At 38.9% G+C, this 52525-nt stretch overlaps 2 protein-coding genes across 3 annotated transcripts; both read left to right on the forward strand.

Moving 5' to 3' along the window:
* The first annotated feature begins 14032 nt into the window (after positions 1 to 14032).
* oafa (OAF homolog a (Drosophila)) lies at positions 14033 to 43586 on the forward strand. Its single transcript, XM_046863311.1, has 4 exons — positions 14033 to 14608; positions 35401 to 35535; positions 38413 to 38593; positions 40920 to 43586. Exons 1-4 carry the CDS (start codon positions 14381 to 14383, stop codon positions 41192 to 41194), a joined length of 819 nt encoding a protein of 272 aa, XP_046719267.1. The 5' UTR covers positions 14033 to 14380; the 3' UTR covers positions 41195 to 43586.
* A 3177-nt stretch (positions 43587 to 46763) lies between these two features.
* tlcd5a (TLC domain containing 5a) lies at positions 46764 to 51114 on the forward strand. Of its 2 annotated transcripts, none has more exons than XM_046863054.1 (3): positions 46764 to 46889; positions 47651 to 47860; positions 49875 to 51113. In XM_046863054.1, exons 2-3 carry the CDS (start codon positions 47665 to 47667, stop codon positions 50405 to 50407), a joined length of 729 nt encoding a protein of 242 aa, XP_046719010.1. In that variant the 5' UTR covers positions 46764 to 46889; positions 47651 to 47664; the 3' UTR covers positions 50408 to 51113. The 2 variants fall into 2 exon arrangements, with proteins under 2 accessions (XP_046719010.1, XP_046719011.1); XM_046863055.1 differs by having other exon boundaries at positions 46772 to 46880; positions 49875 to 51114.
* The last annotated feature ends 1411 nt before the right edge of the window (positions 51115 to 52525 follow it).

A 52525-nucleotide genomic window follows, 5' to 3' on the forward strand; every position in this document is an offset into this window, starting at 1 on the left:
AGAAGAAAAATATCACCAAATAGATTAATGTCACCAAATAGATTAAAACTGTGTAGTAACGAGCCTAGTTTGAAAATGTAAGAAGTAGAAATATACAGATATTTATGTATTAAATTGAGTTAAGAGTACAAAGTTGACCCATAAAGAAATAGTAATGTAAAGTACTAATACCAGAAAATTCTACTCAAGTAGTGTAACTACCATAATTTCCGGACTATAAAGCGCACCCCCTGAATTTGACAAAGATTTTTATTTTAAACATAAATACGCCGCAGGTGTCTACACTGAAACTAATGAACTTTACACAGGCTTTAACGAAAGACAGTGTCTGTTACACGGCTTGTATCTAAACAGTAGCCTACCAAGAAAGTCATTGTTCACTGTTTTCCTTCTTCCTTTCACAACAATTTCTCTCGGGAGTTTATCTTTTGGCATCGTCGTGCGTTTAAAAATCACCATCAGTGAATCTTTTCTCCCGATGCCGTGCAGCTCAGAACACAGGTGAAGTGTGTTTTTTCATGCCCGGTTGTTTTCAGCGTGACGAATGATTCGCATTTCCTGTTGCCAGTCCGAGTGAGCAGCAAGTCAAACGTCAAAAGGAACATCATCCATATTTATGATGTGGTGCGGCCCGATTCAGTGGAAGCGCATCTGATTTAATATAAAGAATTTCATTGGTTCACCTGAACCCGTTCCTCAATTTCATTGGTCTAATGTTATGGGGCTCAGTTTTTTCAGCTTGAATCTTGTGAAACCGGGAAAAAATCCATAAATTAGCCGCTTCGTTGTTCAAAGCGTGGGGAAAAAGTAGCGGCTTATAGTCCGGAAAATACGGTAAGTATTTGTACTTCATCTCTGGTTGTCGTCATTTAGACACAAAGGTGCCTTTGCGTGTCAGTGGCTCATCCTTATTGGGTTTGCATTTAAAGAGGATCTCTATTTCAAAATCTGTGAACAAAAGCTTGTCAATAGAAGGAACTTTGTGTTCACATGCATGGCCTGCTCATCTCACTCGCAGACAAACTGTGAGGGAGCAAATAAACAACTCAAACAGACAGTGCAAATTGAATCGTCTTCCTGTGAGGTACAAAGCGGAGGCTTGGGGGGCATTCTTCTCTTTGTGAGAAAGTAAAATCCTTTTGACTTTATATATATATATATATATATATATATATATATATATATATATATATATATATATATATATATATATAAAAACACCTCCAACAGGTTCAGTGGAAATTGGAGCATTTTGCACTATTGTACTAAGTGTGACCGAAATGCTCAGAAATGACAGCAAAGGTCCTGAATTGCTAGACAGTGTGTCAAAAGTTGGAACAAATGTGAAAGGAATCCACTGGGGATTCCAAAAGTTCTATGTCTGACCTTAGAAGACCTTCTCTTTTCATGTAGACAGAGTATGGCCTTGTGGTTTGCAACTTGTCATAACATCCCTCATGTTAACCAAACATCTTGCTGGCCTAATTTATGAGGGGAAAGCTTACATCCTGGTCATTAATATCCTCAAATATTTGGCTTATTTCCTTTGCTTACAGTTTACTGTTACATTTTTTTGTGCTCCTCATTGGCTCTGATATAATTTAAACTCATTAAACGGCTGCATTCGGCTATGTGACAATTTTATTGTAATTTTTTTTATTAACGGATACAAAAAAAAACTTAATGGTTCTGCAGATGGTTAGCTCCCATGTTTTTTATTGGGAGGTTTCCAATCAAATCTTTAGGAAGCCAAATCTTTGATTGATTTTTTGTTTTAAACCTTGCCCTTAACTACCTCAAGACGTTTTTTTTATATGATGTTCATCCATTGTTTATGAACAATTCAATTAAATAACACTGACTTCTTTTTTATTATTGACATATTTCTCTACTAAGAGAAAAACACTCAATGATGTGTTTTTAAATTTGTTAATGACTTTGTCTTTTTGGGTCAGACCTCATTACCATACTATACTGTTAATTACAGCACTTCTCATTATGATTTAGATGGTGCTTGTATCTAATTGTCCTACGTGTTACATATACAGACATTATCAAAAGCATCATAACATAACTTAACATAAGCATTTTATTATTCTGATATATAAGCTAATATATGGGCTCTGTGTGCTGGAATTTTACACCGAAAAATGGCCAGATGAATAAGTTTGCCCAACACTGAACATTGAGCATTAAAGTTTTTTTGTAGGGTTTTTTACTGTGCTTTATCAGAAAATCAGCAGTGTATCTGTTGGGCTTGCCGGCTTCTGAGACTTATTTATTTTCGTTGAAAACAGGGTTTATGAGTAATCAAAAAGGAAAGCAAATCTTTCTCACAAACTCCAAATCTGGACCTGGGTAACTCCCACTGCCTGCAGGTTATCTGCAGTTATCTTGAGTGCACAAGAGATCCTCCACTTCCTACCAGACATGGTACAGAAAAGTCTGCAGGACTTTATTCCTGCTGGAGTCTTCTCTTTATAGTGCACTCATAAAATAGGGGGACACAAAGAGGGCTGAAAGGTGTAATTATGTGCACATTGACATAATATGTGCACAGAAAAGAGTTTGTTTGTGAAAATTGTCAAATCATTCGCCACTGCTGTCTCCAGGGGTGGATTTGCTAGGATTATTGCTGCTTAGAAGAGGCAGAGGAGTAGAACCGGTCTTTGTAACTTTTTCCATGGGCTTTGACCAAGAGCAGTGTTTCCTCCTCAAATTAACAGCACATGACCTCTAATTATATCTCAAGGACTATTTGACCTTATCAGCATCGAATGACTGTTCGTATCTTCCCAACCACATCGTTTCAATTTGTCATGTGTCTGCAAAATTGCTAATTCGATGCCTGCAGCTACTGTAGGGTTTCACATAAAACTAGTGCTCGTTTATCCATCCTTTTGTTCCACACCGTCCTGTCAGGAGCTCATTTAAAGACAAATGGATTAAGAACCCTCAAGAACGGTACAAGCAAGGCTTATGAAAGCTTGGCTCCAGTTCTGTAATTATGGAAAGAGGCCGTCTTGCACATTGGCACCTTAAAGACAGACTAGAAAAGGGAGCAACAGCCATTATGTTCTAAGTGCTTTCACCTTGTATAATAGTGTGATAAATGATACGTCTGCCAGTAGTGGGAAACACTAATTTTCTTTCATCTTACATTTAAAGTATGACATTGGAGCTGCTTGTGAGGGGCTAACACTTTCCCAGGATATGTCCAAACATGTTTGTTTATTTTGGTACAATCTACAATACCTGTTTTTTTTTTCCTTGTCCCACCACTGACGATGGGAATTTCCAATGAAGATAAACTCGGGAGTCTGCCTGGAAATCTTGTGACTGTCCTGTAGCGACAGATGAGTTAAATTAGCAGCCTTTCACATGGTTTCTCTTTAAACACACCCCCAGTTTAGCACAAGACACCAGATGTGACTGCTCCAGCTTTGTTGGAGTCACATCTGGAAATCACTTAAGGAAATTGGTGGGTAAACAAGAAACAGGGAGAAAACTGCAAAGCTTATAGAGTGATGGTTTCAACTACCTTTTTTTTCCCCATTCTATACAGTTAAGGAGACCTTTCACCTATTGCTCGATCTCTCCTGAGACTTTTCTTCATACCTTGTTTTTATTAAAAAGAAAAAACCTCTTCACATGAACAATAGGTGCTGAAAGTGAGTGTGAGGTCTAGTGTAGTTGTTATGGTTAGATGTAATGAGGAATGTGATATATTGTACATGTGCAGTGCAGATGTGCTTGTACAGCTGAGACAGAGACTGAAGCGACACTCGTGCTTCGGTAAGTATGCTTGGATTTGGGTAGACTAACTGTACAAAGGCTATAATAACACCTAATGTGGAGCCATTGTGTCCTTTTGTGCCCTTTGTAGCCCCATTAATAGTAAATTTCCTAATATGTTGCCTATATATCTATCTATCTATCTATCTATCTATCTATCTATCTATCTATCTATATATATATATATATATATATATATATATATATATATATATATATATATAATGAAGACAAAAAATAAATTCTAAACCTTTGTCAACTGTCTTTCACAACCTACCTGCATTCCAAAATATGCTAGAAACCTTAATATAAACTTACATTCCAAAAGGCAGCTTTTTTGTGTCTGTCAAGGTCCAGTATAACTACACTTTTTCTAGAAATGTCATTAAACATCCTTGTCAGTGGCAACTAAAGTATATGAAATTTTTTTCCGCTCAAACCTGCAACATGATCCAAATTTTCAGAAAATCCAGAAAAGCACATTTAGTCATTACTGTGTCTTTATTTACATCATATTGTTGCACTGCCTGATGAGGCCACTTTAAAATGTAATTCTGTTATGCGAATCATTAACAGGCGTTAGTATCCTCATGCTATTAGGTGTCCTCATGTGTGTTATTTCTATGTTAATTCGATGAACAAAAAGCAACAACTTTACTCAATATGGATATTCGTTTAAGAGCAAAATACAACCACGAATACTAAAAAATGGGCTAAAGATGGGCTGAATTTTGATTCGTTTTTGTGAGATTTCTTATTATCAAGGTGGATAAAAATACTCAAAATGAAATAATGTTGAAGCCTTATGCAAGCTGAATCATTTAAAATAATATCTGGATATGAGATTTTAATGCTTCAGTGTTTAGTCATCACTGAATCCTGTCCTCCATTTGTGCCTGTGCTCCAACCGGGCGAAGTGCTCTGACAGAAATACACGTGAGATGATGTTCCTCCTGCCAGGCTGGATCCCACAGACTCAAGCGGTCTCTCAGCACTCACACTACAGATATTTCCATTACATATACAGCACAAGCTTGAATTCATTTTCAAATCTAAATATTGCACTCCCCCTCTCCCATTGTTTTTTCCCCCTTTCTTTCTGGAAGAGTGATTAAAGCTCTTGGTTACAGAGCACATGTTTGAAGTAAGAAGTCTCATGACGATGAAGCTAAATCATTCTTCCGGATCACCGTCTACATCAATGAGTTTTCCAGTTCTTTATTTGACTCAATTGTTCTATGGAACTGATTTAACAGGATGTTGCATAAGACAAAACCGTATTTGTCACCGTGCCGTCACAGTGTTGGTTTAGAACTGCTGTGTCTATTTTACCCGCATATACACAGCCTGCATGTGAACAGCTCTCCATGTGGCATTGTGTACTATGTAAACAGCTCGTCTGTAATTATAGTTAGTTTACTATGGGAGAAACACACACTGAAAATGGACCTGTTGTTGAGAAGTGCTGAATAAGTCTTCTCACTAAGACACTAAGACACTCGGGCTACCTCTCAAAACCCATCCTCCGTGTGATTTCATATAGTTTTACACTGTTTTCACTGCATATTTATTGTAATTGTTTTTTGTTTTTTTTGCGATTTACATGAGATTAAAATTCAACACTTAGGGCGTGCATTGATGTTTTTGCATAATTTTGTTGAATGCAGATTTGTCGGCAAAGATGTTTTTGCTTTTGTATCAGGAAATCTTGTAAGGAGGCCAGGTGATATTTTGTAAGGTCAAATCTCTCTGTGAATTTTCAGGCAGCAATGGACTATATTTCCTAGAATCCATTGCCACTAAGACATTCATTACTGTACAGTTGATTATAATAATCTGTCCCCAATTACACCCACGTAAAGGCTTGTGTTGATGTAATTGGTTCCGGGTTCAGTTTTATGCTGTTTGCTGACTTGTGCCTGTTCTATAAGTTCTCTGACTTCACTTGCCTAATGTTTGACCATGACCTATTTTTAATGAGTTAAATCCAGTATTATTATTATTTTTTTATTTAATTATTAACAGAGATAAGCATGAATACTGTATATAATAACTATAAATATATAATATGCTGAAAATGGTTTTATTTTGCCCAATCTATTAACCTATTTAAAGGATAATGTATAAAAATATGCATTTGCATCTACAACCCATGTCCCTTCTGACAGATATCATCTACAGGTTTTATTAAAGCTATGAAAATATTGCTGTTCCAAAGTGTAATTGTTCAAGTTGTTTGTGTGTACACACTGCAATTTTGAACAATGAAATGAAATTCATTACATCACACTCCACATAATGCTTTTTGAAAATGTAATCCCTTAAAGATCTTATATACTGTATTTAAAGTTTGTAGGCAGAAAGTGATGAAAAGTATTTTGTAAAAAGTTTTTCAGGCTGGTATCTTTAATATATGTCTCTACTGATGAAAACTCTGCACTAACAGCAAGAGCATGTCAATCAGGTTTTCTTTCCAATATGTTTCATGTTTGCATTACACAGTCAATACGAATATGATTACAGTGTTTTATAATAGATTTGCTTACAGAATACTGCAATCATGATATTGGGTTATATGGGAAAATTAAGTGCAAAGTTTTGTACTGGCTATAGCTCATTATTATTAATTTAATCCCAGTTAGAATACAATGAGCCACTGCAAGACAATTAAAAACACCCAAAACAACCATTATTGAGTGATTTCTATATGTCTGGATTTAAACCCAAATGAAATGTAATACTTCAAACAAGAGCTGTTTGATCTTGCTTTAAAAAAAAAAGTGAAAAAGACTCAGAAATGCTTTTAGTGAGCGCTGGCTTGGTTGGCGTTGACCTTTTTCTCATCCAGCACAAACAAAGGCTACACCCATGTTTCATTTTATTTACTTTCTTTTCCTAAAGTGAATACACAGAACTCAGACGCTTTCTTGCGGTCTATTTTTCTGTCATATTTGTGGCATGGCTAAGTTATGTGTAAATATAAAGACTAAACCCTAAACAATCGTATGAACACGACGCCACGACATATTCAAAGTATAATCCAGCCCTTAATCAACCTTGTTTTGTGCGAATTTGGCATTAACACTTTTTGACCCCTCATCTCTGTGTATAGTGCGGTTGCCACCATGAAAGTCTTCCAATTTCATTAACCACTTTTTTCTGATCACAAATGTGTTGACTCCACACCCTGAATGGGACATTGGTCCAGTCACACCTTAAAATACTGTACCTTGGATTAAAAAGTAGGTCTTTGAAATTGTGTGGGCAAGTATAATTTTGTATGCTCTCCAATGGTGCTAATAAAAAAGGGTCTACCCAAATGGTGGGAATTTGAGAGTTTAATACCAAGCAATGCTGAATCTGTGACTAGGGGTCCAAAAATGTTTTGAAAGTTTTACATCTGAATGGGAGGGATCATGTTACTTTCTTCAGAGCAATTCTAATTAATTGTGGTTCTCATGAATGCAGAAGAAGGAAATTAGCACCTTTCTTCAACTGTGTTTAGGTGCCAAGCAGCAATTGATGCCATTTGACCTTGATGTTTGAGTAAGCTAATTAGGACTTAACAAGTGAATCTGTCTGCATGCTGATTGTTTAAAAGTAAATACTCGTATATGCAACATACAACATTTAGCCAGTGGTGGATGAGGTATACCATTCCTGAGCTTAAGGAAAAAGTTAATCAAAAGTACTTACTATTAAATGTACTTAATTATCATAAATAAAAGTACTAATCTATGATAAATATGTTTTAGTAATTTATACAATGCAATGTTTCATTCTTCTGCACCTCAAACCATTTAAGGAGAGCGTTTTCTCTTGTTACAGGGCACAACTGTGGGGGTTGCATTTGTGGCCTTATGACAGGTTCTGTCACTTAATACATTTTATGTTTTTGCTTTAAAAGTAGCAAAGAATAGCATGTTTTTCTGACATGTAGTGGACAAAAAAATAAGATATGCATTAAACTGTAGTGATGTAAATGTTTCCTAAAATAAAAAATACACTGAAATAGTTAACATACTTGAAAAATGTTCTTAAACACAGCAATGACATTAAAATACTTGCAAAATACAGTGTCGATGTCCACCACTCCAATTACAGGCCGCGGCCCGGGTTCGATCCCCGGTCAGGGAACCAACCCCAGCCACTCTTAGTGCCGGTCCCAAGCCCGGATAAATGGGGAGGGTTGCGTTAGAAAGGGCATCCAGCGTAAAAACATGTGCCAGATCAAACATGCGGATGGTCAGCTGTGGCGACCCCTAACGGGAAAAGCCGAAAGAAAGGTGCTACATTGTTTATTGCTGATGTTATGGGCAGCCATGTTGTTTGAATGCCACTTGATGAGCTTATAGTTAAGGCCACAATCATGAGTTACAGATCAGACATTCCACAATGAACTTTCTTTGGAAATGATCATTTAGGCCCTATAGCTGATTACATCAATAGTTAGAGTAAAAGTAAAAAAAGACGCAGTGGCTGGTGTCTTAGGAAGAAGGCAATTCATGTTATGTTTCAAGCCCCTCACCCCCTTTGTAAATTGATTATCTATTTCGACATGGTAAGAGTAAGATTTTGTGCTGTAAGCTATATTAGTTACATTCTTTTTTTCAGCAGTGCTTCGTTCAGCAAAAAAATTAGCAATATTGTATTTAAAATCATATTCGTATCATCAAATCAATATTCACTGCTACTGATGCAAAAAAAAGAGCCCCCTTTTTTTTTTTAAGCACCGCCAGCAAATATACAGTGCTGTCGGAGATAAAAAGAAAAAAGGTCTTTTATAACGCTATTACACTGTCGCCTTTTTTCTGTGAAACTGAAGCTCCTAAAGCGCTTATGATTTCCTGCTTATTATGGAACAGAAACACAGAATAGGGACAGGACATGTTTGCACATGTCCCACTTAAAATATTGACATAATTATACTGTGCTTTAAACTCACAATTTGCCTACACCAAACATTCATAGCTTACTTATCTACTGCATGCAAAATAATGGCATTAAAACAGAACAGCATGCAGCTGTTAGGACTTTGGACTGTGCTACTTTTCCTCCTTAGGAAAGTTATTTTATCCCGCTGGAAAAATGTGTTAATTCTGGAAATATCATTAAATGCACAATTGGATACTTTTGTTGTGCCATGTGCAAGTATTTACCCTCCTCTTGAACTTTTTTCCATATTTATAGTTTCGTCCTGAAAATTGACTTGTGAATAGGTTGAGAGGATTGCACTGCAACAGGGCCGAATACAATCATGCAATCTCTTTAGTTTTTTTATGCAAAGATAATTTTGCATACTTTTATATATGGGTATTGATTTTCCACTTCCAAACTGATTTTATCTGCATGAAAACCTGTGGTAACTTAGTGGTTTAGGCATTGGACTTTGGATAGAAAGATTGGGAGTTCAAATCTCAGCCACACCAAGTTGCCCCTCCTGGGCCCCTGAGCAAAGCCGTTTAACCCATAGCTGGATAAGGGTGTCTGCAAAATCTCATTGATGTACATGTTTGATAATTTGTTAAGGACATGAGACTTATAATACATGGCCGTATTTTATCTAGCCTTCAGCTGTAGCTCAAATAAAGTTGATGATATCCTAAAAATAATTACAAAGCGACACAGAGTCAGATACACATAAGCAACAATCTTGTACAATCTTTAGAAACATCTATAGAATGAGTTAAAGGCCTCACTGAAAGTGTCACAAACAAGGAAAATTTACTGCAAGCCAAATCGTATGCAGTATGAAAAACTATGTGAAATGACTTAACAAATATGAGATATATAACAATCGAATGGTAAAAGAATAGAGCATGAATAGTTCATGTGATCGCGCTTAGCAACTGCAGCGAAGAGACAATTCTGGCACACAGATTGTGTCAGGAGGCCACTTTTTTAGTTCCACCACAGACCAATAACTTGGCTCTTTTATGGCCATGGAAGTGTTTTAGTGGTTTAAACACTCTGCTGCTATATAAGAAAGACAGCTCGAGGCTGTAGGTCTAACACTGGTGTGTGTATGTATGTGGATGTGTGGGAGTGTGTGGGCATTTTTTATATTTTAATAAGCAGCCAACAGCCCCACACGGATAGGAATATTTGACAGTTTTTTTCCTCCATGTGACTCGACCGCATGAGGAAAACTTTTTTTTTTTACAACTATTTACAAGCTAAAAGAGCCAATGTTGTTTTTTTTCCTGTTCTTTACTTTTATATATTTTATCTTCTCTCTCTGTGTGTGTGTGTGTGTGTGTGTGTGTGTGTGTGTGTGTGTGTGTGTGTGTGTGTGTTTGCCTAATGTCTGTATTAGTTCAGTCCCTAGTTAATCATAAACATAATGTAGCAATGTGTCAAAACACTGACAGGAAAGAATACACACTCTGGTGTACTATGGACATTGAGGACCATGCAGTTTGTGTAATATTTAACATCCCTTTACTTGCTCATATGAAATGGAAAACAGACAGAGAAGTGGAAAAAAGGAATAGTCACATGTTGAAAAAAAGACCTAGGTGATTTTTTTGACTGCAATTTCAGTTGTATGTTTTTTGGCTTTAACAAACCACAAAAGGAAAACTGACCCTTTCCTCACCTGCATTGACCAGAGAACTGGGCAACATGATACTGCTTGATAACATTCATCAAGAGCTGTTGTGTTTACCCTCTCCTCTCCTCTCCTCTCCTCTCCTCTCCTCTCCTCTCCTCTACTCTCCTGTTTATAACAACCCTCCTACATACACACCCCCACTTTCGAGCGGTCTTCTCAGTGGTGGTCTATCCTACCTGGGCCACCCAGTAAGAAGCTCAGCACCTGGAAAGCGGAGCATTTGAGAACAATGATTGAGGCACGTCTTCTCATTCTGAAGCAATTCGCTATTTTTAATATGTCACTTTGATCACCGCAAACATTTCCAGATGTTGCGCTTCATGTGTGCCACTTCCTCCTTTTTCAGTGTTGTCAGATGCTCCCTTGGGGATGTAATAAAAAATAAAGCAGGGGAGACAATTTAATTACCAGTGTTGGCAGACACAATGAATAGGCTACACCACATTCACTTGATAATTTACAGCCTAAATTTTTTTCCAAACGTTTCCACAACCACCATTTTTTTATTCATATATGATATATGTGAATAAATTAAATAAATGAACAGCTTTTTCCAGCCATATGTGATCTTCAATTTATATTGTATATCCACATATATCCAACATCCTACACAATTGTATATGATGTCTTTGGATGTGGTAGTATTGCATTTTCATTTAGTTGAACTAAAAGACCCAAACCTGTTCCAGCATGACGTCCCTGTGCACAAAGACAATATAGGTTGAGTATCCCAAATCTTCCCAGAATAGTGGAGGTTATCATAACAGCTGGGACTAATAACTAATTTTAGCTAATCGGAAAATAAAAAAGCATATCATGAATTTTCCTCTGGGACAAAAAAGTGATATATCGTAAATTAATCTTATTAAGAAACTTTTTACACCTTATTAATCTTATTACACCTTTTATTAATTGATAATTAACGTTCCCTGGTGGTCTAGTGGTTAGGATGCGGTGCTCTCACCGCTGCGGCACGGGTTCGATCCCCGGTCAGGGAACCAACCCCAGCCACTCTTAGTGCCGGTCCCAAGCCCGGATAAATGGGGAGGGTTGCGTTAGAAAAGGGCATCCAGCGTAAAAACATGTGCCAAATCAAACATGCGGAGGATCCGCTGTGGCGACCCCTAACGGGAGAAGCCGAAAGAAAGTTTTATTAATTGATAATTATTTGAATGAATCAATAGGTTGTTTTTTTACATTTGGAAAATTTTATTAAATTTTGAATAACAGCATGGCTCAGATCGTGGTGACTTTTTCACCAACGGAAATCTTTAGGATAGAGGACAGAGTAAAGTCTGGGGAAAAAAAAGGTAGTGAGGGAGTGACCATTTATAGCTGCCATAACGTAAATGACAACAGAAAACTTGTCTTGCAGATGTTCCTCAACATAAAATTGAACTAACAACTATAAAAAGCAAGCAGCATTGTTCATTAGTAAAATAATTCATTAGTAATAACACTTGCTGGTGTAATTGACGGGGAGAGAGCATGCGATACCTCGCACACAGTGAGCACAGACGTTTAATTTAATAAAATATATTTAATGCCATTGGGATCTTATTTTCTTTTCAGTAGCAATGGGATGGGATTTAATCTAACGCATCATGTTGTAGGATTCCAGAGATCTCATGCTGAAATAACTTTTCAGAACATGTCCAAATGAGAACTGAAAGTGCTGGAACAAGTTCTTCATAAAAGATTAAACAATAAATTTAATTAGTACATTAAATCTCACTTTGTATGCAGCTGTAACTTTTTTGCTACAACGGTTAGAGTTGTATACAGAGAGCACATTATTTTAATACTGTGAGTAAATTGAAAGAAACTACTACTCTTATAGGAAAGTAATTAACTTTGGAATGTAACCGTACTGTGAGGAATAAATTTAATTAAAGGACCACAATGATGTCCAATTATTATAAACAGTTTGTCAAAGTGGCATAGGTTTGCAATTACCATGAACAATTTTGCACTCGTGTCCACGGTGAACAGTTTTCAATCCCAACAATGGATAAACTATAATGAATAGACATTGTGTCTTATTCAAATGAGGATAGGTTCCTCCTTTCGAGTCTGATTCTCTCAAGGTTTCATCCTCATATCATCTCATAGGGACTCATTTATGGATTTAATATGTATATTGATAATGTATTTATCTCTTTAAAGCTGCTTTGGACAATTTCCATTCATAAAAAAAATGTATACAATAAAACTGAAGCACCATGGTGTCCTGTCGTGTTGCATCACACTACTCATGTCTTTGATACTTTTCTTTGCACAGCATGATCCTAAGATGGTTTATTCCATGTTGATTTCCTGTGTGTTTTACTGCTTTTAATAAAAAGTTATATAATATGCACGGACCCTGGAAGACCCCAAGTCCTGCATGAATCTGGTCTACGGTGGAGAAAAAGGTTGGGGACTAGGATCAGTGAGAATGGTTGAGGAATCGGTAAGGATGAGTGAGGAATCAGTGAGGATGGTTGAGGAATCGGTGAGGATGAGTGAGGAATCAATGAGGCATCAGTGAGGATGGTTGAGGAATCGGTGAGGAAGAGTGAGGAATCAGTGAGGAATCAGTGAGGAATCAGTGAGGATGGTTAAGGAATCGGTGAGGATGAGTGAGGAATCAGTGAGGATGTCAAGTCAAGTCAAGTCAAGTTTATTTGTATAGCGCTTTTCACAACAGACATTGTCTCAAAGCAGCTTTACACAAATCAACAGTGATGGTGAATGGTGTGAATTTGTCCCTGATGAGCAAGCCGTGGCGACTGTGGCAAGGAAAAACTCCCTTAGATGTTATGAGGAAGAAACCTTGAGAGGAACCAGACTCAAAAGGGGAACAAATCCTCATTTGAGTGACATCAAGAGTTTGATCATAAATCTTTCAACAATACAGAACACTGGAGAGTGAGAACTAACATGAGAACTGGAGTATAAGATTATAAGTGATGTTCTTTCTGCAGTCTTAAACAGTCTATATGGTTAGTAGCTCCTAGTTTTATGAGCTCAGCATTTGTGATCATCACAGATCCAGCATCAGCTTCTCCATGCCAGAGCCTTTAAACACTCCAGGAGGTCCAATGTCAAAACTCCACACATGTAGCGGGATCCAAATGGCACTGGTACGTCTCTAGATGGTTCGGGATGTTTGCGAGTTCGGCATCTACTTCTTCAAAGGTCCGTAATCATCAAGAGGTGGGAGGTGACTGGAGCTGGCCAAACCTCAGGGTGTCTCGGGATGGGTAGAGAAAGAGAAGCAGTGGAGAGGAATTAGCGTAGCTGCTGTTCATGATATTAACAGCACAAGTTGATAATGTGCATGTGATCAGATGTTTAAGGAATCGGTGAGGATGAGTGAGGAATCGGTGAGGATGAGTGAGGAATCAGTGAGGATGATTAAGGAATCGGTGAGGATCGTTGAGGGATCGGTGAGGATGGTTGAGGATTAGGGCACTGCGCCTTTAAGAGATCGCGGCTCTGAAACTTTTGGAGGCCGCTGGAGTGCGGAGTTGCACTTCGGCTTGCTGGAGGAAGTGACGGCTTCTTGGAAGGCGCTTTAAAGTTAAAAGCAGCGAGGAGGAGGAAAAGGAGGCAGAACCAGAAGCTCCATGTGAAGTGAGTGTGAAGCGCAGTCATTCAGTCACTGTGTGTGTGTGTGTGTGTGTGTGCGCAAAGCAGCGCGTGTGCTTATCCCAACTCACTGAGTCAAACTCCGAGATTGTTTTCTTCAACTCTCATGAGACACTGGGTTCGCATGGCGGCCGGATGGTTTCTGTTATAAATCTGACACTCCGCCGCGGGAACATGGACGAGGAGCTTTAAACCCCTGCTGGTTTGTGTATATGGGGGAATTCGGTGGCATGAGGCGAATCGGTTCACCGCCGATTCCTTCGGAGTCGGGTTTGGGGTTTGCGTCTGTGCGCTTTGGGTTTTGAGTGCGCAATTTTCTCGCCCCTCTTTTTTTGGGGGATGATGTCGGCTCGGTTCGTGTCTCCGGGATCATTCAGGGTCATCTTTTTCCTCTGGGCTTCAGTGCTCAGTTTGGGATTGAGCTCCGAGCTGAAAGTCAAGGTTCGACTCCCTGATGGCCGAATCACTGAGGAGCTGCTGGAGGCGGACAGTGAGAGAGACTCCATCACACTGGAGTACAGACAGACTGATGGCACTCTCATTACCTTCGTGGCAGACTTTAAACAGGTGAGATTGGACACACACACACACACACACACACACACACACACACACACACAGTACTTTCCTCACTATTTATGTTGTTGAATTCCTCCATGCCAGAGAAAATGATGGTTCTGTGTTTACTGTTCAGAAGGTTATGGGTTCAATGCCCAGCACTGCCAAGCTGCCAATCTTGGGACATTGTATCATGGGGGGCTCCTGACCCCCATTTTGCAAGAAAGAAAGAATTTCACTGTGCTGCGATGTAGATTTATTTTCATTATGTGTTTATAGAAATTAGATTAGTGGAAGATGCGTGTGAGGCACAATGTAAATGATATCCATATCGTAAAATAATGTATATATGTACATCAAAATTTACAACGTGAAGTGGTATGTATATACAGGTGAAATAAAGAGATGTAAAAGATAAACTAAGCTATCCTACGAATTTTAACATGATACTCGACGACCCGATTCTAACCGTTCATAACAAGACATGATGGTCAGAACAATGAATTGAATACGAGAGTAAATTTTATGTGAATTCTGGAAAGTCGAAAGCTAAACTGTAGAGGTGTTTATAGCACAAGTATATTTGCCTTAAATATTTTTTTTTTTTTTTTTAAGTGTATCGGTATGCTTTTGAAAACAATATATTACAAAAGGTCTTCTATGGAAAGGAACGCATCTGTGATCGGGTTTATGGGTTTCTTTCTGAGAGAGTAGAGACTTTGCTCCTGTAAAACAAAATACCACTGTCTATCATGTACACCATGATGTATTTTATGAAAGTTGCACAATCATACCACAGCTTGATGGTCTTTGGTTTACTGTCTATTAAATCTTCAGGTGTGGGTTTCCTCTGGGTCGCCTGGTTTCCTCCCACCTCATGGAAAGGTGCTATTTGGTGGATTGCCTTAACTGAAGGTGTGAATGTGTGTGTGTGTGTGTGTGTGTGTGTGTGTTTGTGTGTCTTTGAAGGGATGTCGCATTCTGGTGTATCCCCATCAACAGATCTACAGAGCTCTGATTAATGCATGGAATTAGCCTGATCGTTCCTTTAACCAGAAAACAAAAGTAGTCCCATAGCCACTACTCCTGTTGTCTGTTGATGACTGCAAGTCTGCTTATTCCACATCCCACACTTTTTCCACCATGTGGCCAGGAAATGAGGTGTATTTTATAAAAGAATCTGCGACTCGAATTATTTTGGGAATTCGCAGACACCATCATGCGGATGTGTACTTGTAACCACTTAACCATTGATCTTGTGGTAATCAGATATCCATGTTTCCAACTTCAGCCAAAGCTAGTGCTCACCAGATCACCTTCTAAAGATGTATCTCCTTCCTGCCGACTTTGGTTTCACTCCACCTCTGCACTGGCGGAAAGAGCAACCTTTCAGAAACGCTCAGATTCCTGACCCGAGGTCAGTCTCGTGCTGGACCAAATTGTAATTTACGGTTGGTGAGCACTGCTCGTCTTATCAATTGTCCATTTATTACTAAAAAAAAAAAAGATCTGTATTCAATCACCCTTCTGGATGCTGATGGGATGTTCATAAATGTGATGAATTTACGAATTTTAACCATTTAAAAGTTTAGAGCAGTTTGTCTCCTACAGTAGAAATACTTTCCTCAGCCTTTTTTTTTTTTTTTTTTTATCAGTTCCACACAGAGACCCGTCTCCTTCACCCCCCACATGTGTTTCTCATCTATGTCATCTGCAAGGATTTATGGAAACTTGAATTAACTCTGACTTGCAGCTGCCTTCTTGGATTTACTGGTGCACTGGTTAGCGAGTAATTTTACGGCAATGCCAAAAGATAGGCTTTCATACAGTCAGACAATGCTGCGTGTCAAGTAGCTGTGCAGACACAAGGTCTCCAGGCATGGCTGGGGCTGCCGATTGATCTTTCATGCACTTTAGTTTGAACCGATCACAATTTGAATACTATTATTATCCCTAATTCTGGTTATACCACAATGACACTTACCTCATCAGTCTGTTTTTGGGAGTTTTGTTTTCAACGTTATTTCAACTGTGCTGGTTAAAGCTGAGCGGTGAAAGTGTTTGCCAATATTACATCACTTTAGTACTTTGCCCAGTGGAATAAAGTTGTAAGGTTATTTTTAAACGCTTATTTATTAACCGTTGAATAACCATTGTATAATTTTTTCTTTTTTGATTTTCTTTTTTTCGTCTATCCAAGTTTTCTTCAGCGACTTTAAGAGGAGTGGGAAACATTAGACTTTGCAGCAACAGGAATTGCGATTTATCTTCTTGGCAAATACGTTTGGCCAGGAATCAAACAGGACATGGATACATGCAACAAACCGGAGTCCTGTGTATATTTATTAGGCCCTTGAACTTTTGTGTGGTATGGGCTGGGTTAGAAATTCAGGCTTTTTTTTCTCTTGTGCTAAACAGGACTTGGAATAGATTTTAAATCTAAAGGCTGCACAGTATTTTGGATATTTATTGTCTTAATGTAAATAATATATAAATAATAAATGTAAACATTTCACTGCATGGCATACACACTGCATATAGTACTGAAACTTGAAATTCGAATGTGAATAGAAGGAATTTTTAAATGGAATTTAATCACCATCAGTATAAGCACAGACGTGCAAAGCATAAAACGTAACCGGCTGCTGTATAGATTCTTTTGCAAGATTATTAGTACATTCTTTTCTTATGACCGTGAATCCTCAAATTATATGTATTCCAACGAGTCAGTAATAATTGCAATTTTTTCATTTAGTAGCAAAAATAGTTTTCTCTTCTTTTCTTTTTTCCCCACACTCTTGTTGATAAGCCAAAAAAAATAAATAAATAAAAAGCAGCTTCTTATCTCACTAAGAACCCAGAAAGCACAACCACCTTCATTCTGAACACTCTCTAATGGCAAAAATTGGCATTTCCCCTTAGAAAAAACCCAACAACAATGTTTTCGTGTTGTAGTGTGGAATAAAATAACGAAGGTATTAAAAAACTATTATATGTTATTAGTCGTGCGATGCAGTCATGTGACCCGTTCAAATCCAAACCAATGGTGCAGTAACCCGCAGCCACGTCTCTTCGTCTGTCTGTTAAAAAATAAATAAGTGTTTAAAGGCATGGAGAAGCTGGTGCTGGATCTGTGATGTTCACAAATGTTGAGCTCAGTAGCTCCTAGTTTTATAACCATAAAGATTGTATAAGACTGCAGAAAGATCATTACTTATTATCTTATACTTCAGTGCTCATGTTAGTTCTCACTCTCCAGTGTTCTGTATTGTTGAAAGATTTATGATCAGACTCTTGATGTCACCCAAATGAGGATGGGTTCCCCTTTTAAATCTGGTTCCTCTCAAGGTTTCTTCCTCATAACATCTAAGGGAGTTTTTCCTTGCCACAGTCACCACGGCTGCTCATCAGGGATAAATGCACACCATTTACCTTAACTGTTGATTTCTGTAAAGCTGCTTTGAGACAATGTCTGTTGTGAAAAACGGCTATAGAAATAAACTTGACTTGACAGATAGATAAATAGATAAATAGATAAATAAATAAATAAATGAGTACAGCACTTAAAAAAATTTTTTGAACCTATTCACTATCCACTATAGAAGTCCCCTTTAATGAATTAATGAATAGAAATGGTATAAAAAATGGGTACATGCAGTACATTCTGACTAATCGGACTTGTTTTGTTAATATTCTGGGAGCTGGAATTCTGGAGCACATTATAACATTGCTAAACATATTACATTCATTCTTGGCAGTGATCACAATAAATAATAGGCGAAACATGACGCGGCTTAAGCTGGTTTTGCACCGTTCAGTTCCGGTGTTCTTTTACGTTTACTACATGTTGACCAAGAAGGAGGTTCATGGATGTGGTGAGGGAAGACATGCAGGTAGTTGGTGTAAAAGAGGCAGATGTAGAGGACAGGGTGGTATGGAGACGGATGATCCGCTGTGGCGACCCCTAATGGGAGCAGCCGAAGAAGAAGAAGAAGAAGAAGAAGAAGAAGAAGACATGTTGACTGTACGAGATGATCCCGTAAAAGATTCTGTAACAGACCGTGCCAACTTAATTTTTAATTTCAATTAAAATAAGAATTCTGTAGTTACTATGTTTTGCCCGAGGGATTCAGCACCGGTTTAACAGGAAAGAATAAAAATAGTTTCACATTGTCATGATTGTAAAGAAACTGGAAGCTCTAAATAACTTTTGTTTCTTTTTTTGAGAAACCGCTCGTCATTTAAATCCAACATGCTTTAGGTTTTACTTTCGCTATTGCCGTGTTTGGACATTCCGATGCAGTCATGCTATTGGTTGATTTCATAAAAGTGTCGGACACCTTTTATTAGCAGTTTTTGTATTTCAGAAAGCACAACCACCTTCATTTTGAACACTCTCTAATGGCAAAAAATGGAAAAGCTGTAAAGAACAGACTGAAAAGACTGTATAAGACTGCAGAAAGATCATTACTTATAATCTTATACTCCAGTACTCATGTTAGTTCTCACTCTCCAGTGTTCTGTATTGTTGAAAGATTTATGATCAAACTCTTGATGTCACCCAAATGAGGATGGGTTCCCCTTTTGAGTCTGGTTCCTCTCAAGGTTGCTTCCTCATTACATCTAAGGGATTTTTTCCTTGCCACAGTCGCCATGACTTGCTCATCAGGGATAAATGCACACCATTCACCATCACTGTTGATTTGTGTAAAGCTGCTTTGAGACAATGTCTGTTGTGAAAAGCGCTATAGAAATAAACTTGACTTGACTTGACTTGACATTCGGTATCAGCGTTATAATAACCTCCAGGGAAGATGTTCCACTCGATTTTGGAGTGTGTTTTTGGAGATTTGTGCTCATTCAACCACAAGGGTGTAAGAAAAGTTTGGTACTGATGTAGGGTGAGGAAGTCTGAAGTGCAGTGAGCATTTCAAATCATCCCTACAGTGTTCACTCGGGTCGAGATCTGAGCTGACTACGTACACAGTGCCATTGTCATGCTGGAACGTTTGGGAATCTTAGTACAAGTGAAGGGGAAATAAAATGTATTCAAATACATTGTTTTCAATTATGTGCCTCCAACTTTGTGGTAACAGTTTGGGGAAGAACCACAAAGGTCACGTGTCCTAATAAGTTATATTTTAACGTCACACAGTCGTTCTATGTCTGGTTGTGTGCGACCAATAAAATTCGAATTGTACCTGCAAAATCAGGCCGAAGCTGCTTTAACTATAATGTATATTCTGTCTTGAAATGGTAAAACCCTAAAGCGTGATTCTAAATATAGGCTGTATTCTAATAAGAAGCACCGTAGTCATAATGATTATTTTAACCATTCTTGCACAAGCCCAGTCTATACCAGCTCGTACCGGTCCTGAGAAACTGGGCTCCACCAAAACAAGGCAGAGGTGTCTGGGGATACGGGGCAGTAATGTCACAGAGTCGCAAGAATGCGCTATAAAGATGCGAGTGTGAATGCTCACACTGGCATTGTCTTAAATCACTCTTTCATCTAGCCGTATCACGTTTCTAGGTTCCCTCCCTCTCTGCCCCAGGGCTGTTTAATATCTCGGATACTTTCAAAAGAGGCAGTTATGGAAAAAAGCCCACACACTAAGTTCTGATAAATGTGAATCGATTCATTTTAAAGAACACCCACTGTTCAGAGTAGTAGTTCACCCTTCCACATCAGGGTATCCCTGAACGACTTGGCAGTGACCCATACTACCCTCTTCTTCCTTTCACTGAAGCTATAGGCTCTATCTCGCAGTAACCTTGGCCATGGTTCTGGAAACTTCAATCAATGCGAATCGAATCATTTTTCTTAAAAATGTCTCGTTATTTTCTTTTTATTTTGTTCCACGGCTGAGACCTTGTAATATAGTAAGGCATTAACACACGCCTTTGATTTACATGTTTTAATTTCTCAGTGCTTTTGTCTACTAAGTGCAAAGATAAAGCTGTCAGAGGAGCCAATCCATGGGATCCAAGTAGCAATTTCTTTTTTTTAGAAACAAGTGTTAAGATGGTTTACAAAGCCAGAGCTAAAACACCAGCATCGGGTCAAGTGCAAGTACTCCATAGTGCGCCAAGTAGTGCGCTATTGATAAAGCTGTCAGACATACACAAAAGCTCTCAAGATATTATCTTCGTCTCACCTCGAGCAGAGAACTATTATGTAACTTGAGCATGCAAATGCTCAATAAATCAATAAAATCATTGTATTATTTTGTAAAACACAATTATTTTTTCATATTATACATTATGCACTATATGAAATGTATTTGGACACCTGACTATCCATATGGGGTTTGTTTACAAACTGTTACCACAAACTTAGACCCAAATATATTTCAGCATGACAATGCTCCTGTGCACAAAGTGTGCTCTACGGAGATAAGGTTTACATGGGTTGGAGAGAACGATCTCAAGCGACCTGTTATAGAGCTCTGACCTCAACTCTGCTGAACACCTTTGAGTACAAATCTTCACAAACACTCCAAAATCTAGTGGAACATCTTTCCAGAAGAGTGGAGGTTATTATAACAGCACATGGAGACTAAATGCAGATTGGGAAGTTCAAAAAGCACATATGAAGCTTATGGTCAGGTGAAGAGGTCAACCGAATTATATGGTTTTGCCGATTCATCGACATTGATATTGGAACAACTATCGACAAAAATAAATACCAATAGTTTTTCCAGCTTTTGCCCCACTGTCATTTTGAGAGCGGCCTCTAGAGGCAAATAACTGACGCCACATGCTGTTTTTTTACGTGGTTTTACACGCGAGACTGCGTGCTGCACGGAGAGCTCTAGATTCTATTTATTAATTACTATATTTATTTTGGAATACATTCATATTTATTTCATTTAGCACATTTTCATGATTCAGTACTGCTTTTATATTTACGTGTATAATAAAATACTATTTTACATGGAGTGTACATGGTATAGATTTTAAAAACTACTGGTTTATTATTCGGTTATCGGTAAAATCCATCAATCGGTCGACCTCTTGTAAGGTGTCTGCAAAATTCTGCTCATATAATATTTCTAAAAGCATAAAACATCGTCTTCGGTTATAAGTTTTGATTGGAGGCCTTCAAAAATGTACATTTCTTTTTGTCACACAAACAAGCATACACAGTACAATCTTTAACTGTGCGTGTCAAAATAAGTTACATAAAGCAGAATTGACTTGATTACGTGCAAAACGTAGCAAATGGCTCATCCACTACCCGGGAATTGGCACCGTAACATATTAATATGGGCTGCCGGCATTATCCCACACTTGTTTAGAAACAGGAAATGCAAGAGGTGGAGTTACAGCTGCATTCATTAGAGTAAACCTCCCACCCCCCACAAGCATGTTTATTGCCTGAACTGTTTGTCTTCTCTGTCAGGATGCTGAATTCTCCCAGGCTGTGGTGTCACTTGCAGGAACATGCCATGAGTGATTTGCAGGGAGGGTTGTGTCTTTAGGTGTCTTCCACTTAGGCAATATGAAAAGCAACTTTTGTAATCATGAGTCACTCTGGTGTCAGTTCCAGAAATCTAACGTGACTTCACATGAAGTTGTGGCAAATGCGTGTAACGGAATAGGACAATGGATATCGCAACATTTCCAGTAAACCCTTGGATCGTTTATGTCAAATTGGCATTACTTTCATTTCCTCACCTTTCAGTCTGTTTTGCCTCGAACTGCTGGTTCAGTTTTCAGTTCAGTTTCATTTTTTTTAAATGATTTTGAAGAATTCAAAAAAACAAAACAAGACAAAAAAAACCTTCTTTTGATGTACAGCATATGACTTATTTTCCAAATGGATTTTAGTTTTGAGAGGATTTTAGACCTATTGGCTTTCACAACATTTTATTTGATGTTTGATTTAATGCGACATGCTCTACATGGTTTATACGTAGATTTATCTGTAGCGTAGAAATTCAACGGACTGACCGTAAGTAGGAATGAGGATCACGGTATAGTAATCATAGAACTGTATAGTAATTCATGATGAAGTATTCCTTATTCTCAAAATAATCAAAAATATGTCGAATGTGTAAGTAGTAACAACATTTAGCAAAACTAAGAATAATCATATAGTCATCGAATCCTAAACCTGCAGTTTGCGACCCAGTACCAGGCTGTGGAAGGGTTGCTACTGGGTTTCAGAAATGTTCTGGGGAAAAAGGGTACGGGTGGATCTGTGGTTAAAATGTTAGACTTCTAATCAGAATGTCATGAGTTCAAATCCCACCACCACTAAGCTGCCACTAGCTGGCCCTTGAGCAGGGCCCTTAACCCTCGCTATAGGTGTCTACCAAATGCCATAAATTCTCTATAGATGTAAATGTAGATATGCCAATGTATTATTTATAATATAACAATATTCGAATATATCATTGTTACACCACAGCACATAGCTGAAATATTATCTAAAACATTTTTTTGTCAAGGACTCAAACAGGATAGGCTGAGAACTGGCTTCCTTTTCATAGTTACATAATCTCTCTGCTTTTGCATTAAATCTCTCGTTATACCTCTCAGGTAAATTAGGTTAGTTGTAATTTCTTTGTATATATAATTGGGATCTCGCATGACCGGGGAACGGTGCTGTTATATTAATACAGTGCAATAAACTTGTCCTTTTTTCAGTTTTTGTTACCGAGCTGCATAAATTTCCAAGCATTTTCATTCCACTGCATCGCTACTTAAATCACATGCTCATTGCAGTCTGACCGCAGACTTTGCCAGACCTCGGAGAAGTCGGTTTCCTTTTCCCCCGAGCGTGATCGCTGCACTCCCAGCTGCCTAAACAAACCGGGAGAGTCTGATTCAGACTGAAAGTTCTCTGCAGTCTTGTAACCAGTTTGGTGAAGAATAATTTTTCCCATCCATTGTGTCGAACTGCATGGCGCTTTCCCCAGAGGAGACCTCATCGGCTCCATTCACCATACGCTGATATCTTTATTCAGGCTGGAGCCAAGCCTTGTTGGCCTTTTGAGCACCACAGATAATGAAAGAGTTCTGATCCCAGAGAGCTAAGCGCGTCGACTCCCCGCGACCCAACACTCGGAAACACTCTGCATTCCAGCAGTGACAGTGATTGAGTATGTTGTGTTTAGGTTGGAGCTGTCATTCACAATACCATGTTGTCACTCCTGATTTAAGACTGCATCAGACCACCAGCAAATGTACTTGGATGTGCTTAGATTGCTCCATTATTACTCTGAGTGTTTAAATAATAAGACAATCTGCTTCTAGCAAACTCCAACTTTCTGGTCTGTTTTTTTTATTTTTGGTACTGCATTTCTCTAAAGGGTTCTGTAGAACTGCTTTACAGCAGGACGACTGCAGTTTTCCTGAAGTTCTCATATGTATACCTCCTCCAAGCTCTAGCATCAACCCCCTCTTTCTCTTGTGCAACAGTTTGGCATGATAAGCAGCGTTGAAATATTGATCTGAGTGCATGATATTATGAAACCCCTTTCATGAACTTGATTTATTATTGAGCGCGTGTGTGTGTGTGCGCGCGGAAACTACAAGAGTGTTTTTTTCCCCCTCGAGACGGGGGATGGTGGGAGTTAATTACCCGTACCACACCATGCTGTGCCACAGGCTACCGTGCTCATTAGGTCCCGCTCTGTCACGCGTGTTTGCGGCTGTATGGGGAGGAAAGGGTTCAGCAAAGCAGAACAGTCCACGTTCCATTGAGCACAAACAGGCAGCCGGCCGAACGCAAACACTCCTCTGTTCGCCACACAAGCGGAGGACAAAGATCACATGGCACAAAAGCGGATGCTTTTGGAGTGTCCTTTTCGGATATCGCTTGTTGAATGTGACCTCAGCGAAGTGCCTCATTCTGTTCATGCTTCCTCTTGTGGTTTGCCTATAGTGGAACGTTTTTTCTTTCTTTTTTTATCTGAGTCCTGGGAAGTTTGTCTATTGCACAACGTCGTGAGGACTGCAAAGTCGTAGCAGGCCGGCGATAACGGGCAAAATGCAGATTGAGAAACCGAGATTTGCATTCGTTTGTGTTTTGCTGTGAAGAGGGCTTATGCTTTAACATGTTTCCTCCAAAGCAGAGTGGTCCAGGTGTGAGGGCCTTTGCATTCTTGGTGTAATTAGCCTCAACTCAAGCATTTCACGCCAGCTTGGCTTCCTCCCTCTTTACATGCTATTGTGAGGAATCGCTAGTCGCTTTTTTGTTTTGTTTTCCAAGGAGTGTTTAAAGGCCGCTTTGCACCTGTGCCTTTTCACCAGGACGCTTAGTCTGCCAGTGCAAATACCTCTGCAGTAGCCGGAATGACTCATAATCCCCCGTGCTCCTGCGAGAGAAATGTCACACAATGCAATTTTTCTTAATTTCTCTTCACAAACATTAAACCACCCTAACCTTAAACATTTGAATCTTGACAGCTTTCTGCTCGCCTTGCAGTTTGTTTGCTTTAGCCTTTGTCGCCATGCCACGGTTAAATCTCAAACCTTCTTCTTAGCGCTTATATGCCTTCAAACGCCTCGACTTTTTGTATCCTGGGAGCCAGAAAAAAGCTCAAGCTTTGATGAGCTAAATGTTAAGACAAAACTCAGAAATCTGGTCCAACCTGCTTGTGATATATTCCCCCCTCCCACGCCACCATGCACAGTTCAGCCTTGTAGCTCACCGCGTAAAGAATCTTTCAGCAGGCGCTTTTGGGGTGTCAGGTGAGCGGACTTCAGGGAACAGGCCTGCACTGTGAGGGGCCTGGAAAACAGGAAGTGCAGCAAGCTCTCCTGGGATGTTCTAGAGAAAGCTGCATTATATGTGATAAGGAGCGACTTTGTGTCCGTCGTGACCGAACAAGTGGAAAATCCACACGTGCGTGAATACCAGTGTACCAAGAAAGTGATCTGGGTTCATTGGTTCCCTGTAATGTGTTGTACATGTGTTTGAGGGAAAGCTCGGGTTGGTTCAGCAGCCTTTTTTTTTCTTTTTTCTTTTTGTTCAAAGCGAGTCTAACAAAAGCACTTAATTTGACTTCCCAGTCTATTGTCTGGCAGGTTTTGTCGTTTAATACAAGAACAAAGTCTTCAAACAGAATTATACAACTTCTTAATTTGGAACTGATATTTAGCACAATAACTGCCTAAGTGGTGGGAACAATGGAAACCCTGAGACCAGAATAAAATGAAATGCCAAAAAGTAACCTTCAAAGTGCCTCACTGTTTCTTTAATTAAACTACAGAGTTTAATTACAGTATACTGTATATCATGTGGGGAAAGTTTCCATTTACAGTTCGAAAGTTATCTAGCAAATTACAGCACCAATCCAATTCATCAGACATGTAATAAAAGGTATTAATAATTTTAAAAAGTTGTATATCATCTGTAGAAGCCACAAGAGCAAATACCAAAAATATTCAGGGTGTATTCAACCTTGTACAACAGCAGTGTTGCTTTTTGAAAAGACTCAGCTTTTTTTTTATATATTGCATTTACATTTATGGCATTTGACAGAACCAACGTGACTTAGGAATGTCTTTTTTTTATACAACTGAGCAGTTATGGGTCAAAAGCCTCTCTCAAGGGCCCAGGAGTGGCAGCGTGGTGATGTTGGGATTTGAACCTGTGACCTTTCATTCATAAGTTCAACGTCTTAACAGCGAGCTACTGCTAAGTACTTCCACTTGTTACAAATTGGTGATAGTACAAATTCCAGTGGTTAGACTTTTTGGCACTCTTCTTTCTGCATCCCGGGTAAATTTTCCCCGGCCAGAGATTGAACCCCAGTCTGTGGTTACGGAAGACTTTTTGATTTGCAGAGGTTGCGTTGGATAGGGCATCTGGTTAAAATAAAAAAAAAAAAAAAAAACCCTGTGCCAAATCATAGGCATGGCAGCTAATAATGACTGCTTCTGAAGCTGAAGAGAAATAAATTCCTGGCCAAGATCATGGTATTTGTCTGGATCTGGATGTACCACAAGTGTGCTATTAGAATCTATTAATCGTAGGCAAAAAAATGAATCTCAAATGAATTATTTTGTGTGTATAACAGCTTATATACTGTGACAGTAAATGGCAACCACTTCATCTAACTTAAAGCTAATGATAAATCCATTTTCATTTTGGAATGAAAATCCCAGAAAATTTGTGGGAGGTGATAGCTTAGAGGTTAAGACTCTTTGGATCTTTATGGATTCAATGGTCATGGTTCAAATCCCAGCTAAATCTCAAGCTGCCATTTTTGGGCTCTTAACCCCAAAGCCCTTAACCCCAAAGCTGCTGTTATCTCTGTATGCCGTAAATGTAAAATGTTTGGCACATGTTAAAGGAACATATAGTCTCTGTTAGTGTCTCATGAATAGGGGTTGTATTCCTGGGTGGGTCTTGTGCCAAAATTTTTTTTTTTCCACTCGGTTATCTCATGCGAGTGCTGTGGACTTTGCTTTGTAACTACCGCAGGCTTGTAAACTACGACGCTAATAACAGGCGTCCTTGCGGCACCCTCTGTGACTTTATATTATACTGCTGTAGATTTATGATCTCACTATTACCCATTCTGGACTGTGTCTGGTTTCAATCTGGGTTTCCTCCTTGTGACGTCTTGGGAATTAATTTATTACCGCTGTAATCTTTTGATTGTAAACTGAGCTCGAAAAAGATCGCAATCTGCATCCGGATTTCTTTAAAGCTGCCTCTATTGTAAAAAGCACTACAAATAAAATTGTATTGAATGTAAATGAATGGAAGCTTTATACCATTGTGATGTGGATTATAATCCCATAATTACACATCCTGTCGCGTTTTAACCCTTACATTGTATACGTCACATTCCGGTTTCTAATAAGACTTTGTACACATTGTATAGAGCGGCTCATGAGCCTTGTGGACCTGCTTACATTTAATGGATTTCTATGGGAGCTTCTGTGTTTTGTGACAAAATGCAATTTTACAGATTGGAATCCACAGTTTGTGGACTGTTAACTGTTAGACTAATAACCTTCACACTTCTGAAAAGGCTTCGGAGATTTTTTTATTTCCATTAGACTTTGGAGCGTGGCTATGGAGAGTTGTACTTGTAAATGAGGATTCCAGGGAAGACCAGTTATAATGCTAGAGCATACAAGGACATCATGTTGCAGCTTAGTAAAATACTGTAGAAAGAACATTACTTATAATCTCACATTCCAGTGCTCATGTTACTTCTCACTCTCCAGTGTTCTGTATTGTTTTAAAGACTATAAACACACTCTTGATGTCACCCAAATGAGGATGGGTTCCCCTTTTGAGTCTGGTTCCTCTCAAGGTTTTTTCCTCATAACATCTAAGGGAGTTTTTCCTTGCCACAGTTGCCATGGCTACTCATCAGGGACAAACACACATCGTTCTCCTTGACTCTTAAAATTCTGTAAAGCTGCTTTGAGACAATGTCTGTTAAAAAGTGCTATAGAAATAAACTTGACTTATTGGAATCAGTTGGTAGAACTTTATATGGTATAAAGGTCTGGTGTCCAGATGCAGTGTCTTATTATTATACAATGTTCTTGGAAGCAGCGTTTTGGAAGAACCAAACTCACGTGACTCGTGCTAGTCTGTTTAAATGGTCAAGAAGTAAAGCATTACGCCGAATCCAAGACGTTCTCGCAAGTCCAGATAGCATCGTCTTACTGATTGCTCACACAATGGTCATGCTGGTGACCAGGTTTGCTCATGCAAGCTGTTTTTCAGTCCCAGACCTTGTGGGTAATCATGGTTAAGTAAAGTTCTGGCTCACTAAATGATGTGAATGAGCAGAAATTGTGTTGGCTCAGGGTCACCGTGGCTTTTCAGTGGTGTGTGTGTGTGGAATGGGTTTCGAGTGACGTGCTGGACATTTTATATTCAAACAAACGCCTTTGTAAGTAGCGCAATGAGTAGTGAAACTTTAGTTTCAAATGATTGGCACCCTCTAGGGGTGTAAGTTACAAGATTCACCCAGGGCCAGATGAAAATACAAATCTCCCACTCATCTAACTTTGTGGGTCTGATTAGATAACTCCCTGAATTTGTAGGTGTTCCTAATAAAGTGCCCAGTGAGTCTATTTATTAAATCGTTGCATTGATGGAAAAATGTTTTTGCAATTTTTTAGCAGTTGTGGGGTCTGCACCAATTTCTATAAGTGAGCAATAACCTCAGGTGATGACAAAAAAAACTGAAAATACAACAGATTTTAATATATAGTCCCTAAAAAGATGAGTCCGAAGGCAGAAAAAAAAGTACACACTAACTTCTTATACTTGTTTTTGTGTGTTTTTTAGGTCTTCTTTGGATCAGCATAGGATTTGATGAATATAGTATTTGTAGTTACCGTATTTTTCGGACTATAAGCCGATACTTTTTTCCTACGTTTTGAACCCCGCGGCTTAAACAACAAAGCGGCTTATTTATGAATTTTTCCGGGGTTTTTCCCAGTTTCACAAACTTCAAGCCAAAAAACTGAGCCCCATAACATTAGACCAATGAAATTTCCGAACGGAAACGAAAAAACTCACCTCACCTGTGTTCTGAGCTGCCTGCATCGGGAGACAAAACGTTTTTCTTAAACGCACGACGATGCCAAAAGATAAACTCCCGAGAGAAATAGTTGTGAAAGGAAGGAGGAAGACAGTGAACAATGACTTACTTGGTCGGCTACTGTTTAGATACAAGCCGTTGTAGCGCGTTGAGTCTGGGTGAAGGGAGAGCTCACTAACTCCAGTTACAACAGAAATCATATAAGCACAGACAGGTTTCCAAAACTCATGCTTTTTTATTTTTCTGGCAACAGTATTACGGGTTAGTCAAAGAAACTTAGAAATGAGCATCAGAAAATAATAAGGACATATTCCTCGGTCTTGCACACATGCAGTAATAGCGGAAAAATGCGGCGGCAGGCTATTCCCAAAATACCGCTATGCTCCTAAAGGAAGCGCAACATATTTCACCCGTTACACAGTGTAACAGACACTGCCTTTCTTTAAAGCCTGTGTAAAGTTCATTAGTTTCAATGTAGACACATTTGTCAAATTCAGTGGGTGCGGCTTATATATGGGTGCGCTTTATAGTCCGGAAATTACAGTATGTTATTTAGTAGTTATCTAAATTATTGTAGTTATAACATCACAAGTATTGACTTGTGATGTACTAATTGAAGTCACTATTATCCAGAATAGTCAATACTGACAGCTGTGTGAAAATATGGAGCCGTGTGGTGAGACATGCCAAACTCTGCTGGTAGCTAGCACTCGACTGGCAGTGAGACAGAACGTTGGCATATTTCAAACAAACACCGGCCGGGTGCTAGTGGAGGAACAGGCTCCTGATGTTTTTCCTAGCTTTCGGACATGACACTCAACCAGCAAAGTCAGAAAAAAAATAAACCTGCTGTTCGCCAAGGTTTGTGCTTTGTCTCCTGATGTGTTCCTCTGTTTTGTTAGAGCCGACCTTTTACAAAGGTGGAGTCTAGGGTGTCTGGTGTTGCAGTATTTACTACACAGTGTGAGTGTGTGGGTGTGGGTGTGTGAGAGAGAGATTAGTTATTGTATGAGCGTCTCTTTACTTCTGTATTTGTGAGTCAGTATAATAATTTACTTTTTGTGTCAAGTGTTTGTATGAGTTGGTATGTTTAAATCTGTGTTTGTGTAAGCCTCAATGAATATATATATGTGTGTGTGTGTGTGTGTGTGTGTGTGTGTGTGTGTGTGTGTGTGTGTGTGTGTGTGTTGCTATGTGAAATTGTTTGTGAGAGTGTCTGGGTGTGTATTTGAGTTTGACTTTTCTGTGATTCTTTGTGCTCTGCGAGTCCGTCTATGTAACTCTGTACAACTGTGTGTGTTTGTGTGTGATTCTGTATGTGAATATTTTATGTTTGTGCGATTGTCTGCTTCTCTGTGAATCTTTTTGCGTGTCTCTGTGTGCATGAATCTTGGTGCAATTTTTTCCCTGTGTTAGTCTGTGTGCGTGAGTGTGTTTCAATCTGTCTTTGTGTGTCTGTGTTTGCATGTGAATCTGTGTACATTTCCTTGTGTGTGTGTGTGTGTGTGTGTGTGTGCATGCCAGAGGGAGAAAGAGACATAGACAAAGAGGCTGATCAAGTGAAAGAGACAGACAGAGAAAGGGGCTGAGAGACAAATGAGATATGGTGTGGTTGATGAGGACCATCAGGCTGCTGTGTTTATTCACAGGCTTTGACAACAGACCGAAAGAGTGACGGAAACACGAGAAAGGCGTCCACGTTAAGATAACGGGAGGACATCGTCAGGCAGTGAAGATACAGCGTTTCACATAGCAACAATGATGAGGTCTCTGATACAAGCGTAATATAATAGAAGTCTAGACTGATGTGACGTCAGCAGAGTAACAATGGGTCTGTGTTCTTGATCTGTGTTTTAGTCCACTATCAGGGCAATTAGTTGCTTTCTCAGTCTCTTCGTCAGGACCAGGGAGTCTTCTTTCTTCTCCTGTGTTCCAATGATTGATCCTGTCATTTCAGACACGTCTTCATGAGTCGCATCTAATGGCACCATGGCCAGTTCTTTCACCCACGATTGTGAAGAATCTGGACGTTTCAATCAGCACTCAAAACACTGAGGGTTTCTTGGCTGCCTGTGTGTCTGGGCTACAGGGAGATATGCGCTGACTGCATGCAGAGGTGTTTTCTTATTGCGCTGACATTGAAACATTCTGCAAGTAAAGTGGGAGATGATTAAGCTCCAGAGCAAACAAGCGTCAGCTGCTCTCTGTTAGTTTTGATTGTGCGGGAAGAACAAGGCTCTTGAAGCCTCTCTCCTTCTGCTGGCCTTACGCTCCATGTCCTTGGTTTGTGTCTGTGTCTGTGTGGGTGTTGGGGGCGGGGCAACAGTTGATGAATGAATGGACAGGTCTGAGCTCTCGCTCTTGTCTGTGGCTTCCCATCCTTCCCTCACATGGAACTCTTTTATAGATACAGGATCCCTGCCAGGGTTCCGGTCGTGTTGCCAGTGGAAACCCTGTAATGTTCTGAAATATACAGCGCCTCTCCGCTGCTCCAGCTCGGAGCTCTCTAAATCTGTAAATCACTCTCTGAATCTGAATCACACTGTCTCTTTGTAATAGGCAATTTTGTGTCCTTACACATTACCAAGAACTTTTAAGCCTCACACTTTCTCATGCTATACTTTTCTATATTCAGTATGTGAACCATTGATTTGTGCTGGGTCATTATCATGCTGTAACTTTTCTTCATTTCTTGCCTAACAGAGGCCTATTGGCTTTGTGCCAAGTAGTTTTAAAGCTATACATTATCCCTTCTATCTTGAATATCTATGTGGGCTCACCCACCCAATGGCCCAACGACGGAATCCACTGGCGTGGGTGAAGGTATGCTGTGTGTTAGTCTTTCTAGTGCTGCTGTAAAAATTACTAAAAGGGATGGCAATTCGTTACATGAATCCAATTTTTTAACTCAAATCTGACTTCAATTTGTAATAAAGATTTATCTTGAATATATCTACTTCAAGCCGATCACCTTATTGCTCGTATTTCTTTTCTTCTTCTTTAATTTTGATAGATTATCCTAAACATTCCGTCTTTTCAATTGATCGTCCAATATGGTCCCGGGGTCACTTAGATCCTTGTGCCTAGAGCTACATAATCAACTAAATATAATGGTTTTCAGGAAATTTCAGAGTTAATCAAGAATTTGACATTTATTTGCCAGGCAATAATCAATAAACAAATGTCAAATCTAAAACAAATAATAGAAGAAAGTTACGCAACATGATCCGCATAAAACCAAATAGTTTAGCAATGCAGTTTACCAAAGAATTGTTAGTCACTGTACCTGGCAGTAGAGACACACAGTGACTGTGTGGGAAGTTCTGACTAAAGAATGCTTCCCTAAGTGTTTGCCAAATCTCCTTAAAAACCCAGACTATCATGAACACATGTAAAATTCAAAGTAATAAAACCGTTGCAAACTCTGTCTTGGCACAGGAATTGAATTAGAATTAGTTTTGTTGCATGGCAGTTCATGAAGAGATCTGAACATCCTTACATCCACAGCCAGAGTTCCAGCTGAAGTAAAGCAGCTTTATAGCATGATGCTTCCACCACAATTCTTTACATAGCAAAAGCTTATTTATTTATTTTTTTGCACAAAACATATATTCTAAAATATCTTAAAATATCTTAAAATTTACAGTATTGTTCGACCGATTACTGTTTATTTCCGATTGCTAGGTTGAAACGTGCTCTGATTAATCGATTAATTGAAATAAATATGATTATATTCATTTATATAAATAAATACTGAGGAAAACAAAGGATGCATTCAATAAAACAAACAAAAAGTAACACTTTAAATAAAAAACAGTTACATCCATTATGAATAAAAAAAAAAAAGCCCTTCAAAAAAAACGTGGCATCTGTTATTCACCTCTAGAGGCCTATAACGCAACCCCGAAAAACTATAGGTATGGATTATTGTCACTAGTTCCAACAGTCGACTATCGGTGCCGGAAAAAAAACTATGAGTCGGTCTATCTCTAATTTCTACCAAAGACCATTACATACATTTTGCCCCATGGTTTTGGGTACTTTTGCGGTTTGGAGGTTTTTTGTTTGTTTGTTTTTTCATAATGGAGCAATTGCATTAGAAGACCAAAACTGAGGCCAAGACTGAGCCCAGATCTAAATCTCATTCTCATCCACAAGCCTGTGGAATGACTTGCAAGAAAGAGTGGAATTAATAGGCCAAAGCGAGATGGTTTCCTTCTTTCTTGCTTTTTTCTTACTTTCTTTCCTTCCTTCCTTCCTTCCTTCCTTCCTTCCTTCCTTCCTTCCTTCCTTCCTTCCTTCCATCCATCCATTCATCCATCCACCCACCCACCCACTTGAATTTTGAATTCGACTTTTAGATCTATGTCAGGCATTACTGTCATATATGAATGTAAAATAATGTAGTTTAACAGGAGATATACCACACTGCAGACGCTCAAATGATGGCCTGACATGATAAATTATATATAATAGCCTGGGAAAACCTGCTTTATGTCACTGCAGTTCGAATTTCAGCAACCAGCCAAACATGATGGAAAGCTTGGTTTTGACTTAACACCCATAATGTCCTTTGAAATACCTACTTAAAGAAAGCATATATATAAATAATTTAGAAGTGGTGTGGAGATATTCTTTAGGCTGATTTCTAATTTTGGAAATGAAAGTTTCTAAATGTTTAATACACTGTATGGACAAAAGTATTGGGGTACCTGATATTTCCAGTCGTATGTGGTTCTTTCCCAAACTGTTACCACAATGTTGGAGGCGCACAATTGCATCATTGGATGTAGTGGCATAAAGTTTTCCCTTCACTTGAATTAGGAGACCCAAACTTGGTTCAGCATGACAATACCCCTGTACAAGGTATTGTTTAAATCAGTGGTTCTCAACCCCTGGGCCGTGGACCAGCACCGGTCTGTGGGTTAATTAGTACCGGGCCGCACAGAAAGAATACATACCTTTTTAATTATTTCCATTTTATTTATTATCTGATTCTGAACTTACCGGATTCTCTCCGCCACATATGTCTATGACTAACTCTTGATGCATGTCAAGATGCTTGCCTCGGTCACATGTCTTACCTACATCCGCTACCTTCTGAAAGGGGCTGCTCCGGCCACTAACACATAATACATTACCGCTAAATTCAAACCCCAAAGCTAGCAACATGAACAAAAAACAACACAGTGGATTCACGTTTATTATTATATTTAGAAAATACCAGTTGTATCATTTTATTTTGTTATATTACACATTAATAGCCGGTCCGTGAAAATATTGTCTGACGTTAAACCGGTCTGTGGTGCAAAAAAAGTTGGGGACCGCTCATTCAGCCGCCTTGTGGCTGAATGAACACAAATTTCCACAACCGCAGACCAGAATATAGTGAAGTATCTTCCCAGAGCAGTGAAGGTTATTATAAAAGCAAATGGGGACTTAATGTGGAATGGGATGTTCAAAAACCACATAGAAACCTGATGGTCTGGTGTCCACACGCTTTTGTCCATTCAGTGGATGTTCAACAGAACAGCTCCAATTGATCAGTCAAGTGAAGAGACGAATATGTTGTGAGTGACTTTTACCTCAGGAGACGAGACTGATACGGACACAGACGATTCTCAATATCTAACTGTGATTATTCTAAGTGAGAATTCGTTTCTGATTATACCCTGATTAGATGAACATCTTAAAATAGAATCCTTCAGTGAAGCTTTTACTTCTCATTTCATTTCAGGAAACCTGGAGAATGACACTATCAGGCCAAACGTTTGTGGACACAATTTGTGTTGCCAAAAGTTGGAAGCCCACAATTGTATAAAATGTCTTTGGATTAAAATTTCCCCTTTACTGGAGGTCAGATGCCCAAATATAACGCTGTTTTGCACAATTTCAATGAAGACATGGTTTACTATAGTTCTAGTGTAAGAATTGGTAGTGGTTTTCAAGGATCACCCGCTTCAATCCCAATGACCATCTTTGGGATGAATGACTTTACCCAGGCCTCTTTACACAACATCAGCAACTGACCTTACTAATGCTCTTGTGGCTGCATACACGAACTCCAGACAGCCACGCTCCAAAATCTAGCAGAAAGCATGTCTAGAACAATGGAGGCTATTATAACATCAAAGTGGGGAATAAATCATGGTTTGAATGTATAAAACGCACAGTGTTTTGGAAAACTGTGTGTGTATATATTGGATGGTTTTTCCAGGTTACCCTGATGCACACACCAATGCAACATTTTTCTTCTATGTTGTTCAGGATGTAAAGATCTTCCGAGCGTTGATTCTGGGAGAGTTGGAGAGAGGGCAGAGCCAGTACCAGGCACTGTGCTTCATCACACGCCTCGGCCACAATGAGATCATCCCCAGCGAGTCCATGGCCAGACTCCGGCAGGTCAGTATGTTCTCAGCAGGCAGAAAGAAGAGAGCATATAGGCTCAGAAAATCTCTGTTTAAATGGACTGATTGGGGATCTTACAATTGGCAGAAAAAAAAGCAGTGTGGAGATAAATAAAAAAACCTAAACATTGTATTTGATAAGGTTGATGAAAATGGTTTCATATTTTGTACCAAAATATTTTTGTACATTTAAAAATACTGTCAAATGTCTTTGTAAGAAATCGACATGATGACGTCATAAAAGTGCGGCCTCTGATTGGTGCCTGCTCAGTAGTTTTTGCCCAGACTTGATCAGAAAATGGATCCATATGCAAGAAGGTGGTCATGGTAAGAAACGTGCAGGCTGCCAGCTTTCGTATCGCTCATTTATCAATTGTTGAAATGTTAAAATGTTTGTTTTCAACTACCAAATAGGTGTCCGATGATTGATACATTTATATTTGATGGCCAAATACTGAACCATAATAGAAGTAGCTGTTTAGTAGGATCATGATTTTGCATACCATTGCATGACTGACTGCCTGACACCTAATATATTATTATATTTATGATTTTAACAATCAAAAGATTTATTAATTAGAAGCTAGTTGCTATGAATGCAGGTGCCATCAGTCGTCTTCTTATGAATGACTTGTTTATCATTGAGTCAGTGTTGCTGATGCAAAATAGGCCCTTCGTTATTAAACACCGAGTAACTAAATTAGCACAATTATGAGTCATTTGCACATGGCAATGTATGTGAATATTTGATCTGTTAACTGGTTGCATGTGTCAGATTTATTGCGTGACTCAGCCAAGAGAACAAACATACCTAATACTTAATTACTTAATCAACAGTGCAACAGTGAAGGAACAGAACAAATAGCTCGAATGATGGAAGGGTTGTGAAAAAATTTCATGCTCCCTCGTAAAAGCATTTTTAAAATACAAAAATACACTAAATTTTGATACACTTAAACTTAAGGTATTCTGTATTTTATTTAAAATATACAGTACAGACCAAAAGTTTGGACACACCTTCTCATTCAAAGAGTTTTCTTTATTTTCATGACTATGAAAATTGTAGATTCACACTGAAGGCATCAAAACTATGAATTAACACGTGGAATTATATATGGAATTATATACATAACAAAAAAGTGTGAAACAACTGAAAAATGTCATATTCTAGGTTCTTCAAAGTCCCACCTTTTGCTTTGATTACTGCTTTGCACACTCTTGGCATTCTCTTGATGAGCTTCAAGAGGTAGTCACTTGAAATGGTCTTCCAACAGTCTTGAAGGAGTTCCCCGAGAGATGCTTGGCATTTGTTGGCCCTTTTGCCTTCACTCTGCGGTCCAGCTCACCCCTAAACCATCTCGATTGGGTTCAGGTCCGGTGACTGTGGAGGCCAGGTCATCTGGCACAGCACCCCATCACTCTCCTTCTTGGTCTTGATGCCTTCAGTGTGACTCTACAATTTTCATAGTCATTAAATTAAGAAAACTCTTTGAATGAGAAGGTGTGTCCAAACTTTTGGTCTGTACTGTATTTCGATGCATCTTTGAACAACCCTGTGTGTGTGTGTGCAGGTGTTCTGAATAAAGTGAGTGTGTACATTAAATCATTACATTCATGGAAACAAAGAAGGTACACCCTTCTTCAATTTTACACTTTTTTTTTTCTCTCAGGGCTTCTTATAGAAATTGTGCGGCCCGCACCAAGGTGTTAAGACTGCATGTTTTGGTTCGCTTATAGAAAACGGGGAAAACCCCACAGATTTAATATGCAGTCTCTAAAAAGGTAAACCATCATTCAGAAACCAGATGGAAAATATAAGTGCACCCTATATTTAGAATTATAGGTTGTATGTAATTTTGCCCACCTGGTTCCTGAACATTTATGAGAACCACACAATTGGTATTTATGTATAGAGATGAAGGAGGATGTACTTTTCCCCATGACTATATATCTTCTATAATGAATAATAATATACAGTGTTTTTTTTATTTTACATTAGCATTCTAGATTCATTTTTACCAATCAATGTTAAGCTTGAAATAGTTTTCCACAATGTCACAATGAACATAGATTGAGCGTTCTCCAGAATGAGCAGGCTAAACTACATAAAAAGGACAAAAGTATTGGGACACCAGACTTGTGATTCTTCCCACTTCAACTGTTGGAGGCGCTGGAGGAGGTAGCATTAAGTTTTCCCTTCACTTGAACTAGGAGACCGAGACCTTTGTTTACATGGGTTGGGGTGGAGGACCTGGAGTGGTCTGCTAAAGAGCTTTGACCTCAACCTACTGCACCCCCTTGGTGGTGAATAGAAACACTGACTTCACCTCAAGCCTTCTCACCTCATCTACATCAGTACACATCTTTACTACAGCCCTTGTTGCTGAATGAGCACAAATCTCCACAAGCATACTACAAAATCTAGTGGAACATCTTCCCACAAGAGTGGATGTTATTATAACAGTAAATAAAGAATGGGTTGTTCAAAAAGCACCTATGAATCTTGTGATCAAGTGTCCAATCTTTTGTCCATATAGTGTATGTTAGTGTAAGACCTTCGAATGTTCACAGCGAATCATATTTTGTGGTTTAACGCTCAATATATAACAACAATATCGCTTCTTTAAAATGCTGTCACACAGAAAAAACAATCTTTTGGTTGAGCAACACTGGTCTATGCTGCATCTAGGTGTGTGTGGACGGCTGGTACAGTGCACGATGCAAATGGCTGACCTATAATGATCTATATATATAATAATGATACCTATAATGATGGTCACTACTTAAACTGCGCAACCAAAATGAAGGCTTCAGGTCGGTTTGAGCCTCCTGGCAAGATCAGTAACCGAATGTAAAATTGGATTGTGCGCAGAAAAACCCACACACGGTGCGGACGGCGGAGGAGAAGAGGCCGACGGAGACGTTCAGCATGAACGTGGCGGTGAACGTGACCCTGGCTTGGCAGCTGAGCGCCCTCATCTACAACACATGCAGCGTGGCGCGCGACGCCACGTACACGCGCGAGGCCGACATGCGCCACTGGCTGGACACGGGCAAGTGCTTTTGATTACAGCCTGCCAGAAACACACACTTTAAATGAGTCCCGAACTGCTGCCATTTTCCTTTTAAAGGCTCTCGGTCAGTCATTTTCATTCTTCAGCGTCAGCGACGACTGCAAATAGCATATGCACAAGCACACAAGTTTAGATGTAGAGTGAAGTAGCTTACTTTATTTCCAGTGTGTGGAATGTGTCTGTAATGCTAGTGTCTAGAATTAAGAATTCAGTCGAATAAGAAACAGCAGCTGAGGAAAAACAGAAGAGTTCGAGCCACACTGTTTTCTTATATAATGTGAATCATATCGATTCTATTATTTGAATGCAGGACTGTAACTTTTATGATACATTATGAAATTCCTTCCTAGTAGTATCACCTGAATGTGTGAAGTATACAGCCCGATGCTAACATGGCGTTAAAGCTCAATAAACAACCAAGCATTATTTGAATGCATACCGAGTAAACAGCCGTTTACTGTTCGAAATAATGAACGAGTTCCTCTGCACATTAGCTCTTATTGATTCCTGATCTATTTCCAACCTTTATAGTTGTTAAATGGTTAGTCCCTCTTATCTGTAGTATGTGCAAAATTTCCACTAACAGTCATATGGCACATTTCTCTATACAGATTAAAACTTGTCAAATGCTAGTTTATTAGGACAAACATAAAGAATATAATCAATCTAAACCTCGGCTGGGAGAGGAAAAAAAAAAAAAGAAAGCAGAAATATGAGAAGTGCTAATTCAGTAACCGCAGAAAGAGGCAGGTCTTTACACGATATCTGTGACTCAGCTGTTCGGACATCAGGTGAAAGTTTGGTCTACCACCTAGATGCTGTAAAAAAGTATTGAAGAATGAACCTTAGGCTTAAATGATAGTCTATGAATGAGACAGATATAAGAGAATCTCCTGCCGAAGGTCTGCTAATATAATTAGATTTAATTAAATTAAAGTAGATTTTAATCAATCGAATAATTCATTTAAGGTACTCATATTGTCCTTGATTTTTTTTGGGAGTTTTATAGTCTCCAATATAATTCTCCTGCTTTAAGGAGGTACATTTAGACTATTTAAATTAACTCTGAGGTCTGAGAAGAAAAGAGGCTGCATTCTACATGGATGTCTTTTTAATTGTAGTGTGATGGCAGCCTATGAGGTTTTCATTGGGAATGACGAGAATGGACAGGATTAGAAACGAGTTTATTAGAGGGACGTCGCATGTAGGACGTTTTGGAGACAAGGTGAGGGAGGTGTGATTGAGATGGTTTGGACATGCAGAGAAGGGACATGGGGTATTTGGGTAGGAGAATGCTGAGGATGGAGCCACCAGGATGGAGGAAAAGAGAAAGACCAAGGAGGAGGTTAATGGAGGTTTGTGGTGAGGGACGACATGCAGGTAGTTGGGTTGAAAGAGGCAGATGTAGAGGACAGGGGGGTGTGGAGACAGATGATCCGCTGTGGCAACCCCTAATGGGAGCAGCCTAAAGCAAAAGAAGTGCGATGTCAGTCTATGTATAATCCCACTACCTCACAATAAGTCATACAATAATACAATAATAAATTTAGCCTGATCGGGGTAACCGTGGATTTGAGACACCGGACACGAGGGTGGAAACGAGGAATAAACTAGTTAGGTCAATTTAGTTACAGCAAACTTTGATATCGGTTTAATAACGCAAGTCTGCAACCTTAGTAGCCGTTGCAAAAGCTTGATTATGCATCTGTTTGAAGTTTAAGGACAGACAGACGAATAAAGACAGATGAAAATGAAAGACAGATGAAAATGAAAGACAGATGAAAATGAAAGACAATGAAAATGGCAGAGTGAAACAAGTAGAAAGTCAGATGGAGTTATATAGTGTGTGTGGGATCACTGATTGCGAGATAGAAGTGTGTGTGTTACAGGCACATTGATAGAGAGAGATGAGCAGAAACCCAGGCTCTGAAAGTCCCCTAAATAAAAGTCTATAGGACTGTTTTGTGGATGTTTAATGTTTGTCCAGTACTGAAATAATAATATTAATGAAGCATAGCCAGAAATTCTGCCTTCAAACATATTGTCAGCTGCATTTGCAAACATTTATTGACAACAACTGCTGATTTCTATTGTAAGTGAATATAAACTGTACAGCAAAATAAACAACAGTTTTTTTTCTAATTCTTATTTACGACAGAATGCTTTTAGACAGATAAAGCCAGACAGACAGATATATGACCGTTAGAGTAATGCACGTATTGTCTGCATTGATCAAAATGCTACATTGTATCAGTCTGAATTCATCAAAGTATAAGTCAGTCAAAAACAGCAATCTTGTTTGCAGGTACCGAAGGCTCCATGTTCGAGACCCTTCCTCAGGCTGTGGAGGTTCCGGGGCTGCAGAGCTGCCGCTCGGTGAATGATCTCTGGCAGCCTTGCTCTTGCACGTACAGCATGAGGCTCGAGTGGTACCCGTGCCTGCTCAAGTACTGCCGCAACAAGGACTCTTTAGGCCACGGCGCCTCGTACAAGTGCGGCATCAAGAGCTGCAGCAAAGGCTATGACTTCACATACTACACGCCTCATAAACAACTCTGTCTGTGGGAGGAGGAGACTTAGCGATACATGCTCAGCTTCACTCAGCAACTCTTCTCTTCTATTTTTTTTTTTTTTGCTGTTGTTTGAGCCCTGAGCCATTTGAACTTGACTGTCCATGCCTGAGAGTACGCATGACAATCTCACACAGTGCCTGGGGCTCAAGATAAAACCAGGAACAGGCTTTGTCTGCATGAGTTCTTTAGAATGGGGATTTTCACGATGGGTATTGGAAGTGAAACATCCAGATCCACTTTCGGTAGACCAAGCAACTGTGAATCAAGCTATAGTCTAACAAGCTCAATTCTGTTAATTTACCTACAACATGTTCAGTCAGGTTTCCAAGCTGTTTTCTGTTCACCACATGTTCTAATTTATTGTTTGCTGTGGGAAATAATAGGGGAAAATAAGCACATATTTAAAAAACAGACCTCTTTCTTATGTTTTGTTTGTTGATTTGTTGATTTGATTAGATTTTTTTTTGTGCATTTTGTTGCCCTGAGGTCTATCAGAGATTGTTGCTGGTATTTGAGTGCATTATGAAACACTGCCGTACTGTCAGGTTATAACGATTGTTTGACTCTGATTAAGGTGAGTTTTAGGAAAAATCCACTCTGAACATGTTTATTAATCTTTAGATTTTTTTCTATGATGTATTATGCAATTAAGTTCAAATTCTTTCACCAGTCAGTATGGAATCGCCCTATTGAAAGGTTTCCCGTGTCGAGCTCAAACTCCAATATTTGAGCTGGTGGTATTTAGTTCTTGCTGCTCTTTTTTACGTAGGGCGAGCGATGCAGCAGCGCTTTAGTCCCATCAGAGTGTCGATTATGCTTTAAAACCTGCATCAACTTCCACAATAATGCCATTGTCATCATGTAGATTTCTACCAAGCAGTGCTGAGACTTTGCTGTACCTCGGCGTCCAGCGTTCGCGGTATCCACTACTGCAAAGTTAAATGGTTCATTAATATGACGTGAGCATCACTGGAAAATTGGTGGATCGAAGAAAGTGTTTTTTTTGTTTTGTTTTGTTTTTCTTAAAGATTTTAACAGCAAAATATGTCTGAGCTTAAAATTGTCTTCTATTAAACACTACATTAGTAATGTTCTGCTGCAATTTCATAGCAGCAGAGACATACATATATATAATCACCGTAAAATAAAAAATACATCCCCAGTAAATTAGCACTAGACTATCAGAAATTTGAATACAGATGTATTTCAAGGTTTTCAGGGTGCAGTTAACGCAAGTCACTGTGTTTCAGATTTATTAGCTTCTTTGATAAGGTTGTTGAGACCACAAATGTCACCAGTATTTTGTTTTGTTTTTTTCCCCCCCATTTGTTTTTACACACATTTGGAGAGCTAAAGTATTTTTTTGTCCCTCTCCTGAACTATGCATTTGATCGCCACTAAAGCAAAGCAATTGTCTTTACGTTCAACACTGCCACCTTCTGGTCACAATGTTCACTAACGAAAACCTACACACATGACATGTGTAGGACACATCAGTTCATCTTCAAATTACTATAGGTTTTTATTTTTAAAAGGTTTTAGTCATGCCATAACATGTTCGATCTCTTTATCAGGCAGGAAAAATAAAAATGCTATTTGCCTAAGGCTAACAAAGAATTCCTTTTTTTTTTTTTATTGCGACTGAACTCGTTTATAGTGACATTAATTGTTTACAATAATAAACCAACTGATTCAGCTAATATATTTTGTCACCACATAAATAAGGCAGTGATGAATGTTCAATGCCAAATCATATCGCGCCCAAACTGAATGTTGGGTTTCAATGTGCCTTGATGCATCAGTGTTTACTTTGATGTTTTTATAGATCTTTCAGAATTGTGTAAAAACAAAACATGTATATATGTGTGTGTGTGTATGTGTGTATATATATATATATATATATATATATATATATATATATATATATATATATATATATATATATATATATATATATATATATACACACATAAATATAAAATATTTTTCTACAAAATTTAAATGATTATGAAGTAATGCTTTTGAATAAAATTTAAGTTCCATAAATGCTTTTAATGTTTTCTATTGTCAAACTATGGATTAATAAATCTGTGTGGGTTTCTTTTTTTTCTTTTCTTTTTTTTTTTTTTGGGGGGGGGGGGTAGGAAAAACTTTTACATTTCATGTGTAGAAAAAAAGAAAACACGGGTATTATGTGCTGCTTTGAAGTGAATAGATACATTGTGTTAAATGAGACCACAACTGTAACCCCACAGTGCTTATGAGATTGTGTGTGGAGTAAGATTTTTCTCACTGTGTGTGTGTAACAATAGAAATCTGTCTACTAAAAAAAAGGTATGACATGAATGGCACACTGAACTACATCAATTATTGAAATATATTTGAATACATTCTCTTTGTTCCAGTTCTTCCTGCTTGTACAATAATTTGCTTAAACATTTAGATAACCTGCTCTATGTCTTAAACAACAGCCTGCTAGATTGCAAAATATGTATTTACGTCGCACTGCAGTGTGGTGGTTGAACTCCAGGGTCTGGGCTTTGATCTTGAGCTTGGGTTTCTTTCTATATGGAGATTATCTGAAGGTTTTATGTGTCAGAGTTTCCACTGGGTTGTCTGATTTTCTCCCACTTTTCGCAAACATGATAGAAGGTGGACTTGCCAATCTAAGTTGCCTCCTGTGAGTGTGTTTGTGGATGTGTGTGTAGTAAATCCTGGGCACTTGGGGAGGATCCAAAGCAGGCCCTTCCCTCTACTCCAGTGCACCTGAACTTACGTATCCACAAAATCATAGTGCATAGAGCTCTTTTGAATGAACATCCATTGGTGGTAGCCGGTTGAGTATTCGTTGTTTCTTTCTCTGTAGTTTCACATTTATACATCCATTATTTGCCTCACCCCTGCCCTGTAGACCTGGGCATTCATTCAACTCAATTCAGTTTTATTTGAAAAGAACTTTTAACAAAGGACATTGTTCCAAAGCAGCTATAGAAAGATAAAGCGGTTTCTAAGTTATTTGTGCCTATAAGTTTAGTGCCTATAGGTTTGTATATGTATGTATGTATGTATGTATGTATGTATGTATGTTTGCATATAAGGAAGCAAGTGGCTAGTGTGGCATGGAAAAACTCCCTGAGATGAAATGCAATGGAAACGATACTAAGAGGAAACCCATCCTGATCTGGGTTGCACCGAATGTCCATTTATTATAGTTCATGTAGAGGCAGAAATGTTTATGGAAACTGTGATCCATGACATTGTAGCAGACGGTTATTAATTCAGTCAGATAGGGAAAGAGAGAAAAAATTGGGGTGAGAGGAAGAAAAGATTGAATTAAGGATTAAGTATTTTTATTGTTAATAAAAGTAAAAGACACTGTACAGTGTGATCACGTGGAAGTAGAGATTAGGCAAGACTCGCTATGGCAGCATAAACAGTAAAACAGACATGAGGGATCTCTGGGATTGGAGACAGCCACCAAACCACACTCAATCGAACTAACTAAACGTGTGAGAGTGGTGGGACAACAGCATCTAAATATCCCAGTTTGCCAAAACACTCAATATTCCTGATCCCCCCCCCAGATCTGCTCCTTTACCTAAGAAAATCTACTATTCTTACCTAAATAAATATGAAATGATCATTTAATCCAGCACTATATAAAATAGATCTTGTGGTAATGGAATAAAATACAAATTGTAACAACCATCTCTATTGGACCACATCACACCACTGTGATTGTTTTCCTATAACTGCATACCCTTTGTGTTATTCCTTACATATTGCCTAATAGTTTTAAATGTCACAGTTGGCAAAACTTCATATCAATATGTCAATATAATTTGAATTTCAATGTTTTATTTTTGAGTAGCAAAGAAGGAAGCAATCTCTTTAAAATCCAGATTACATCATGTTACAGTAAATTGGGGTCCAGGAACCAAGGGTTGGGAGAAGTGTCTATGTCATTACAGTGAAGAGAATTCCAAGCCAACTTGTAGATTTTTGTACAAGAAAGATTTATTAAGCAGTAAAAGCTAATGAAGCTAATTAACTCTAATGAACAGATGTCATTATGAAATAATATATAATCTTTTTCTTCTTTCGGCTTTTTATATTAGGGGTCGCCACAGTGGATCATCTGTCTCCATACCCCCCTGTCCTCTACATCTGCCTCTTTCAAACCAACTACCTGCATGTCTTCCCTCACCACATCCATAAACTTCCTCTTTCCCTCCTTCCTGGTGGCTCCATCCTCAGCATTTTTCTACTGATATACCCTATGTCCCTATTCTGCACATGTCCAAACCATCTCAATCTCCCTTCCCTCACCTTGTCTCCAAAACGTCCTACATGCGCTGTCCCTCTAATAAACACGTTTCTAATCCTGTCTATCTTCGTCACTCCCAACGAAAACCTCAACATCTTCAGCTCTGCTACCTCCAGCTCCGCCTCCTGTCTTTTAGTTAATGCCACTGTCTCTAATCCATACAACATCACAGGTCTCACCACAGTCCTATAAACTTTCAGTTTCACTCTTGCAGATACTCTTCTATCACAAATCACTCCTGCTATCACTCTTCTCCACCCACTCCACCCTGCCTGCAGTCTTTTCTTCACTTCTCTTACACACTCTCCATTACTTTGCACTGTTGACTCCAGGTATCTGAACTCCTCCACCTTCTCCACCTCTTTTCCCTGTAACCGCATCACTCCACTGTCCTCACTCTCATTCACACACGTACTCTGTCTCACTCCTGTTGACTTTCATTCCCCTTCTCTCTAGCGTGTACCTCCACCTCTCCAGGCTCTTCTCAACCTGCTCCCTACCACAAATCACAATATCATCCGACAGTAAACTATACTGATATACAAACTGCTCATTGACTACTCTAAAATATATATCCAAGTTTAATTTCTATATTATTGTCCCTTGAGAATGGTTGATGAAATGTGATGGGTGTACTCACTTTTGTGAGATTATCTATCTATCTATCTATCTATCTATCTATCTATCTATCTATCTATCTATCTATCTATCTATCTATCTATCTATCAGTACACTACAGTACAGCACTTGACCGACACATACATATTAAAATTTTTACACCACCAGAGCCCTATATATATATATTTGCTGTACATGTATTTACACATTCTGCACTTGTCAGTTTGCTACTATTTACACTTTGTGGTAGATACTTAACTGCATTTAATTGTTGTGTACCTTAAATCAAGTCAAGGCAAGAAGCCCTTATAGCCATTTCAACCATATATAGCTGACGCAGTACACAGTGAAATGAGACAACATTTCTCCGGAACCCTGGTGCTACATACAACATCACAGAGCTACACAACACAACATAGAGCTACACAACAGGATGCAGAGCTATACACTGTACACTGTACTAAACATCCATCCATTCATCTAGCCATTCATCCATCCATCTAGTATAACGGTGCAGTATAGTTTCCGAGCCACCAGGGGCCGCTGTTTATTTGTTTTGTTTTTATATCCGTGTGGGCGGAGCTTCAGGGCTCTTCAGGATTCTTTAAGTACGAATGCTGCTTTTGTTAGGCGGCGACTCGCGCGCGCCGTTTCCATGGAGATGAGGGAGCGGAAGGCGGTGACAGATGATGATGAGGCCCGGACACAGGCGGAGACGGCCATTACTGCGAAGCCGCCGCGCTACAATGTAATTCAGGTGATTATTGCTTTTAAAGCAGTGCCGTCTTTATGTATTTATGGCATGAGGGTTTGTGGAAAACTGTCCATTTGTATATATTTATTGTTATTATTTTCTGATTGGTCAATTGAGAGGGAGAGGTGAACGGAGAGCCGCTCTCTCCATGTGGATTATTAGAACCTGGCTGGCATGGGGAATACATGTTTCATGTTTATATTGTTAGGATGTGAATAATAAATGTAATATAGATTTGATTAGATTTCTACCAATACAAATGGTTCAGTGTGGAAAACAAATCCTGTGCAATTGAGTTCATGATTTTATTCCAGACCATCAAAGAAGCAGGTGTAATATTACTATAATATGATTATATACTGATCATGAGTGTACACAATAATGTTTTATTACATAATAAATTGCATATTTCTATCCAATCCTATGCCATTGAAAATGTCAAAGTGGAACATGTGTCTGATGGAATGCTTGCCATAGTTACTTTTGGTCTAAATATTTTGGCTGTGTCCTGAGCCCGATCTCCATTTCTTAATCTCTGCTGTGCAACACTACAGTGTGTTCCTACACACATGCACACACATGGGAGTGGTCTGAGGTTAGAATAGAGCTAGAAGTATTTGTGTGTTAATAAAAAGCTTTGACAGTTCAGTCAAAGTTTCACCAAAGTCTCACTAAAGTGTATCTGACATTACTGTTCTTGGATTTGACATTTAAAACGCCCTGTGGTCATTATTTCTTAATCAACAACAACAAAAAAATCTCAGCCCACAGCTCAAAGATGTCGCCGCTGGTTCTTGGAGTAGGTGTTTGCTTGGCTGGGTGGATCGCTCTGTATGCGCTGCTGTGCTACACAAACGGCTCTTGTAGCTATGAATGGAACTGTCGTCTGGTCACACTGTTTCACGGCATCCTGGCAGTGGGTATAACCGCCTATATTGGTTACATCGATGGACCGTGGCCTTTTACCTACCCAGGTATTGTTCATTCAATTTATCCAGCATGACAAGCTTGTAGATGTGATAACGGCTGATTATTGGGTTTGGGATTTTATTATTTTTTTTATAGGATTGTGGAGACAGTCAGGTTTAGAGATAGATAACATCATGCTTAGTTGAAAACATAAAATGGCTTTGGGAAAAAAAAAAAAGAAATACGTTCCTTTAGAAACTTCAATGTTTGCTTTGAAATCATCATTTCCTGTATATAAAATAGGAACACAATTCAAGTATACATTATATGAAGAAAAGAAAAGAATGGACAGAATTCCTAAACGTATTAATGTAAACTGTGTTCAAAAGTTATGAGGGTCAAAAAAAAAAAAAAAAAGAACAGCACAATACTAAGAGCATTTTGAGAAAGATAGATAGATAGATATATAGATAGATAGATAGATAGATAGATAGATAGATAGATAGATAGATAGACAGACAGACAGACAGACAGACAGACAGACAGACCAGGGGGTGAATCTACCAGGGTTGCCATGGGCTGGCAACTACCACCCTAAGAGAAATCATTGCCACCCCAGCACTAGTCAAGTCAAGTCAAGTCAAGTTTATTTCTATAGCGCTTTTCACAACAGACATTGTCTCAAAGCAGCTTTACACAAATCAACAGTGATGGTGAATGGTGTGAATTTGTCCCTGATGAGCAAGCCGTGGCGACTGTGGCAAGGAAAAACTCCCTTAGATGTTATGAGGAAGAAACCTTGAGAGGAACCAGACTCAAAAGGGGAACCCATCCTCATCTGGGTGACATCAAGAGTTTGATCATAAATCTTTCAACAATACAGAACACTGGAGAGTGAGAACTAACATGATTACTGGAGTATAAGATTATAAGTGATGTTCTTTCTGCAGTCTTAAACAGTCTATATGGTTAGTAGCTCCGAGTTTTATAAGCTCAGCATTTGTGGTCACCACAGATCCAGCATCAGCTTCTCCATGCCAGAGCCTTTAAACACTCCAGGAGGTCCAATGTCAAAACTCCACACATGTAGCGGGATCCAAATGGCACTGAAATGTCTCTAGATGGTTCGGGATGTTTGCGAGTTCGGCATCTACTTCTTCAAAGGTCCGTAATCATCACGAGGTGGGAGGTGACTGGAGCTGGCCAAACCTCAGGGTGTCTCGGGATGGGTAGAGAAAGAGAAGCAGTGGAGAGGAATTAGCGTAGCTGCTGTTCATGATATTAACAGCACAAGTTGATAATGTGCATGTGATCAGATGTTCTGGAGCACAAGGTTATGATATGTGATGTGTGTTATGTGTAGGCTTTGCTAAAAAGCACTAGTATCCCAATGCATTAAATAAAAAATTCTGATGACATAGAAAAACATTTTCCAATAAATAATAGCAAAAAATCTTGTCTTTTTATTAGCCTGAACAAATAATTCTTATGAACTGCTTCGTTTTAGTGAATCAAACACATTCAGTGCAACCAGCCTGGTTAATGATCACAAACAAATGACCCTATCTGGCTGTTTTAATTTATTATATATATTTTTATCGTTCATGTTGATGAGATCTTTGTGTGATTTAATGACTAGCAGCTTAACTTTAGAAACTATTTTCAAAAGCATGCTGTTCAGTAGTTTGCGTCTTCAGGATTGTCCGATCCTTTGACAAGTGATGTCACTTGACAACAACACATCTGGCGGTCGGATCGGTCTTTTGTTAAATTTTATATACCAATAAAAAAATAGGCACCCTAGTGTACAGTATCCACCGAATATGTCTCTTTCTTAAATACACAAGAATCATACAAGGATGCTTTCTTTAGTGTTGCCACCCCTCATACTTCTCATCCCACCCCCTTGCCACCCCATAAATCATTTTCCAGATCTGAAATAGACACTAAACTACATATTTTTCTCCATCATCTAACAGCTTGAACATGTATGAATTAGCACAGGAAATGTAAAACAATTATGCATACTTTTTATATATTAAAAATAAAGAAACTTTTATGTATATTTCTAATTCCCAGGTACGAAAAACACCCCTCTTCAAATCACCGCAATGGTGCTCAGTCTAGGCTACTTCATCTTCGACATGGCCTGGTGCATCCACTTCCAGACTGAGGGTCTGGTAATGCTTGCCCACCACACCATGAGCATTCTGGGTATCCTTTTGACCCTGTGGCTGGGTGAGTCAGGCATCGAGTCATGCGCAGTGATCTTCGGCAGCGAGATCACCAACCCTCTGCTGCAGACCCGCTGGTTCCTGAAGCAATCCGGCCGCTACAACACTTTCCTGGGCGACTTGGTGGACATCCTGTTCGTGCTCTTGTTTGTTATTATGCGAGTATTTGTGGGCGGCGCCATGCTGTACTGCGAGCTGGTCTCACCCCGGCCAAAGTTCATTATCAAGTGCGGTGGTGTGGCCATGTACGTCTTGTCGTGGGTGTTTGTGGCTGACATTTTCCGCTTTGTGTATCGTAAAAGCAGCATGAAATTCCACTGGAAGAATCCAGTGCAAGTACACACTGATATTAACGGCCAAGACATAAAGAGGGACTGAGAGAAATCTTGGACGTCAGAATTTAATCTATCAGAACGAACACCTCTGCAAATTGGTCATCAAATAGAAACTTTGTCTAACTTTGTTAACTGTAGGAAATCATGACAGATGCCGGCTTTTATAACTGATTTACACTTGAAGTAGCTTTGCTTTTTGAAGCATTTTTTCCTTTTTTTTAATGTAACTTTACATTTTTTTATTTTTCTAAAAAAAACTAACTTGGCCTAATCTATTTTAGTAGAAATCTTGAAAACCCTTCAAACCTGGCCTTGTTGAGCAGGGAGCTGAAGCAGGGCGGTCCAGGAAAATAACAACGGATAATGATTTTAAGGTCAAATTTTAATTATATTAAAATACTTTATACATACTCTTTAAATAACCCAAAGATTCAGATTTTACACTTAGAAGTCTGTTTTTGTTATATGTCTTTTTTTTTTTTTTAATAAAGGAGTATTAAAATGAAGAACATTGTAATAATAACATACTGTATTAAGCAACACACTGTGAAGCATTTAGAAATTCGCTTGTGTGAGAAAAATGTTTCCATTATCCTTTAAACCACATTGAAGTTTGACACTATTTTTAGAGAAACCTGTGCAATATTGTGTACATTTATTGTAGTTTTTACATTTTTTGTAAAACTAAGGATTTCAGCTAATTTTGACACTGATAATAAATGACAAAACTCTATTACCTATTCGTCTCTGTTATCTTTTACACTCACATTTTACATTTTACAATATATACACTGGAGATCAAAATTAGAGAACAATTTATTAACAATTGAACAATTCTGAAATAATGTCATCTTCACTGCTCAACAGTTGAAGGAGTTTTTGTCCTGTCTATACCATGCTACCAGAACACCTTTTCCACAAAATAAATAAGGCATTTAAAAAAAAAACCATTATTTTGCAGAAAACACACTGATCAAAATTAGAGAACACTTTCAGATACCTCCCAGTTATTGGTGTTAATCTGGTACCTGGTGCTAATTTCCTTGATTATCTGTCAACCCCTATTTAACTGGCAGCCTAACTTCCAGTTTCACTGACTCTGCAAGATGGTGGGCCGTCCTAAAGTGACTGAAAGCCTCCAGCAGCAGGTTGTCCAGATGAAGGCCAAAGGGATGACCCTATCAGCCATAGCAAGACAAATTAGTCGTTCCAAATCTGTGATTTCAAGAATATTGAATCTTTACAAAATCACAAACTCATTCAAGTCCGCCAAGAAGGCTGGTAGTCCACGGAAGACAAATAAAAGAGCGGACAGGATACTGCAGAGGATCTCAATGGGCAATCGTTTCCACACTGCAGCTGGAATTGCTCACCAGTTCAGCGCTGAACAGGGTAAGGATCTGTCTCGTCATACAGTGTCTCGACGTTTAAGAGCATTTGGACTGCAAGCCCACTCTGCAGTGACCAAACCGCTCATTAGCAGAAAGAATCAAAAGGCTACACTAAGCTTTGCTGAGGAGCATGTTGTGTGGACAGAGGAGAACTGGTCTAAAGTTCACTTCAGTGATAAGAGCAAGTTTTATTTATTTGGGTCCGATGGGAAACATTATGTTCGGCGACAAACTGGAGAAAGACTGAACCCAAAGTGTGTAAAGAAGTCAGTGAAAAGTGGAGGAAGTGTCATGGTTTGGGGCATGTTTTCTGCAGCAGGAGCTGGGCCTCTTAAACAGCTACATGGCAGAGTGAATGCAAATGTTTATCAGAACCTTCTTCAACAACATATGGGTCCTTCCCTGCGTTCATCACCCAATCAGCCCACAGTGTTTATGCAGGACAACGCTCCATGTCACACAGCAAAACGGGTAAACAGTTCCTAGAAACTGAAAACATTGAAATAATGACATGGCCTGCCCAGAGTCCTGATCTCAACCCAATAGAAAACCTCTGGAAAATCCTTGGCGACAAAGTTATGGCCAAGAAACCCACAACAGTCACCAAACTGTGGAGGAGACTGGAAAAAGAGTGGACCAAAATCACACCAGAGCAGTGTGATGAAGTCATTCAGAGCAGAGGCCTGTACACTTCCTACTAATTGCTGACTGTTGTAACCTTCAGAAAATTTTGTTATAATCTTTTTTTCATGCTACAGTCATTGTTGTTC

The sequence above is a fragment of the Silurus meridionalis genome, chromosome 12 (genome assembly GCF_014805685.1).
Source record: "Silurus meridionalis isolate SWU-2019-XX chromosome 12, ASM1480568v1, whole genome shotgun sequence".
Lineage (NCBI taxonomy): Eukaryota > Metazoa > Chordata > Actinopteri > Siluriformes > Siluridae > Silurus > Silurus meridionalis.

What these genes read in the sequence shown, in the direction of transcription:
- oafa (XM_046863311.1), top strand. Translation starts at nt 14,381, where the DNA reads ATGATGTCGGCTCGGTTCGTGTCTCCGGGATCATTCAGGGTCATCTTT. An exon ending in CCATGGCCAGACTCCGGCAG is followed by an intron (nt 35,536 to 38,412) that starts GTCAGTATGTTC and finishes GATTGTGCGCAG; the next exon opens with AAAAACCCACACACGGTGCG. An exon ending in GCGCCACTGGCTGGACACGG is followed by an intron (nt 38,594 to 40,919) that starts GCAAGTGCTTTT and finishes TCTTGTTTGCAG; the next exon opens with GTACCGAAGGCTCCATGTTC.
- tlcd5a (XM_046863054.1), top strand. Translation starts at nt 47,665, where the DNA reads ATGTCGCCGCTGGTTCTTGGAGTAGGTGTTTGCTTGGCTGGGTGGATC. An exon ending in GTGGCCTTTTACCTACCCAG is followed by an intron (nt 47,861 to 49,874) that starts GTATTGTTCATT and finishes TCTAATTCCCAG; the next exon opens with GTACGAAAAACACCCCTCTT.